Genomic DNA, 70,000 nt, shown 5'->3' with positions numbered 1-70,000 from the left:
TATTTTCTCACTTTTCTCTGGTGGTTTCTAGTCCTACAGTTTGTTTGTTTGTCCAGAGTTTGATCTGTTAGAGATAACTGCCTCCACCTCAGTACTGGTCTGAAATAAATCTTCAGCTTTGGATGGATTCATTAGATTGAGTGTTTTGTTCCACCATAGCACCACCATGAGGAGGATGTGTGTTAGGTTTGAGTGAAATATTATATCAACAACTACATAACTTGAAGACCCCATAAAATTTAAGGTGCAGATTTAAGTAGGTGAATCCTCTTAATGAAATATCTCAAATTCAGCATGATGAATCCTGCAGAAAAACTGATCCCCTGACTTTCCCTTAAGCTTGTGATTTTGGATAAAATGAGGTTTGAGTGAAATATCAACAACTACATAACTTGAAGACCCCATAAAATTTAAGGTGCAGATTTAACCCTTAATAGGGCACTCATTGAAATACTTGCAAATTCCAAATTTCATCCCTAGAGAATATTTAATATTTTTAAATTTATGAGAAAAAAATTTCAAATTTGTGACCAAAAAATCTCAAATTAATGGTAAAAAAGTTGAAAAAATGCGTAGATTCATGAGATGTAAAGTGGTGAATCTGGGAGAAAAAATTTCCTTTTTCCCACTTTTTTCTCTTAAATCTGCAACTTTTTTTCTTGTAGATTTGCCACTTTAATCTAGTAAATTTGCAACTTTTTTCTCAAAATATCACCTGAAGTTACCAAATATAGTTATTTGCCTGATGAAGGGTTAATCAGGTGAATCCTCTTAATGAAATATCTCAAATTCAGCCTGATGAATCCTGCAGAAGCTTGTGATTTTGGGTAAAATGTAATGAAACGTGTCACGTCAAACATATTATTGATACAGCTTTATGATAAAATATCTGCAAAACAATTGAAAAGCCCATCAACCTCAGCTGTATTTTGTAATTAGTGCTAATTAGCAAATGTTGCATGCATGCAAACACACTAAAATTAGGTGTTGGAAATGGAAAACTTGATAAGAAAGAAAGGATTCTGAAGTTGTTTTGAATGTGATCTGGCTCCTCCAGTGTGATTTGGATTTCAGGAAACAGTGATAACGTAGTAAAGTTAAATAATTAGGTAAAAGATTTTCTCATAAAATAAAAATAAAACAAACCTGTCAATATCACAAACAAAAATGACTAGATTTTACCTTTGATTTATAATTGTATACTAATTACAGTGACACAGTAAAAATCAGTTGAGCAGCAAAATTGCATCAAGGTGGAGACAGAATCTTAGAAAATTGGGCACATAAAACCAAAACTGTGAGAAAATTTTTGTTTTTGTTTTTTTGTAATTTAGGTGAACTGATCATTTAAACACCTGATTATAAAAATATATGGTAACACTTTGCAATAACCATCTAAGTGATGTTTATAGATGGTTTACAAACCAATTATTATTAACCATTTACAAAATTCTATACATATTTAATCTTTAAATGTTTTCAAGCAATTTCTTAAAGGTATACGAATCATTTTGAAATCATTTACATACATAATATGGTGTTAAAAATGTTATAATGAGTGTAAAGCTATTAATAAAGTAATAATTATGTTTGTTTATGGTAAAGTAATCTATTTGGCATTTATAAATTATAGTTCAACATTATTACATTTTCTATTCACCATTCTAAATGGCTTATATACGGTTTATAAATGATTATTAAACATTAATAAACTACCTGTTTACCATTTATAAATGATGGTTATTGTAAAGTGTTACCAAATATATTGTATCGAACCTGGTCTCACAGGAATCCGTGAAATAGCCACGGATTTGCTTAACTCAAAATCCGTGGAATAGCCACGGAATCGCTCAAATTTCCGTGAAACTGACACGGATTTGGCTACAATACAAGTTAATGACAGTCATATCCCGTGGCTATTCCATGGATATTTGTTCCTATTGGTTTGTTCTAAGTCACGTGACTTTCAAGGTCCCGGCGGTCAGAACAAAAAACATGGCGGACAGTTCTCTCATTTTTAGTGAAAAAAATCAATATTTTGACTTAGTTTCTGCATAAAAATGGATTTTGATCACATTTCTAGCGAGAAATATATGTTTTTTTTTCTAAATATTCACTCAGTGAATGTACATAATCACTTTGTGATGAAGATCTCGCCAGAAAAATATGACTGTCATTAACTTGCATTGTAGCCAAATCCGTGTCAGTTTCACGGAAATTTGAGTGATTCCGTGGCTATTTCACGGATTTCTGTGAGACCAGGTTGATTGTATCAGAGGTGAAAGTACTTCTTGTCTTAGTCACAAAACAGTGTTCCTCACTGATATGCTTCATGTATTTAAACACATAATGCCAGGTTTCATTCCCCCTAGTGTGTGTGTGCATGTGCGTGCGTGCGCGTGCACGTGTGCGTGTGCGTGTGCGTGAGAGACTGTGTAGTATTATTTCTTTCAGTGTGGCCTCTGGGCCATCCAAGGCCTTAATATCCAACAACACTTTCTCCACAGACGGAACAGGAAGTAGACAAACAGGGCATGCAGCATTAAAGCAACAACTGAGACTCTGTACAGTCCACAGCAACAATCCCTTTATATATTCATCTGCTTGCAATACCTCTGATTCACCTGTTGGTGGCGTTCTGTTCCCCACATGTACTGCTGCTGCTGGGAGACACTAATCGTGTGGTGTTTTCTCCGGCTTTTTGCTCTTTTTGGATGGACGGATGTGGTGTTTCTGCTCTCCACAAGCTTTCACTCACACAGACCTGTTTATCTTTCAGTATTTTTACCAAACGGACTGAAAAATGGGGCCAGAAGTGATTGAGCATGAATGTTGAACAGACTGGATTGATGCTTTCGGTGATGAATGTGGAGGTTGGGGGAGAAAATCATGACTGCAAAACATCATTTCTGTCCACTGAACTGTAAATTCTCATACAAAGGAGGCGTAGAAGAAGAAGAAGAAGAAGAAGACGGCACCTCGCATCTCCAATCCAAAAACACAAACTTGTGCACAAAGTAGTTTCCAGTGCTGATGCCACCCTCGCTCATTAAAAGGATATGGTGACCGTTTTTCACAACATGTCCTAAAACAGTAGTCAGGTTCAGGTATGAACAGTGAAACAGTTGTTAAAAATAGCCTTCGTTTTTAAGTTTTACATTATTTTCCCCCCTGGTGTTTATTTTATTTGGTTGACTTTTTATTTATCTATTTTTAATTTTTGTATTGTTTTAATATTTTGTTTGTGTTGCACAATTTTATTTATTGTTGTTTTTTTTTTTTTCATTTTTTGTTCGGTGGTTTAAATTTAGTTCTGTGAAGAACTTTTGGCTGCATGTTTGTGTGAAAGTTGCTATCTAGATCTTAACGGAGTCGAAAGATTTCTAATGCGCTTCCAATGCATAAAACAGAGTCCTTGTGCAAAAATGTATCTAAACTTTAAATTAAGCTAATGAATGTTTAGCACTGTTAAGTTAGTCAAATCAAGTGAAATAAGATGCAAACTTTAAACATTGTCAGCTCTGCTAAGAATGACGTACTGTGATCTTTAGACACTTTGACGCTCTGACTCGAACATTTAGGAGCTGTTCATGCCTCAGAATGTTTTAAATTATATCTACAAGATAAATCAGTATGTGTTATAATTGATAATATTTAATTATCTTGTGCTATTGTGTCCTGTGGTGTACCCCAAGGCTATATCCTAGGCCCCATTGCATTTTAATTTAAAATGCTTACAATGAGCTCTGTATTTTGAAAATTAAACATCTTGTTCATCTCTACGCAGACGACATGCAACTATTCTTACAAGACCTAATCTCTTTTAAGCCAAATTTTAGGCTTAGACATGACAAGATTTTCTCTCGTGGCAGTTTTTTTTTGCACAGAAGGAACTTTGGATTACGGTGGAAGCACATTAAGAAGGGATCCTTTAAACACGACAGGAGAAATTAAACAAAATAAAACCTGTTTCATTGTTCAGATGGACACTTGACGATTGCTCTAAGACAGACTTGGGAATTTCAAACCTCTCCTTTAAACCCATGAAAGCTTTTGGATGTGTGGAGCGGCTGTACCTCTTATTCATTTTACTATGCTGTTGTTTTAATGCCCAGCTTCTACACAACACAAGAGTGTCTGTCTAAACTCTCTGTGTGTGATCGACAATGTCTTCAACCCAACACAAAAAAAAGCCAAAATCATTCTCTAAATACTGTAGTGAATCAACTGTGTAACCTCATTGTTGTTTTTTGCACTAGTTAACAGTAGAAATATGCTGTAGGAACCATCTCATGTCGCTACATTTGGACACCTCTGTAGTGCATGACACTTTTTGTTCATTTCAGGGTAAACTGTAAGTGCAGGTACACACACGTCTGTACATTTTGTCAGGATATGAAAATAATGTAAGTAAATGTGCCAAACAGACAGTTCTAAAAGAAGTATTGAGACCAGGGGTTTTCAAAGTCTGACACCTCCGTCCTCCTTTTATTATTCTTTGTTTTACTTCTATTTGAAAGATAATCATGCTGTTCATTTTGGAGCTATGGTTCCCATTATCTTGTGGGAAATGATAACAGGAAGTACTGATTCGGTAAATTATACTGTAGGCTACAGCTTGAGCCCTTTTTTAAAAGTATATTTGTTTACATTTTTGGTAATTTTACCTGTTGATTTATGGCAAAATATCACTATCAATGTTACTTTGATACTTAAGAAAACTTAAAAATCTGATTATTCTCAGTAAGGTTCTGGAGCTAGAAGGGACGTCTTTTTTCTACCATTTCTAAGTGGATTTATGGACCTAACATATATAGTCTAGACGGAATTGTCCAAAAAGTGAAAGTGAGGAGCATTTATGGGTACAAGTCAGGAACCGGCCTACTTTACTTATTTCAAGGGTGCTGAATCCAAAAAAATTGGTTCCCAAGCGAAATTTTGAGTTTTTGACCTTCTCATTTGCATATCAATATGGCGGCCAAATTGCCCATCTTGCTCAGTTGTTGGACCATTTCCCCTTAGTTTTTTTGTAAGTAGGCAATCAAAGATGAGGAAATTAAGTTTAGTCTACTATAGTCTAGGGTCAGAGCAAGGATATAGTGGAGGCTCAGTGTCTTTTTTATGTATATTTATATATATGTTTTTTTAAAGCCGACATAAATATTCAATCAATCACTTTTAAATGTTCCAGTTGGTATTTTGCATATATATATACATAAAAAAGGCACTGAGCCTCCACTATATCCTTGCTCTGACCCTAGACTATAGATCCAGAAACTTAATTTCCTCATCTTTGATTGTCTACTTACAAAAAAACTAAGGGGAAATGGTCCAATGACTGAGCAAGATGGGCAATTTGGTGGCCATTTGATATACAAATTAGAAGGTTAAAAACTCAAAATTTCGCTTGGGAACCATTTTTTTGGGACTCAGCACCCTTGAGATCTGTAAGGTAGGCCGGTTCCTGACTTGTACCCATAAATGCTCCTCACTTCTTATAGGAGGCCTTTATTCTGAAATCCGTCTAGACTAATATCTTCGGGATTCGTACATCACACCGAATCTAAAAATACACACAGAAGGAGTAGGAAATATGGCGCAATTTTGTCAACTGTTTTAAAGTAGCTTTATGACCTCCATGTAGCCTGAGATACAAGATAGTTCTTTTATCTAGAACCTTTTAGTATTTTCGGTTACAAAAGGGCATTATCCATAGCCGTAGACAAAAATGTCTGGAGATAAACCTGCAACCATTAAGAGCAATGAAATGTGACTGACGGACCAAACAGTTATGGAGGAACTTTATACCTTCAAGGGCTTTTTTTCCGTTTGCATTTGCACCAATGAACCAATTTACAGGAATGCTCAAGTGATTGCGTTATATTTCGTTATATTATATTTCCCCTATTATGTCGCATAGATGGTCAGTAATGCCTAATGGCCTTCTCTGTGGGTCCATTTATCCATATTTCTGAATTTTTTTATTGTTTTGCTGTCTCTTGCATTGACTGTATTTAACCAATCACATCTACTAATGTGACTATTTCATTTAGCAAACGCTTTTATCCAAAGTAATGTAGATTTGAGAGTTGATACAACAATAATAATAATAATAATGTCTCTGGATCAATCGTTCTCCCTCGTGGAACCTGTTGGACTCTAAAACAGGAGCTCAAAAAGTATTTTGGTAACACTTTACAATAACCAACTAAATAATGTTTATAGATAGTTTATAAACCAATTATTAACCATTTACAAGTGCTTTACATATTTAATTATTAAATGTTTTCAACCAATTTCTTAAAGGTGTATGAATCATTTCAAAATCATTAACATACTTAATATGGAGTTAGAATATTAAAATGGGTGCAACTAAAACTATTTATAAACAATTAATTATAATTTAATTGTTTGTTAATAGTAAAGTAACTATAAACTTACATTAATAGACATGTTTATAAATTAATATACATCTATTTGCCATTTATAGATGATTAAGTTAGTTAAACATTAATAAATTATGTATTTACCATTCTAAATGGTCTATAAACAGTTTATAAATGATGATTAAACATTAATAAACTATCTGTTTACCGTTTATAAATGATGGTTATTGTAAAGTGTATTTTAAAGTATTTAAAACAGTGTTCTAAGAACTGCAATTGGTCCTAGTTGTAGCACAATGGACACAATAATAGAAAGGTTCTCAAACTATTCCTAGAATTTTAAAAATTGGGGAAAATTTTCTCCTCAACTCCCAACTTTCCCTCAATAGTTGAACCACGGAGGCACATCACAGTTTGAAAGCCCCTGATTTAGAATGTACCCATTTTTTTTGCTGGATTTGGATGATTCGGGGTGATCAACCTTTTTAATGTTGTCCATGTCTGAGAAAGAAACGTTCTGCTTTTACAGAAAAATGTCTCTTGAGAGCAGAAGTCGAGCATGTTGCTGTAACTTTGGACAAAAAGATCTTGAAGGACTTTTAAATTGAGTTTTTGTCTTTGGCAACAAACACGTTGTTTTCCCCTTTTAGCCGTCCGGCTGCTGAGTTGAATGTCCGCCCATTTGGATTCTGAGGAAGCCATGGATGTTATCAGTGTACATACTGTAAAGATGTATATGTAGGACTTATATGGTTGAGAGTTATTTATTTACCTAAAGATCATGATGTTACTCTGGAAATATCAGGTGAAATATATTTAAAAAAATATGTAGCATTTTATTTGTCACTTTGCTGGTCATCAAAGGAACACTCCACCGTTTTTTCATATTAAAACATGTTATTCGGTCAAGTAAGACGAGTTGATACAGACCTCTTGCATTTCAATGCGTGCACTCAATCGCCCTGGCGTGCGGCGCCACTTGGCTAGCACTTAGCTTAGCCCAGTTCATTCATTAGGATCCAAACAGATGGACAGTTAGAAGTGACCAAACTCCTCCACGTTTTCCCTATTTAAATACAGCTACACGAGTAGTTAAACGACCAAGTATGGCGACACAAAATTCCTTCCGCTCCCTCTCACTTTCGTCAGCAGTGATGATATTACTGCGCCGAGTCGAAGTGCTCCCAAGTGCTATTCCGCCATACATTATAGTTCTCCTTTTTATCCGCTTAGAAAAGCGCCACGTTTTATTTTGTGTCGCCATACTTGGTCGTTTAACTACTCGTGTAGCTGTATTTAAATAGGGAAAACGTGGAGGAGTTTGGTCGCTTCTAACTGTCCATCTGTTTGGATCCTAATGAATGAACTGGGCTAAGCTAAGTGCTAGCCAAGTGGCGCCGCGCGCCAGGGCGATTGAGTGCACGCATTGAGACGCAAGAGGTCTGTATCAACTCGTCTTACTTGACCGAATAACATGTTTTAATATGAAAAAACGGTGGAGTGTTCCTTTAAGGCTTATGGACCAATACGGGAAGGTGTTTTTTGTTTTTACCAGTGCAATATTATTGTTCCAGTCACAGCCGCGATCACAGCAGGGGTACAATGTACCACAACACAATCACAGTCTGAACTCATCACACACACACACACACACACACACACACACATACCACCTGCAGTCACACATGGTGAAAACTATTTGTACCTGAGCTACTGTTGTCGACCTCTGCTGTCTTCTCTTTACAACTGCTGAGCATTTTATAGGACTTACTGTACCTATTTTTCGAGTATTTTACAAAACCTTTGAAATATAACTGGAGACTGATGTATTTTTCAGTCAGCCATAGATGCATGAAAAAGTAAAAAATCCCCAGAAAACAAGCAGCTCTATTTAACAAGCTGTTGCATGTCATCTAGTCAGATTGGAACTACTTTAACCTTCATGCTTAATAACGATAATAAACCAGTTATGTTGTCCACTATGTCATCGTTGTTTAATGGAAATATATCCAAAACATTCTGCTGATTATATTTGAGAATATTACAATTATTGCCACATTTTGATAAGACACCACAGAGGTTTATCTCCAGCTCACAGTCCACTATTATTTTAAGTTACAACTAAACTTTTTGTGGTACCACTTTCTAATAAAGCACCCTCTATTAATAGTAATAATAGTTTTGATATTTTGGGAAATATGCTAATCCTAGAGTTGTCTCTTCAATATGAAGTTTATTTTAGGTATAAAGAGCAACAAAGTCTGTGTAGGGTTGTTGGGTTGTGAAAAATATTTGGACCAAATCTATTTATTATTTATTTATTGATGAATAAAAGCATGTATTCATCACTTATTAACATTAATAACCACACACTGCAAAAAAGCCAACTTGTATTTTTTGGCCTAAAACAGTGATTTAAGTTGGTAAAACTTGGAAAATATAGGTCATTAGCGAAAGCTAGCGGCTAACTGATGCTAGCGGCTTACTGATGCTAACGGCTAACTGACACTAGCGGCTAACTGATGCTAGCGGCTAACTGATGCTAGCGGCGCTGCTTGTTACAGCTACAAGAGTAGCCATTAGCGTATCAATGCTAACTCAAAATTGTGGTCGCAACATTAGCTGACATTTCATAGCGGCGTTACAATCGTGCCAATTCAGCACATTGCAGAAGTTAGCAGAAGTAAAAATTAAGTTATTACAATTTAAAATTATAAGTTAGTACAACTTACAGTTGAGTTGACAAAAATCTGAATTCAGAGTTGAGCAAACTCAAAAACCAAACTTAAAATATTTAGTTTAATTGTCCAACTTAAAATTTTATCGAAGTTTGTTGCCTTGAAATTTTGAGTTCACCCAACTTTTCTTTTTTTTACAGTGCAAATGAAATGGCAATTTATTTTTTATCAGAATGAGGTGAGAAACTTTACTGGGTATTTGTGACTGGATTACCAACATTTAACACTAATTTTCCAAATGAAAATCAGTTTTTTATTAAGGGCTTATAAATGTTTATAAACCATTAATAAAGCCATTACTCACAACTTAATAATCTTGTATGAAGGGTGCCTTTTTATTGAGTTGTACCAACATTAATTATTTATAAATCCCATAACTGGAATGTAATTTCTTAAAATTCACAACTGAAATAAAACATAAATACTTAATAACTTTAGGTCCGTGACGTATATTAAGGTGTCAAAATATATAGTGGCAATAATTCATATATATTTTGGATATATACAGTGTTTAAAATTAGATTAAAGTTTGACATGCTCAGATTTTAAAGTATTTCACTTCATTTTTACTCTGTTATTTAGCATTTATAAGCAGTTTATAAACACTTAATAAGCTTTAACAGACTATAATGTAGTTATAACACTGTTTATTAATAACTTTTCCTAAAGTATAAAGCATCTTTAATTGGATAATAAACAGTTGATTAATACTTAATAGCATAACATAACATAGTTATAGCTATATATATCTTCATGGGTTTTTATAAACAGTATTAAAACTATGAATTATGTGTACATAAACAGTTATTAAATGCTTTATAACACACTGTAAGGATTTATTAGCATATTATTACAACTTTTATGATTATGCCATTTGGTTTTAAAGCATTAATTTGCTGTTCATGTGCATTATAGATGCTTAAATTACTTTGTAGAACTGATTACAGTGTTATAAACGATTTATTAAGTGTAAAAATTCTGCTTTTAAATGCCAAACAGGGATTTTAAATAAATCATTGCCTGTATTATTTCTGTATTCTGTTCACACCTGTATACAGACGGCCATTAACTCTTTTTACATTATTGGGAAGTGTTGTCCTTTCATAAATGACAGTAACAAACACTGATAAAATCACTGTGTATTTTATTAATTAACAACGCAGTTTGTTGTTTTCAGACAGAGGATACAGTAGGTACTGTTGTCTCATAGTTCATATATGTGTTCAGGCAGATCAGGTCGACCTCTGACCTCTGACCCCGGCCTGCTCTACCATTGTCTGTTCTGTGGAATAAATACAATTGGACGGTAAACAACTTGTGTACGAGTGATTTTATTATCGGCCATTATCACCACTATGGTTCTGACTGAAATATTTCCACAAATACTGGATGGATTGTTATGAAATATTGACACTTAAATATACTTCTGAGATACCAGCAGGTCCACATGTCTGCCCTACAAAGCAAAAAGGCAGTAACTGCATTTTTGGTCAAAAATGAGTTATCATTTTCAAGACTTTCTAGGCATCCTTTGTTATGTGACAAAACATCTTATCTCAAATGTGTGTCGTTTTGGAGAAAAATGGTAGTCGTTTGTACAGTAACTGCAAAAAGCCCTAGTGAAGTACAGCTCAGCAATGTGAGACTTTAAGCAGCTGTTTCAGCACCAGAACAGCTTCCGGGTGGAAAATATTGACCTAAAATGGTCAAATTAGTTTGGGTTTGGTATATCCATGTTCAGGAAAACAAATGGTTCCAACACACCCAGAGCCCAAGTTGTGGCATCGTCTTCTGTCTCTACGATTGTGGCATATATATATATAGAAATATATATATGTATATACACTACCGGTCAAAAGTTTGAGATTCAAGCAGTTCAAGTCAAATGAACAGCTTGAAAGGGTCCAAAGGTAAGTGGTGAACTGCCAGAGGTAAATAAAAAAAGGTAAGCTTAACCAAAACTGAAAAATAATGTACATTTCAGAATTATACAAGTAGGCCTTTTTCAGGGAACAAGAAATGGGTTAACAACTTAACTCTATGGAGTCTTGGGCTATTTTGTCCATTTTTGAATTATTTTCATGTCTTTGTGAGTCATTTTGTGTCTTTTTTTAGTCCTTTAGTCCAACATAAAATGTGATTTTGAATCTTTTTTTACTTTCAAAACACTATCATGCTCAATCAAGAATTTTAAATGTTGCAGATGTGCATTAAACTGCATAATTTTCAATTAAATTCTGGAAAAGTTGGTGTGTTCTAAAACTTTTGACCAGTAGTGTATATATATATATATATATATATATATATATATATATATATATATATATATATGCCACATGTGTGCTTTTACTCTTCCTGTAAGTTGCTTTGGATAAAAGCATCTGCTAAATGACTAAATGTAAATATACATATATATATATATATATGTATGTATGTGTGTGTGTGTGTGTGTATGTATATATATATAATTTAGACACAATGAACATGTTTTATGTTTAAAAAACAAACAAACAAACAAACAGAAAAACAACAACATACGTTTAAAAAAGACTTGCATCTACTCTGAAGTTATTTTCAAAGTGTTTCCAGTAATTCAGGTTCCTGGTGTTCCACTGTATCTTGTGACCAGCAGGGGGCGCTGCTGCTGTTGCTATTATATCTTATGTACATTATAAACTGTTCATCTTCTGTAAAGACTGATTTCTACCTTTCTTTCGATCCTTCTGAAATTCAGTGTTATGAAGTGATTTTGTTGTCTAATTTTAAAATAAAGTGACTTGAGGACGAGGTTTAAACCTTTGAATGAAGAATTTACAAACTACCACGGTTATAAATAAATCCTACAGTACTTAATATGTATGCTCCTATTTATATCTTAACTATGTCCATGTCAGATTTCATGTGATTTTACTGCAGTTTATCAGAAATTATTAATTAATCTTATTTTCCCTCATATTAGATGTGATGTTAAAAAAAAAATCCTTATTAGAATTTGTCACATGAACTTTAAATTATTTGAGAAATATTTGCAGTTATGTGTTAAGGTAAACATACACATTCTTGGAAATCAATGCACTATATCATTGATGTTTATTGTTATGTCTTAGACCAGGGGTCTCAAACTTGTGGCCCGCGGGCCAATTGCGGCCCTCGTGATGATATTTTGTGGCCCCCACCTTGATATGAAAGTTTAATGTGAGTTTTATATGAATGGCACTTTACTGTGTTGTGTGTGGAAGGTCCCTTTAATTACTTTTTTTGGTAATTTTGTGTCTTTTTTTTTATATTTTTGTCTCTTTTTTGGTAATTCTGTCTTTTTTTGGTAATTTTGTGTCTTTTTCAAATAATTTTGTGTCGTCTTTAGTAATTTTGTGTCTTTTTGTAATAATTTTTTGTCTTTTTGTTATAATTTTGTGTTTTTTTTTGGTAATTCTGTGTCTTTTTTTGTAATTTTGTGGGTTTTTTTGGTCATTTTGTGTCTTTTTTAAGTCATTTTGATACTGCCTTCAGTGGCCCCCAGGTAATTTGAGTTTGAGACTCCTGTCTTAGACTAAAGCCAAAGAAAGGGAAGGGAAGCTGGAAATAACTGAGACTGGCTTGTTTTGGTCTTTTCTTTGGGGTTTTCAACAATAAAAAAAATATAGCACAACACAGGCCCATCCTTACACTGAGACACAAACTTATTATACTTATTATAACACTCATTCAGAATGTGAATTTAAACAGTCTGTCTGCAGTAACAGATGCAGTATCTTGTCATTTTAATTATTTTTTTTTTTTACAGAACAAATAAAAACAAGTACAGCAACAAGAAGTAGAGTTTCTTTATTTTGGCAAATGAAAAATTACTGTTTCAGTAATCGTTGTTTGGGACGCTCTGAATCAGTTGCTTAGTCTGTGATTACAGTGCCCCCATTAGTTCAATTATCATAATGCACGGTTAGATTTGTGATTGAAGCTTTCTCTCAGTCAAACATATATTACATACAGTATCAACACAAACACACAGTGGCTCATTTTACACACAAACTCGACTCGACATGCCCTGCTCACCCCTGAGCTGAAACAAGGGGACAAACAGGAATAAAACCCTCCAAATATTGCACAAAATGGCAAAAAAGTTGTTTATAAAATTGGCCAAAGTGATTATAAGCTATGATTTGACTATATAAAAATGTATTTAAAACAAATAATTATTCACCTTTTTTTGTTTTTAAAATGAAAGCACTTGTGACTTATTACACATACAAATTTTCTTGTAAATACACTTGACAGGAGGATGGAAGAGCAACGACGGCCTGCTCTTTGGTTTTTTCAACGGATGGACGGATGCATGATGGGAACCACAGCAGCCTGTACAGCAAAGAGGTGGAGGAGAGACCAAACGCACAGAAGACAGTAAGTCGTAAAATCACAGCCGAGCTCAATCAGCTCTTGACCTCCTTCACCTTTCTCCAGTCAATATTACAGTGAAATCTCATATTTTATGGGTCTATAGTGGCCTGAGAGGCCTCTTCGGGGTGATCTGTTGGCTAGCTTGCTCCTCTTCCTGCAGGGCAGAACGGAAAGACTTGACTTTATCTGAAAGAAAAGAGAGAGAGAACATTAAATTAGTGGAGGAAACTAAGTAACAAGTATTGGAGAGACAAAATGACTAAAAAAAGACACAAACTGAGTAAAAAAAGACACAAAATGGCCAAAAAAAGACACAAAATGACTAGAAAAAATACACAAAATGACAAAAAAAAGACACAAAATGACAAAAAAAGACACAAAATGACCAAAAAAGACACAAAATGACTAAAAAAAGACACAAAATGACCAAAAAAGACACAAAATGACCAAAAAAGACACAAAATGACCAAAAAAAGACACAAAATGACCAAAAAAAGACAAAATGACCAAAAAGACACAAAATGACTAAAAAAAGACACAAAATGACCAAAAAAAGACACAAAATGACCAAAAAAAGACACAAAATGACCAAAAAAGACACCAAAATGACTAAAAAAAGACACAAAATGACCAAAAAAAGACACAAAATGACCAAAAAAAGACACAAAATGACAAAAAAAGACACTAAAATGACTAAAAAAAGACACAAAATGACCAAAAAAGACACAAAATGACTAAAAAAAGAAAGGAGGGAAGGAAAGGGGGGGTGAGGGAAGGGAAGAAGGAAGGAGGATAGAGGAAGGAATGGAAGCGGGAGGGATGAAAGAAGGAAGGAAGGAGGAAAGGAGAGGAAATCAGGAGGAAGGAAAGAAGAGAGAAAGGAAAGGAGATAGCGGAAGGAGGAAAGAAAAGAAGGGAAGGAGCGAGGAAAGGAAAGGAAGGAAAGAAAGAAAGGAGGGGCGAGGGAAGGAAAGAAGGACGGAGGATAGAGGAGGGAGGAAAGAAGGAAGTAAGGAGGAAAGAAGAGAGGAAGGCAGGAGGAGGGAGGAAAGAAGGAATAGTCAAAACAGATTGGGTCAATTTAACCCGGAAGGACGACAGGAGGGTTAATATAAAGCGTTACCTAAAAGTGTAAGTATTTAGTCAGGAGGCCCACGTGTTAAATGAGGTTATTAAATGAACATGAAGGGTTTTTACATTACCAACAGGACAGAAGAGTTTTACCTCTCAGCTCGGTGAGAATGTCGATCTTCTGATCCAGGATTTGTTCGAGTTGAGTTGCAAAAGACTCGACGTCGTAGTCCACCTCCTCCGTCATCTCCAGGAGCACCTTCTCGTCTTCCAGCCAGCGAATCGACTCCTGAAAAGACAAATGAACACCTCCTTCATAATGCAAGACATAAAGAGAGCAGGAATACATATCGGCCTTAATTGAATTTCAAAAAACACATTAAATCAATTAATAAGTCAGCCTATTACCACCTTAAAAACACATCAAGAATTAAAGGGCTTATGTCTCAGCAAGATTTAGAAAAACTTGTCCATGCATTTATCTTTAGTAGACTTGACTACTGTAACAGTGTAACAGTAGGACTAGACAAGGTGAAGCAGTGTTTAGTTTTTATGCACCAAATCTCTGGAACAAACTCCCAGAGAACTTGCGGTCTGCTGCAACTCTCAGCTCTTTTAAATCAAGTCTGAAGACTTTTCCGTTTCCATTTTAACCTGTAATTTTTATTCATTCGCTCTTAAATGTTTTATTCATTCACTTTTTTTTAAAAAATTCGCTTTTAAATGTCTTCTAATGTGTTTTATGTATTTTAATCTTGCCCCTGTAAAGCACTTTGAATGGCCCTGTGTCCGAATCGTGCTATATAAATAAACTTGCCTTGCCTTAAATTTAAACTAAAATAGACATTAGAATTGGACCCATGTTTTACACATTTGATCGAAGAAGTTGCACACTTTGCGTGAGTCCCTCTGACTTTTCTGAGTTGCCTTCATTCCTGAAGTCTTGGACTGTACCTGGAAAACTGCCCTGTGGTCCTCCAGAACCTGCTCCTCCATCTCCACCAGCTGAGAGACGGCTTCATGGAAAGTGAAGAGCTGCGGGGAAACTTCCTCCTCCTGCAGACAGAACGGCCATGTTGGTTTTTACATCAGGCAGATGTAAGGCATCATCAGTCAATGAGTTAATACGGAATTGTCCAAAAAGTGAAAGTGAGGAGCATTTATGGGTACAAGTCAGGAACTGGCCTACTTTACTTATTTCAAGGGTGCTGAATCCAAAAAAAAATGGTTCCCAAGCGAAATTTTGAGTTTTTGACCTTCTCATTTGCATATCAATATGGCGGCCGTTGGTCGTTGGACCATTTCCCCTTAGTTTTTTGTAAGTAGGCAATCAAAGATGAGGAAATTAATTTTCTGGATCTATAGTCTAGAGTCAGAGCAAGGATATAGTGGAGGCTCAGTGCCTTTTTTATGTATATTTATATATATGCAAAATACCAACTTTTAAGGTGAAATTAAGCATTAGTTGCGTGGTTTTTTTAAGGCCGACATAAATATTCAATCAATCACTTTTAAATGTTCCAGTTGGTATTTTGCATACATATATATAAATATACATAAAAAAGACACTGAGCCTCCACTATATCCTTGCTCTGACTCTAGACTATAGATCCAGAAACTTAATTTCCTCATCTTTGACTGCCTACTTACAAAAAAACTAAGGGGAAATGGTCCAATCACTGTGCAAGATGGGCAATTTGGTGGCCATTTGATACAAATTAGAAGGTGAAAAACTCAAAATTTCGCTTGGGAACCATTTTTTTGGACTCAGCACCCTTGAGATATGTAAGGTAGGCCGGTTCCTGACTTGTACCCATAAATGCTCCTCACTTCTTATAGGAGGCCTTTATTCTGAAATCCGTCTAGACCAGGGGTCTCAAACTCAAATTACCTGGGGGCCGCTGAGGCAGTATCAAAACGACCAAAAAAAGACAAAAATTACTTAAAAAAGACACAAAATGACCAAAAAAAGACACTAAATTACTAAGAAAAAGACACAAAATGACAGAAAAAAAACTAAATTACTCAAAAAAGACACAAAATTACCAAAAAACGACACTAAATTACTAAGAAAAAGACACAAAATGACAGAAAAAAAACTAAATTACTCAAAAAAGACACAAAATTACCAAAAAAACGACTAAATTACTAAGAAAAAGACACAAAATGACAGAAAAACTAAATTACTTAAAAAAGACACAAAATTACCAAAAAAGACACTAAATTACTAAGAAAAAGACACAAAATGACAGAAAAAACTAAATTACTCACAAAAGATACAAAATGACCAATAAAAGACACAAAATGACCCAAAAAATACACAAAATTACTTAAAAAGACACAAAATTACTAGAAAAAGACACAAAATTACCAAAAAAGACACAAAATTACCAAAAAGACACAAAATTACTAAAAAAAAAAGACAAAAAAAGTACCAAAAAGACACTCTTTTTGTTAACGTCGTCATAGAAACAAGTGAAACAAAGCTCCAGCTTGCGCAATAAAGGGACCTTCCACACACAACACGGTAAACTGCCATTTAAATAAAACTTAAAATAAATTAAATAAAAAGGTGAGGGCCACAAAATATCGTCTTGAGGGCCGCAATTGGCCCGCGGGCCGCGAGTTTGAGACCCATGGTCTAGACTATTACTGTTCTTACATTCTGTTCACAGAGCAGCTTGAGATCGTCTCTCTGAGGAGAACTCCCGACTCCCCACTGAGCCTCCAGCACCTCCAGCTGGTTGATGTGTCCTCCCTGACGGATGTCTATGGCTGCTGCAGGGTCCACGCTGAGCTCCTTCACTCTGAAATCACAACAGGACAGTTTATAACTCCAGCTGAGCTATCAGAGGCAGCAGAGTGGCTGGTAGTTAACATGCAATATGCAGATATGTTGCTGGTGGAAATGCTGAAAACATGCCAGGGAATAAAAGTAAACACAGACGGATTCCATGCAGGTTCACAGGAAATCAAACCTGGAAAATAAAAGCAGGCTTAAAATAAATAACAACTGATTGGGGGAAAAAGCTGTCAATGCAAAATTAAAACAACAACAAAAAGTCAGAGGCATTATCATCACGATAATTCTAGTCCTCAAAGAACTGTCACTAGCACTTATTGATGCACTAATTATTATTGCACTATACCTTGATTGTTTGTTTTTACTCTTCCTGTAAGTCGCTTTGGATAAAAGCGTCTGCTAAATGACTAAATGTAAATGTATCATCCTACTGTAAGATATACTGAACATATGTTTGGGGCCACAGTCATGAGTTTGGTGGCTTTCTAGTAAGTTGTTATCTTTAAATATCTCCTTCAGACTTCTTCCAAGATACTCAGCTTGGAATAATAACTAATTTTCAACCCCCAGCCCCCTTCTGCATGTCGCAATCTTAAAATAAATAATAAAATCTTGAGATTTTGACATCAAGTTACTTTCCCTCAATGAAAAAAAAAAATTTTTAAAGTTTCAAACCTGACCACATTTGGCTCCAAACTAGCTGTGGTGTCACAAAGTCATGCCTATATGAACCTTATGTTAAACTCAGATTTAAGGAATCTATCAGCCCCATTCACACCTGATATTAACATGTAAACAGTATATTGATAATGACATTACATGCAGTTTAGCCTTTTGTACACAGCAAAAAAAGAAAAGTTGGGTGAACTCAAAATTTCAAGGCAACAAACTTCGATAAAATTCCAAGTTGGACAATTAAACTAAATATTTTAAGTTTTGTTTTTGAGTTTGCTCAACTCTGAATTCAGATTTTTGTCAACTCAATTGTAAGTTGTACCAACTTATAATTTTACATTGTAATAACTTTTAATCCTTACTTCTGCTAACTTCTGCAATGTGCTGAATTGGCACGATTGTAACGCTGCTATGAAATGTCAGCTAATGTTGCGACCACAATTTTGAGTTAGCATTGATACGCTAATGGCTACTCTTGTAGCTGTAACAAGCAGCGCCGCTAGCATCAGTTAGCCGCTAGCATCAGTTAGCCACTAGCTTTCGCCGCTTTCCCGCATTTCCCAACAAAGAAATAAGAGTTATCAGAACTATTGTCCCTTGTTGTGAACCCCAACTTAAAGATATAAGTAACAACAACTCACCAACTTGTTTTTGAGCAGACAACTGGCTTCCTTTGTTGTGCTAACTTACATTATTGCCCTAAATGTCAATAATTTATATTTCCAAGTTAAACCAACTTAAATCACTGTTTTAGGCCAAAAAATACAAGTTGGCTTTTTTGCAGTGTATTAGATTTATCAGCCTTGAACTAAAATATACTTTCTGTGGCTCTAAGTGACTTGGCGTAACTTCTGAATGGACAGGAAGCAACAAAAAAGTCAATGAGTGATGTGGTAATGTGGTGGTAACTTGTATAAATGGATCGTACTCATAAGTAGGAGAGAGCTCAGAGCGCCCCCCTCCTCCCCCGCTCTGAGAGAAGGGAATATCTGAGGGACTAATCCCAAACTCCTTTACTCTGAAACATGGCAGGAAGAAGAGAAGAAGAGGGTCCAGTTATGTTGTGCAACTGTTCTCACATTCATTTCATTTAAAGCTTTATAAAACAAACAAAAACCAAAAATCCGTTTTACCTGTTGGCGTATCTTAGCGTATTCAAGGTGTTTTCACATGACGCCATCCCAGGAGAGATGGTTGCAATCTGTGCAGGAAAACATCCAGAGAGTTAAAGAGTTAGTTCCTCCGTCAGCAGCAGGAACAGGAAACTCAGCTCAGCTTCAGTCTCACCATGCAGGTTCTGGAGTTTTCTCCGATGAACGAGTCTCGCAGCACTTGGGTTAACTTGCTGGCTCTGAACGGAGTGTGAGGTTTGTTCCTGCCCAACGCTCGAATGCACTCCTGCACACAGACAGACAGACAGACAGACAGAGAGACAGACGGACGGACGGACGGACAGACAGACAGACAGACAGGTACATAATCAGTGGATGTGGAGAGCAGCACAGTAGTTGCAAGAAAATCCTTAATTAAATATTTGCAGATTCCAGTTTCTGGAATGTGAGGATTCAAAGCCAAAGTGTTGGCATATTGGTACAGTTAGTTTCCTTCCAGACTAACTCTGACATGTCTTATCCTGTCACTCCAAAAAGCACACAAACTTTTGAGTAAACAAACACAATGTAGACTGTGCACATCATCCCCCTCCCACCTCTGATGATGAGACTGTTAATGTGGAGTAAATCAAATATAGCAGTAAAAAGTAGTAAATACTCCAATCACTATAACACTATTCCATTTATTTTAAACACAACTGTAAATGACCTTCAGCAAGGTTCCTATTTATGTTTTTGTGTGATATAGCTTGTTTTTTCATGTTTGTACATTTTCAAGGTGTTTTACAATGTTGTGATGCTTTTATTTTGAAACGGTGTTGTCCAGTGTAAAACGGGTGCTTTCATTTTGAAAGGTAGTGACAGGAAATAACTGGTAGAACGGTTAAATGAAAAAACGAACGGTAAATAATAACGAGTGCGTAGTAATTCATATAAAGTTGATATAAAGTATCTAAAGGCTTCTATAGTGGCTGACTGACAGGACACAAGATTTGTTAGAGTTTATTTTATTCTGTCATATATATTAGTGGCTATATTTGTTGTCTTAACTATAGTAAAAGTGCTTGTTAGCTCTAGTGCTAATGATAATGTTTGCTATTTTTTTCAAAATAAAAGCACTGCTGCGGTGATATTGATTTCTAATTTCTTGGTAACCTCACGCGGGCCGCCCAATGCCCAGCTCTGCTTTACGGTAAAGTCCCTGACAGACAGGAAGTCTTTCAGTAGAGAGGAAGAACCTTTAGTGCCAGCAGGCTCTTGTTGATCTCGGCTCCTTCGAGGCGAGTCTGGCGGTCGGCGCTGGACGTGTCCGCCCCTCTCTCGTTCCCCGCCAGGTCAATCAGGGAGAACTTCCCATGCATCTTCCCCCGCCGACGGAGGATGATCTGGAAGACGGCGTGGCTCCGAGAAGAGTGAGCGTTCGCCGACGTCTGACCGGAAGTCCTGAAGGAGACGCAAAGAGACATGAAGTCCAAAGGTTCAGAACCACACTGCAAAAAAGCCAACTTGTATTTTTTGGCCTAAAACAGTGATTTAAGTTGGTAAAACTTGGAAATATAAATTATTGACATTTAGGGCAATAATGTAAGTTAGCACAACAAAGGAAGCCAGTTCTGCCCTACAAAGTCTAACTGCAGTAACTACACAAAGGGCAAAACTGAGAAAAACTGCTTTAAAGTTATTTTAGTTGTGTTATAGGTAGGTAAGTGATATGACACTTATTTCTACATGTATTGATGATGTTATTTATAAGCTCAAAGATCATGACGATTTATTTGACCTTTGAACCCAAAAATGTTGTAACTGCACTCTGGTTTTGCTGTAAAAGGTCCTAATAGTAATGCAAAAACACAGTAACTACAATGTTGTTGTCTTCTTTCACCTTTTATATTTTGTTTTCAGTGAATAAACGTTTTAAAACTGATTTTATAATATTCTTATATAACCGGTAAGTATATATATTTTTTAGAAGCGGTAAGTGAACTTACTGCAGTCTGCTTTGGTTTTGAGTTGACTTTTGTAGTTACTGCAATTTTAATATAATTATTTAGCTGAAATAAAGCAAAATTGAAATCTAAAACTTTGTCACAAGATGAAACAGACATCAAGGAGTTCATTTTTAGTTATAACTCATTTTCGACCAAAAATGGAGTTACTGCAGTTAGCCTTTGTAGGGCAGTGTTGTCTGCTCAAAAACAAGTTGGTGAGTTGTTGTTACTTATATCTTTAAGTTGGGGTTCACAACAAGGGACAATAGTTCTGATAACTCTTATTTCTTTGTTGGGAAATGCAGGAAAGCGGTGAAATTCAGTCATTAGCGAAAGCTAGCGGCTAACTGATGCTAGCGGCTAACTGATGCTAGCGGTGCTGCTTGTTACAGCTACAAGAGTAGCCATTAGCGTATCAATGCTAACTCAAAATTGTGGTCGCAACATTAGCTGACATTTCATAGCAGCGTTACAATCGTGCCAATTCAGCACATTGCAGAAGTTAGCAGAAGTAAGGATTAAAAGTTATTACAATGTAAAATTATAAGTTAGTACAACTTACAGTTGAGTTGACAAAAATCTGAATTCAGAGTTATGCAAACTCAAAAACAAAACTTAAACATTTAGTTTAATTGTCCAAGTTAAAATTTTATCGAAGTTTGTTGCCTTGAAATTTTGAGTTCACCCAACTTTTCTTTTTTTACAGTGCAAGCGTCTGCTCTGCTGCTGTTTTATTCCAGCGGTCGTCTCTTACCTGCAGCTGTTTCCCACTTCGATGAGTTTGAGGACGTCCTCTGTGCACTTCACCTCCCTCTCCTGCAGCCCCACCACCTGCACCTGCTGCTTCCCGTCCTCCAGGACTCGTAACTTGGCTTTGCGGTTAAGCAGGTCAAACACCTTTTTAGAAATGAAAACACAAATTAGTTTAGTGTTTCACCTGAACGCTCAGCAGCTTTACTGTGCCCGTCTAATGTTCCTCAAAGTTTTAGAGGCAACACCAGAGCCAGCCCAAGCCTCCATGGGGCTCTAAGCAGAATTAGATTGTGGGGCTCTCTATTTCTGTCAATAATATTGATTGCTGATCATTCACACACCTACTACTTGTTTACATTATCCTATCGTCAGCCTGTCTTTACACATTAATGGGGGTGGCCCAGTTAATAACATAAATAATAACAATGCAATAATCATACAAATAATGCCAATGATTGAATGATGTCCAGGGTGTCACATATGTATGGTTTTTAATCTAAAAATGTAGCATATTCAACTAGAAGAGCGAGCTAGGGTTGATTTACACATCGTTCCAAATGGTAATACATTATATAAAAAATCTATATTATATATATTTTACTAAAAGTGGCATCTGGTTTATTATTTTTGGCTTCAAAAAACTGTGACAGCAATGTGCAGAAATAAATTGTAGTGCAAGAACAACATTAAAGTGCAACAACAAATAAAATCACTTAGAAACATCTATATATCTATATATATCAAATAACATCTTTACTTCTTGAATAAGTCAACCAGCTCAGCTTGACTTTTTCCCCATTGACTAACTGACTGTCTATAGGTAGAGTGATAATGGTAACTTTGGCCAACATGCCTTTTGGGGAATGAAAAGTTCTCGCCAATAGGCAGTGGCCCTCTGATCACCTGCTCAGTCCTGTCTAAATCTGAGAGGAATAATAAATATTTTTTTTGAATTGCTCTTGGGGGCCCCCTAGTGGCCACGGGGCCCTAAGCAGTCGCTAAGTTCGCTTATGCCTTGGGCCGACTCTGGGCAACACAAACTCAGTCTGAGTAAATAAGTTACTAATCATGTTAAAAAAAAAATACTTGCCTTCCCGCTGTAAATCTCAAAGAATGTGGCAAAGATTTGGAGATCTAGCTTCTTGTAATTTGGCTTCTTTATCATTAGAAAGACATCTCTGGCTGCACAAGGACAGAAAAAAACAGACTTTAATTTTGTGATATTCAGTGAGCAGCAGTGAAGATACTGTAGAGTTTCTGTCCTGAGACACTGACCAGACAGTGCATAGATCCCTTTAGAGCAGTCCTGGTTCTTTCCGGAAAAATCACCTCCCATCGTCTACAGATTAGAATACAGCAGGACGATTAAAACTGGAAAAGTTTTAAGCTTTCAAACATAAAAAAGTTTTGAATCGAGGACTCACATGTGTTTTTCCGCTCCCAGTTTGTCCGTAAGCGAAGCAGGTCGCCATCCCTCGCTCAAAAATGGTTTCAACCAGCGGCTGAGCAGTAAACCTGGAAGAAGAGAAAAAACATCCAGTGTTCAATATTCAATAAATAACCATGTGTGTAAGTTGTAGAAAATATATACACTACTGGTCAAAAGTTTTAGAACACACCAACTTTTCCAGAATTTAATTGAAAATGATGCAGTTTAATGTCTCAGTGTACTCTGAAATTAATGCACATTTGCCACATTTAAAATTCTTTATTGAGCATGATAGTGTTTTGAAAGTAAAAAAAAGATTCAAAATCACATTTTATGTTGGACTAAAGGACTAAAAAAAGACACAAAATGACTAAAAAAAAGACACAAAATGACAAAAAAAGACACCAAAAGACACAAAATGACCAAAAAAAGACACAAAATGACCAAAAAAGACACAAAATGACTTAAAAAAGACACAAAATTACGAAAAAAAGACACCAATAGACACAAAATGATTAAAAAAAGACACAAAATGACAAAAAAAGACACAAAATGACTTAAAAAAGACACAAAATGACGAAAAAAAGACACCAATAGACACAAAATGACCAAAAAAGACACAAAATGACAAAAAAAGACACCAAAAGACACAAAATGATTAAAAAAAGACACAAAATGACCAAAAAAGACACAAAATGACTTAAAAAAGACACAAAATGACGAAAAAAAGACACCAATAGACACAAAATGATTAAAAAAAGACACAAAATGACAAAAAAAGACACCAAAAGACACAAAATGACTTAAAAAAGACACAAAATGACCAAAAAAGACACAAAAAGACACAAAATGACAAAAAAGACACAAAATGACAAAAAAAAGGAAACAAAATGACCAAAAAAAGACACAAAATGACAAAAAAAGACACAAAATGACAAAAAAAAGAAACAAAATGACCAAAAAAAAGACACAAAATGACAAAAAAAGACACCAAAAGACTTAAAAAAGACACAAAATGACTTACAAAGACATGAAAAGAATTCAAAAATGGACAAAATAGCCCAAGACTCCATAGAGTTAAGTTGTTAACCCATTTCTTGTTCCCTGAAAAAGGCCTACTTGTATAATTCTGAAATGTACATTATTTTCCAGTTTTGGTTAAGCTTACCTTTTTTTATTTACCTCTGGCAGTTCACCACTTACCTTTGGACCCTTTCAAGCTGTTCATTTGACTTGAACTGCTTGAATTTCAATAAAAAACTGGAAAAATTTGTGTGTTCTAAAACTTTTGACCAGTAGTGTATGTGGAACAATTCTTGACGTTTTTCAAAAACATTTTTATTCCAACAGTTTGTGGCACTTTTTATTTCCAGTCACTTTTGTCACAGTGGTGTAGTCATTGCCCCTTTACTGGAAAAGTGACATCATGACTTTGAAAAAAGGGATTTTTTAAAATTAAAATGTCCTCTGTGAAGTGTAACCAAAAATTCAGTTCAGCTTCAGCTTCAGTTATTCCACAAATTGTTAGTTCATTCATTCATTTAACCCATTTAAGGCGGGAAAGCATTACCGCATTTCTACCATTAAAACCAGGAGCGATGTTGCGTCACTCTACCATTAAGGCCGGGACAGAGGATATGTCATTTTGTAGTATTTGTAGTTTTTTCCACCTATTCTCGGTCTCTTGGCCGATGAAATACATCAGAACATGATCAGAATACATGTGGGAGTGTCGCAATGCATCATGGGACTTTTCCAGAACTTATAAATCATGGAGGAAGACGACTATAGTGGAGGCATATCTATATATATATAGATAGATAGATATATCTATGAGTGGAGGAGTTCAGCAGTAAGTGACGGAAGAGATCTTGATGAAAACAGCGCCGATGATTTTATTGCTGATCTGGACTTTGAACCCTCGGAACCAATCGACCGACATTTATGGATGAGGAATATGTTTTTAGACGACATATTTTCACAGAAGAACAGACAGATTTGTGGCCATCTGGAGATAATAATATTATTAATAATATATTAATATTAATAATAATAATAATTGATTGTGATAATGATATAAGAAATCATGACTGTTTATGTCTTATATTACTTTATGCGTCGTTGAGTACCCTGAAAAGTGCAATATATAAAATGTTTTATTATTATTTATTATTATTATTATGATAATTATTATCATTTTTATTACAGTAGGCTAATGAGAACTATGTCTATTTCTTCCAATGGTCATATCATGTTTGCATCTTGCTAATGGGCATGTATTAGTATTATGCATAGGAATTTTTATTTAGTCAAATGTAACATTTGCTGAGTTTGTTGATTTTTTAAAAAACTTTATTGAAGGTTTGGACCAACAAACTCAACTTTGTATGAAAGCCACGGGTATAAGCTCTCAAATACTTTTTGAATTTCATTTTTATCTGCTACAGAGGCTGAAAAATCTATTATTTAGTAGGTGTTGAATTTCCAGAAAAACTTCAGGTTTTAGGGGGTCATTTGAAAATCGCCCAGAGATTTTCCAGGCATTTTTTCCCAGGCGCTTTAGGCCTTAATGGGTTAATAATTATAATAGTGAATGTGTTATTTGATTTTGAATCTTTAAGAACACGGTACCTGTAAACCATTTCATTGGTGGAGTTTTCATCGAAGGCGTAGTCGAATCTGAAGGTTTGGTTCTCCAGGTAGCGGGTCAAGTCGACTTTCTGTTTGGGCTCATGAACCATCACCACGTCTTTACTGGGAATAGTGATCACATCCAGGTCCTTTGTGGACAACTCTGAAGAGTAACAATCGAAAAAAGACAATATTTTCCTTTATTTTTACCATTCATGTTCATGTGTAAACTCTTGCAACAGTAAGCGAAACTGTGTTCAGACAGAAATGGAGGCGACTTTAAGAGCTAGCAGGACTGCAGACAGTTAGCTTGTGTTTCTGTGTAAACACACCTGACTGAAGCTACTCTTACCTTTCTTATTGAGCGGACGTGCACGCACACACACACATATCCTGTGCTCCTCGATCTGAAACGTTAAAGGTAGAAATTATTGTACTTTGGGTCATCTCTCAGGACATTCAGGCCTCTCATGTGCTGCAAATAATGCTGCAGTGCAGACATTAGAATAGAACTTCTGATTAGACAGCCAACCCACTTTATTATTATTATTACATTTATTACAGACAGTTTCACAAATATTAATTATCGGCTTGTTTCAGCTCTTCATTGAAGCCATGTGATGTTTCAACCATTTTCTATAAAATATTTTAGATGTCTTCTGCATTATTAGCCTGATATACACTACCAGTCAAAAGTTTTAGAACACCCCAATTTTTCCAGTTTTTATTGAAATTCAAGCAGTTCAAGTCAAATGAACAGCTTGAAAGGGTCCAAAGGTAAGTGGTGAACTGCCAGAGGTAAATAAAAAAAGGTAAGCTTAACCAAAACTGGAAAATAATGTACATTTCAGAATTATACAAGTAGGCCTTTTTCAGGGAACAAGAAATGGGTTAACAACTTAACTCTATGGAGTCTTGGGCTATTTTGTCCATTTTTGAATTCTTTTCATGTCTTTGTAAGTCATTTTGTGTCTTTTTTTGGTCATTTTGTGTCTTTTTTAAGTCATTTTGTTTCTTTTTGTGTCTTTTTTTGGTCATTTTGTGTCTTTTTTTAATCATTTTGTGTCTGTTGGTGTCTTTTTTTGTCATTTTGTGTCTTTTTTTGGTCATTTTGTGTCTTTTTTTAGTCCTTTAGTCCAGCATAAAATGTGATTTTGAATCTTTTTTTTACTTTCAAAACACTATCATGCTCAATAAAGAATTTTAAATGTTGCAAATGTGCATTAATTTCAGAGTACACTGAGACATTAAACTGCATAATTTTCAATTCAATTCTGGAAAAGTTGGTGTGTTCTAAAACTTTTGACCAGTAGTGTATGTGGTATATTGAGAAATGTTGAGTTCAACTAAAATCTAAAATAAAGTTTTAACAAAAATTGAATACACAGCATGAGATTATAGTAACTAGTGGGGTTTAGGCGGCCAAATCTCAGAAGCCAACACACAAAAATTCTGTAAAAGACTAAGCTTGTTATGAATAACAACCTCTATTTTGGCTAAATATTTTCTATGTTAACCCATAAGAACCTATGGTGACACGGTGTCACAAACATTTTAAATGTTCTAATAATGTTCATGTATGTTTTCTCAAGTACATAAGTGTGTTTTTTAGTGATCTACAGCTACAGTAGCTTGTTGAGAAGCTGTCCAATGAGGTATTGTTATTTATATTTATTTATTATCGATTTATTATTATTTTGTTACTTAAAAACAAATCTGAAATGGAATTTGTTGTCTAACAGCACTATTAAAGTCAAAATTTTGATATATGTTATAGAGATGAAAACAAAAAAGGCAAATGGTTATTTGTTTTTATTGATTTAATATTATTTTGTTACTTAAAAACAAATCTAAAAAATAATTTATTGTTCAACAGCACTATTAATGTCACCATTTTGAAATATGTTGTGGAGATGCAAAGAAAAAGACAAATTTGTGTTTCTGTAAGCAGAAAATGTGTCTATTATTATTATTATTCATTTAAAAATAAGAAATACCATAAACGGCCTATGTAACGTTTATGTCACAATTAAAAAAAAACTAAAAAAACATCAGAAATGTATTCTACGTGGTCCACTTTGGTATTTCCCCTATTATTTTCCTTTTTAAGGATTACTGGGTCTGGGTTCTTATGGGTTAAAATCACTTCTCTGATGTGTAACAACACCTGGATGCCTGGTGATTTTGGAGGAAATGGACAGAACTAGATGTCCTCTCACCTGGTGATTAAATGAGACACTTGTTTTATTAATATTATTAAGTTAATCACAGACTTACCAGGTCGTTGCTTGTTAAAGGCCTGTAGTCCAGGCTGGCTCTGAAGTCTCTGATCATACACATGATTTCATAATTTGGTAAATTCACATCCACCTCCTGAAACGGAACAAAAAAAACAAAATTATCATATTAAACATAGACCCAAAAAGCCAATAAAGCCTGTGCATTATCTTTATTTTACTGTATGTGTGTGTGTGTGCTTTTTATTCATTTCAATTCTATTCAATTGGCTTTATTGGCATGACGTAACAATGTATATATTGCCAAAGCAAGCATCAGAAAAAAAGATAACAAGATAAGGAAAGCAATATTTACAATAGATTATTATAATTCTGTTATTCATTTTAAAAGAAAAGAAAAACTAATAACAATAAAAGAAAGCAATATTTACAATCATTGAATTACAATCAACATATAATTTATACAATCTAACTGTCTAACAGCAAAAAAAGAAGAAAAAATAAAATAAAAACTAAAAACAAAGGAGCGTTCTCCTCACCTGTGCTCTCTTCTCTCTGAGCTCCTGCTGCTGAAGTCGCCTCTTCTCTCGTTTCTCCTGCAGTTTCTCCACTTCTTTCACACAGTTTGATTTCCTCCGAGCTGGAAAGAATGGAGCAAAATGATCAAATTTAATTAAAAATCAAAAAACAAATGATCATTTTCTCGATTGTTACTTACACTTTAATATATCTGAAAGTAACAAATTCAGCATTAAATGTCCCAGACAATGGCTGAGCCCTGGAACTGGCTCACGTAATGGCATGCAGCCATTGTTATTATGCTTTTCCTGCTTTGACAAGACAAAATGTTTTTTGTGAAAAGGGTCAATATTGAATTAATCCAGCCCTGCTGATCAGTAGGCTCTATGATGTTGTGTCATTTATGCACATAAAGTCATGAAAAAAATTATTAGACCACCCTTTTTCTTCAATTTCTTGTTCATTTTAATGCCTGGTACAACTAAAGGTACATTTGTTTGGACAAATATAATGATAACAACAAAAATAGCTGATAAGAGTTTAATTTCATAGAGCTGATATCTAGACATTTTCCATGGTTTTCTTGATGATGATTTTGGTTATTATCAAGAAAACCATGGAAAATGTCCAGATATCAAAGTTTTTACTTATACATTAATTCTGTTGGTGGCCTTATTCTAGCGGAGGAAGTACTCAGATCTTTATATCTATATATATCATTTTTATATAATCTAATCCTTTCAGGTGCTTTTGAAGGTTTCAAAATGCTTTTGAGTATTAAACCTGAATATCTACAGTACAGGCCAAAAGTTTGGACACACCTTCTCATTCAATGTGTTTCCTTTATTTTCATGACTATTTACATTGTAGATTCATCAAAACTATGAATGAACACATGTGGAATTATGTACTTAACAAAAAAGTGTGAAATAACTGAAAACATGTCTTATATTCTAGTAAGCAAAGGGTGGTTACTTTGAGGAATCTAAAATACAAGACATGTTTTCAGTTATTTCACACTTTTTTTGTTAAGTACATAATTCCATATGTGTTCATTCATAGTTTTGATGCCTTCAGTGAGAATCTACAATGTAAATAGTCATGAAAATAAAGAAAAACGCATTGAATGAGAAGGTGTGTGTCCAAACTTTTGGCCTGTACTGTATCTCATTTTTATATAATCTAATCCTTTCAGGTGCTTTTGAAGGTTTCAAAATGCTTTTGAGTATTAAACCTGAATATCTATCTGCGTACATTTATGCTAATTTCAGCCACAGCCGAGAGCTAAAACAAGCACTACAGTCTGAGTGGAGAGTCGAGCCAGAGAGCGACTGAAAGAGCCTTTGAGGCTCTCACAGCTGTGAGGCTGCATGACATCACTGACTGTGACCTCTGCAGCGTTACACTGCCAGGAAATAACTAAACACTCTGGAAACTTTATAGTACAACAGAAAACAGAAAACAATCTAAAGTGGAGCCTGTGTGTGGACTTGAATAAGTCAAGTCAAGTCAAAGTTTATTTATAGACATTTAAAAACAACCTCAGTTGACCAAAGTGCTTAAAACAGTTATTAAAATAGAATAATCGATATGTTTATATGTTTTTGTCCATTTTTGAATAATTTTCATTTCTTTACATGTCTTTGTAAGTCATTCTGTGTCTTTTTTGGTCATTTGTGTCTTTTTTTGGTAATTTTTTTGTCTGTTGTTGTGTCTTTTGTAGTTATTTTGTGTCTTTTTCTGGTAATTTTGTGTCTGTTGTTGTGTCTTTTTTAGTTATTTTGTGTCTGTTTTAGTTATTTTGTGTCTTTTTTTTTGGTCATTTTGTGTCTTTTTGTCATTGTTATGTCTTCTGTGTTTTTTTTTGGTTATTCTGTCTTCTCATTTTGTGCCTTTTTTGGTCACTTTGTGTCTTTTTTGGTCATTTGTGTCTTTTTGTGTTTTTTTTAGTAATGTTGTGTCTGTTGTGTCTTTTTTAGTTATTTTGTGTCTTTTTTTGTCATTTTTATGTCTTCTGTGTTTTTTTTTGTGATAATTCTGTCTTCTCATTTTGTGTCTTTTTTGGTCATTTGTATCTTTTTTGTGTCTTTTTTGGTCATTTGTGTCTTTTTGTGTCTTTTTTAGTTATTTGGTGTCTTTTTATGGTCATTTTGTGTCTTTTTTGTCATTGTTATGTCTTCTGTGGGTTTTTTTTGTTATTCTGTCTTCTCATTTTGTGTCTTTTTTGGTCACTTTGTGTCTTTTTTGGTCATTTTGTGTCTTTTTTGTCATTGTTATGTCTTCTGTGTGTTTTTTGGGTTATTCTGTCTTCTCATTTTGTGTCTTTTTTGGTCATTTTGTGTCTTTTTCAAGACATTCAAAGATTTTGAATGCTTAAATATCATCTTTGCCATTATTTCATGTGCTAATGTGCCCCTCTGATTAAACACTGGCCCCTCCTTGGCCCCCACAGTAAAACTGGTCTAGAACCGCCATTGCTTAAAACCAATTAATAGAACCTTAAACTGGATCCTAAAATGTACAGGTAGCCAGTGCAAAAGATATAACTAGTGCCAGGTCTGATCCAGACGGAGAGGCTGTGTTACCGTTCTGCTGCTGCAGCAGCGACTGGTTGAGGGCGGACTGGGGAGCGATGGCGGGGGGAGGGGGCTCCGCTGCCTGGCTGTGCTGGCTGGGACGGGCCCGGGTGGTTCCCACTGCTGCAGCTGAATAAAAACAAACACACACACTTATTTTACCTCTACTGGGATCTATCAAAATATATATACACTACTGGTCAAAAGTTTTAGAACACACCAACTTTTCCAGAATTTAATTGAAAATGATGCAGTTTAATGTCTCAGTGTACTCTGAAATTAATGCACATTTGCAACATTTAAAATTCTTTATTGAGCATGATAGTGTTTTGAAAGTAAAAAAAAGATTCAAAATCACATTTTATGTTGGACTAAAGGACTAAAAAAAGACACAAAATGACCAAAAAAAGACACAAAATGACTAAAAAAGACACCAATAGACACAGAATGATTAAAAAGACACAAAATGACCAAAAAAGACACAAAATGACAAAAAAAAGACATCAAAAGAAACAAAATGACTTAAAAAAGACACAAAATGACCAAAAAAAGACACAAAATGACCAAAAAAAGACACCAAAAGACACAAAATGACCAAAAAAAGACACAAAATGACCAAAAAAGACACAAAATGACAAAAAAAGACACAAAATGACCAAAAAAGACACAAAATGATTAAAAAAAGACACAAAATGACCAAAAAAGACACAAAATGACAAAAAAAAGATACCAAAAGAAACAAAATGACTTAAAAAAGACACAAAATGACAAAAAAAGACACCAAATGACAAAAAAAGACACAAATAGACACAAAATGATTAAAAAAAGACACAAAATGACCAAAAAAGACACAAAATGACAAAAAAAAGAACACCAAAAGAAACAGAATGACTTAAAAAAGACACAAAATGACAAAAAAAGACACAAAATGACAAAAAAAAGACACAAAAAGAAACAAAATGACTTAAAAAAGACACAAAATGACAAAAAAAGACACAAAATGACAAAAAAAGACACCAAAAGAAACAAAATGACTTAAAAAAGACACAAAATGACAAAAAAAGACACAAAATGACAAAAAAAGACACCAAAAGAAACAAAATGACTTAAAAATGACACAAAATGACCAAAAAAAGACACAAAATGACAAAAAAAAAGACACCAAAAGAAACAAAATGACTTAAAAAAGACACAAAATGACCAAAAAAAAAAGACACAAAATGACAAAAAAAAGACACCAAATTACTTACAAAGACATGAAAAGAATTCAAAAATGGACAAAATAGCCCAAGACTCCATAGAGTTAAGTTGTTAACCCATTTCTTGTTCCCTGAAAAAGGCCTACTTGTATAATTCTGAAATGTACATTATTTTTCAGTTTTGGTTAAGCTTACCTTTTTTTATTTACCTCTGGCAGTTCACCACTTACCTTTGTACCCTTTCAAGCTGTTCATTTTCCAGAATTTAATTGAAAATGATGCAGTTTAATGTCTCAGTGTACTCTGAAATTAATGCACATTTGCAACATTTAAAATTCTTTATTGAGCATGATAGTGTTTTGAAAGTAAAAAAAAGATTCAAAATCACATTTTATGTTGGACTAAAGGACTAAAAAAAGACACAAAATGACCAAAAAAAGACACAAAATGACTAAAAAAGACACCAATAGACACAGAATGATTAAAAAGACACAAAATGACCAAAAAAGACACAAAATGACAAAAAAAAAGACATCAAAAGAAACAAAATGACTTAAAAAAGACACAAAATGACCAAAAAAAGACACAAAATGACCAAAAAAAGACACAAAATGACCAAAAAAAGACACAAAATGACCAAAAAAGACACAAAATGACAAAAAAAGACACAAAATGACCAAAAAAGACACAAAATGATTAAAAAAAGACACAAAATGACCAAAAAAGACACAAAATGACAAAAAAAAGATACCAAAAGAAACAAAATGACTTAAAAAAGACACAAAATGACAAAAAAAGACACCAAATGACAAAAAAAGACACAAATAGACACAAAATGATTAAAAAAAGACACAAAATGACCAAAAAAGACACAAAATGACAAAAAAAAGAACACCAAAAGAAACAGAATGACTTAAAAAAGACACAAAATGACAAAAAAAGACACAAAATGACAAAAAAAAGACACAAAAAGAAACAAAATGACTTAAAAAAGACACAAAATGACAAAAAAAGACACAAAATGACAAAAAAAGACACCAAAAGAAACAAAATGACTTAAAAAAGACACAAAATGACAAAAAAAGACACAAAATGACAAAAAAAGACACCAAAAGAAACAAAATGACTTAAAAATGACACAAAATGACCAAAAAAAGACACAAAATGACAAAAAAAAAGACACCAAAAGAAACAAAATGACTTAAAAAAGACACAAAATGACCAAAAAAAAAAGACACAAAATGACAAAAAAAAGACACCAAATTACTTACAAAGACATGAAAAGAATTCAAAAATGGACAAAATAGCCCAAGACTCCATAGAGTTAAGTTGTTAACCCATTTCTTGTTCCCTGAAAAAGGCCTACTTGTATAATTCTGAAATGTACATTATTTTTCAGTTTTGGTTAAGCTTACCTTTTTTTATTTACCTCTGGCAGTTCACCACTTACCTTTGTACCCTTTCAAGCTGTTCATTTGACTTGAACTGCTTGAATTTCAATAAAAAACTGGAAAAATTGGGGTGTTCTAAAACTTCTGACCGGTAGTGTAATTTTAGTTTCATTTAATGTCTCATATTAGAATAATTTATGGTTGTCTTTAGAGCAAACTTACCTCTGTTCTCCCGTGGAGGATTCTCAGCTTTTGGTATTGCTGTAATTCGTTTTGTCTGAAAATATATGAAAAAAAAGGCTGCACCATAAACCATTTGTAGAGCAATGCATAGACTGTATAAGGGAAGTGGATATAGACCAAGGTTATAATAGTTTTAGATTTTTCATTAGTTTTAGTTTTAATTTCGTTGTGAATTTTTGTTTTCAAATTCAGTTAGTTTTAGTTAGTTTTTAGAGTGAGTTTTCTAGTTTTAGTTTAGTTTTTAGTTTTTGAAAATGCTTAGTTTTAGTTTAGTTTTTATTAGTTTTAGTGTTAGTTTTAGTTTTTTTGTAATGGGCTATATGTTGGGTGCCAGATTCAAAGAGGTCATAATAAATGTTTCCTTTATTTCCTTTGGTTTATCATCTCAGCCCCAATAAGGTTATTAACTCTTACAGTTCTGGGTGTTTTGAATTTTGGTTCTAGTGTAAACATCCCAGTCTCAGTAAACATATTCACCATGTGTTGCATGTTCAAATAGAAACACTGAATTATGAATGAAAAAAGTTGACAAAAACGAAAACTAAGGACATTTTCACTATAATTTTAGTTAGTTTTAGTTAGTTTTGTAACCAACCAATACAGTTTCAGTTAGTTATCGTTTTTTTAAAAACTCTAGTTTTTATTTTTATTTCAGTTAACGAAAATCTTTTTTCAATTGTAGTTTTCGTTATTTCGTTAGTTTTCGTTAACTATAATAACCTTGATATAGACTCTGTGTCTGAAATGTGAAGCCAGTGCAGAAGTTGCCTGGTTGCCCAACCTTTAAATCTGCCGACTCAACAGAGCTGAGCGATCCATCTGGCGTTGTGACATGAAACAACGTTTCCCATCAGCTGTGCGATGGAAACACGGAGGAGTGAATGATGACCGCTATGGATATGATAGACGCTGCTATCCAAGCTGTTTTAACCCATTAAGGCCTAAAACGCCTGGAAAAGATGCCTTTAAAACCTTTGGGCGTTTTTAAATAACCCCCTAAAACCTGAAGTTTTTTTCTAGTAATTGTATGTCTTTTTTGGTAATTCTGTGTCTTTTTTTGGTAATTTTGTGTCTTTTTTGGTAATTCTGTGTCTTTTTTGGTAATTCTGTGTCTTTTTTGGTAATTCTGTGCTTTTTTAATAATTTTGTGTCTTTTTTGGGTAATTCTGTGTCTTTTTTGGTAATTTTGTGTCTTTTTTGGTAATTCTGTGTCTTTTTTGGTAATTCTGTGCTTTTTTAATAATTTTGTGTCTTTTTTGGGTAATTCTGTGTCTGTGTTGGCCCGCGACTTTGTCCAAGTTTTACATTTTGGCCCACTGTGTATTTGAGTTTGACACCCCTGGCATATACAGTGACGTTAACTGTCGTTGGATTCAGGTGGATAAATTAATCTGTCGTGATTTGCTAGAGAAAAAATCGAATCTCTCTTCCAAACAGAAATCAGTTATAATGGACGCAATGTCAGACTGAAGATTTAAAAGTGTAACACGTTTCTGCTTTAAACCAACATTATTTCTCGGGACTTTATGGTTTTGGGATTGATGGGAGCAGACCTTGGGTAGTTTGCTGGTTTTGGCAGCGTTGGATGGAGGAAGAGGAGCCTCAGGACTCTGTGGGATCTCCTCATCTGGAGCAACATCTGGATTCAGAGCAAAGACGCTCTCCAGGTCAATCTGAGGAGGAAACAACACCAGATTATTATTATTATCATCATTAGTAGTGCAGTGCCTGTTTAACCTCCTGGGACCCTGCGTCCTCATATGTGGATTTTAGGTTTTATGGACCTTATATTTAATTCTGCTTAACTATGACATGTTGTCCTCAGTAGTACACACTCTAGAAAAAGCACAATACATCAATTAGTGTAAAAATCAGATGGCAGCACCTTGCTAAAGTCAATCAACAGCTTATCCCCAGAAAAAAAGTGGACCAGGTACAAAATCTGATCAGATTTTATGGTTAAAAACTTCTTTATTTGTGCTTAATAATGTTTGTAGTTTGATATTCTGTGCAAGTTTGACTATTTTTAGCATTAGCAACAAGCTACGACTGCTAATCAGGAAGTACTCATCTGAGAACGAATAGACTTTTATTATCGTTCTTCCAAAGAGAGGGTGTAAATGTAAGGAAATAAAAGTTTTATACACTGGTGAATTAATTGTGTTATACAGTAAAATTAACCGATTTGTTTTTTTTCAAAAACTACTTCCTGTTCAAAGACATTGCTTAGTTTTTGTACTTATGTCCTACAAATCCAAAATATCAAATATCTAGGAGAAACTAACAATACATACCAAACAAAAGCTCGGGTCTCAGGAGGTTAATGTTTTTTTTTCCTGTCGTACACAGTATTTTCTTCTATTACTATTTGCACTGATGTTGAAAAGAAATCACCTGCTGTATTGATGTTTTTTCTTCTTTCCTTCATTTTTTAAATTACATTTCAAATATTTTTTTGGCCCCCAAAGAAGAATGAAATGACTTTCAGACTTTCATTTAGTCAAGCAAAGAGTTTTCATGGAAAAAAGCTGTTGGATCGGGGATTTTTTATTTTGTCCAGAAAAGCATCAGTGACATTTGATTATTATTATTATTATTATTATTATTAAGTCCATTATTCCTTTGGTCTTATGCAGTCTACTCAGCAGTTTGATTGAAAAAGTTTCAACTTGTTTTGTATCATGCTTAGCTGATATTTCCTGATCCGACTGACTAACCTTCTAGATCATAGGTCTCAAACTCACGGCCCGCGGGCCAATTGTGGCCCTCGTGACGATATTTTGTGGCCCCCACCTTGATATGAAAGTTTAATGTGAGTTTTATATGAATGGCACTTTACCGTGTTGTGTGTGGAAGGTCCTTTTGATTACTATCTTTGGTAATTTTGTGTCTTTTTTTAGTAGTTGTGTGTCTTTTTTAAATAATTTTGTGTCATTTTTAAAAATAATTTTGTGTCTTTTTTGGTAATTCTGTGGGGGTTTTTTGGTAAATTTGTGTCTTTAAAATAATTTTGTGTCTTTTTTTTGGTCATTTTGTGTCTTTTTTGGGTAATTTTGTGTCTTTTTTAAGTAATTTTGTTTTTTTCTGTCATTTTGTGTCTTTTTTGGGTAATTTTGTGTCGTTTTAAAAATATTTTTGTGTCTTTTCTGGTAATTCTGTGGGTTTTTTTTGGTAAATTTGTGTCTTTAAAATAATTTTGTGTCTTTTTTTGGTCATTTTGTTTCTTTTTTGGGTAATTTTGTGTCTTTTTTAAATAATTTTGTGTCATTTTTAAAAATAATTTTGTGTCTTTTTTGGTAATTCTGTGGGGTTTTTTTGGTAAATTTGTGTCTTTAAAATAATTTTGTGTCTTTTTTTTTGGTCATTTTGTGTCTTTTTTGGGTAATTTTGTGTCTTTTTTAAGTAATTTAGTTTTTTTCTGTCATTTTGTGTCTTTTTTGGTCATTTTGTGCATTTTTTTCCGTAATTGTGTGTCTTTTTTTGGTAATTTTGTGTCTTTTTTGGTCATTTTGTGTCGTTTTTTGGTAATTTTGTGTCTTTTTTGTTCATTTTGTGTCTTTTTTTGGTCATTTTGATGCTGCCTCCAGCGGCCCCCAGGTAATTTGAGTTTGAGACCCCTGTTCTAGAAGAATAGTTTTACTAAAGCAAACATGTTGTCTGTTAATTCCAACTTGTTCCAGGCATTATTGTGCACTCGACACTGAAACATGGAGCTGCTCATGTTTAAACCGGCACATATTTTGATGCTGATTTCTTTAAATCTTAGTCATTGTTGCTCTGGGCGATCTTTGTATCTTCCTGGTCTGGTTTAACCGTTGTAGAGCATTTTATTCTCCATATATAAAACAAACCTTCATACAAAATAACATGCATTTGTAAAGCTGACTTTCTAAAACCTAAAAGCATCAAAGGACCTTTCCATTCAAACATGCATAATAGTCCTATCAGACGCCCCACTGGACCCAGTCAAGCTTTTGTAGCGGGAAACAAACAAGCAGTAGTGCATTTTTCTTATAAAACATGTCATATTCTATCATATTAACATGTTTGAAAGCAAACAATATCTCATTGTACACAAAAGGAACCCAGAATGTTACATTGTATAATAGTTTAACTCTATGGAGTCTTATAGGGCTATTTGGTCCATTTTTGAATCCTTTTCATGTCATTTTGTGTCTTTTTTGGTCATTTGTGTCTTTTTGTGTCTTTTTTTTGGTAATTTTGTGTCTGTTGTTGTGTCTTTTTTAGTTATTTTGTGCCTTTTTTGTCATTTTGTGTTTTTTTTGTCATTGGTGTCATTTATGTGTCTTTTTTGTGTCTGTTTTAGTTATTTTGTGTCTTTTTTGCTCATTTTGTGTCATTTTTGTGTCTTTTTCAAGACATTCAAAGATTTCGAATGCTTAAATATCATCTTTGCCATTTTTTCATGTGCTAATGTGCCCCTCTGATTAAACACTGGCCCCTCCTTGGCCCCCACAGTAAAACTGGTCTAGAACCGCCACTGTTTGAAAGATAACACACACACAAAATGTACAGAAAAAAAACATTTTTTCGGAGGCTATTTTGTCCATTTTTGAATGTCTTTTTGAGTCTTTGTACGTCATTTTGTGTCTTTTTTGGTCATTTGTGTCTTTTTTTGGTAATTTTGTGTCTGTTGTTGTGTCTTTTTTAGTTATTTTTTGTGCCTTTTTTGTCATTTTGTGTTTTTTTTTTGTCATTGGTGTCATTTATGTGTCTTTTTTTGTGTCTGTTTTAGTTATTTTGTGTCTTTTTTGCTCATTTTGTGTCATTTTTGTGTCTTTTTCAAGACATTCAAAGATTCTGAATGCTTAAATATCATCTTTGCCATTTTTTCATGTGCTAATGTGCCCCTCTGATTAAACACTGGCCCCTCCTTGGCCCCCACAGTAAAACTGGTCTAGAACCACCACTGTTTGAAAGATAACACACACAAAATGTACAGAAAAAAGCCCATTTTGAGGAGGATCTTTAGGTGGCAAAAACAAAAGTTATTGTCAGCTCTACCTCTTTCCCTTTGGTGTCTCCATTCTCGATCCACTCCACCGTCACACTGTCATTGTCCTCATGCAGTGATGTGACCATCGCCTGGTGTATCCGTCCTGCAGTGAGAGGGAGAGGGTGGAAAGAGATGCTATAAGGCCTGCTCACTGCTGTAGTCTGTGTCTGCTTTAGCCTTTAAATCACAGGAGGCACACATTAGCATAATCAATGAGCCGTGAACTGAATGCTATATCATTTTCATGCAGGACGGGAGTATAAAATCTAACATTTTTAGGCTGCTGCAGACTCTTAAATGTGGATACTGAGATGCTAATGGGTGTGGCTCAAGATGGATGATGATGGAGGCTTCCCCCCCTGTCAGTCACAACTTCAACAGCTGCATCAACTGGCGGCTAATTGCAGCCTTATCTGCACATTTGTGCTGTAAAAAAATAAGCATTAGATGCATTTTAGTGGCAGTCAGACAGACAGAAGGAGGGTGGAGGCCCCATCATGCAGACATCCATCAGAACCAGGATGCTCGGGCCACTGCTGCCTGATGCACTGCAGCTAATAGTAACCAGGCTGTAGGAGGGTCAGCCCTGGTGCAGAGGAGAGGGCAGGTGTGGTTTTTTTTGGCCGCACAGGTGCACGGACCGGCCCGCCCTGCAGCCCTGCAGCCCTGCAGCCGCGCAGCCCCGCTCCCCGGCCGGCGTGAGGCTGCTCCAAGCACCGGCCACACCATAAATCATACATTTATGCTCGTTTTAATTCGTTATTTTTTATTTCTTTGCATGCAACGTCACGGTGAAATGATGCCAGCCAGCTAGCTTAGCGGTAATGTTAGCTTCTCTCATCCGGAGCCGCCGGATGGAGAGCGGTGTCGGTCTGTCACTCTGTGTCGGTGTGTGTGTGTGTGTGTGTGTGTGAACGTACCGTCGCTCCGTTTGATCTCCACGTAAATACCCACGAAGATCTTCCCGAACACGCCGGACATGTCTCCTCGTGGGGTGTTTTAGTGTGTGTGTGTGTGTGTGTGCTGTCTCAAGTTGTGTGCTGCTGCAGAAACTGAGGTCACTAGCGGTCAGTCAGGAGGAGAGGAGAGGCGCCGCTGCGCATGCGCGGATGGTGAAGTCAGAAGCATCTTCTGATCCAGCAGCGGTGGGAGAAATACTCGGATACTTATTTAAAAAATAAAAGCACGTATATCTCACTGTGAAAGTACTCCGTTACAAGTAAAACTCGTGCACTACTATTAATGATGAAATTTTTTTGAATGAGCATACTTGGCATCCTGTGTTTATTTATGTATTGTGTTAATTAATGTTTTAATGTTTTAATTAATGTTTATTGTGTTATTAATGTTTTGATGTGTCTTAGTCTGGACCAAAGTGCTGGATTATATTACATTGTACTATATTATTATTATAATAATATATTTTATTTCCATTTTGTTTCTATTTATGTTTGCATCATGTATGATTACAGTAAATATTATTTAATAAAGTTATTTGTTCGGTGCACAGTCTGCATAAAAAACATTCTTTTAACATGCCATGTTTATTTATGTATTGGTATTATTAGCATAATTGTTAATGTTTCTGTTATTCTGCTTTTTTGCCTCCCTATATATTATTATATATTATTATAATACTATGTTTTTTGTTTTGTTTTTCTTTTTCTTTTGTGGTTCTTTGTTCTAATGTACCCTTTAAAAAACAAAAATGTGGAAAACAGCTGTGGAATAAGTTATGAGTTAGATGCTTATGAATGCTAATTTCCAATAAAAATATATATAAAAAATAATGATATTAAGAATAATAATAACAATAAGAGTACATTTGATTTATAAAGCCCTTTTTCATAAGAGATTTGGGTCAAGTGCTGACAGTAATAAAAACTAAAATTAAATGAAAATAAAAAACATTATTAACAATAATGAAAATGAGAAATTTAGTAAAAACAAAAAAGTGACAATTTTGTCTCAGCTAATTAAAACTGTTCACAGATCCTGTAGCTCTTGGTAGGTTATTCTATCATTTTAGAGCATACTTTAAAAAAACAAAACAAAACTGCACCATCTATTTAAAAACTCAGCAGTAAAACATCTGAGTCATATGTTTTTTTTTTAATTATAAAACGACTGAATCTGCAATATATGCCAGTCAGGAACAATTACGAGTTTTTAAAACAATAAAGAACATTAAAATCTATTTTAAATTGTACTGTGAGCCAATGGATACAAATATAGATATTCAGAACAATATATTTTATATTACTGGATTATAATTATCCTTGCATTAATGTCTTCATCACTTTCATGGTTCAGATGGAATAACAGTATAAGAAAAAATGTGAGGTAATTGGTTGTAATTCCACCTGATTGACCACCAGGTGGCAGCACAGGCTGGTTTATAGAACAGAAAACCTTTCAGATTCATCATGCTGTTTTAAAAATGTCACCCTTCCAGTGCAAAAAGGGAAATAATGACGAAGCAACACAAACTAAACATTAACCCTATATTTAATGTATTCCACTATAATCTTACACAGTTAGATTGTTAGATATTAATATATTCTTTATCGTTTAAGGCAACTGGTTGTTTGTTGTTGGTTGTCTAGTTCAGCTATTCTCAACCTGGGGGTCGGGACCCCAATTGGGGTCGCGAGATGATTTCTGGGGGTCGCCAAATCATTTTGGAAGTCAGCTCTGTCTCCACTGTGTTAAAGTGTTCATGTGTTTTAGTCTTTTTGGTCATTTTGTATCTTTTTTGTGTCTTTTTTAGATCATTTTGTGGTCAATTTGTGCGTTTTTTGGTCATTTTGTTTCCTTTTTCTGGTCATTTTCTGTCTTTTTTTAGTCATTTTGTGTCTTTTTGGTAATTTTGTTTCTTTTTTGGGTGATTTTGTGTCTTTTTTTTGGTCATTTTGTGTCTTTTTTGGTCATTTTGTGTCTTTTCTGGTAATTTTGTGTCTTTTTTGGTCATTCTGTGTCTTTTTTGGTCTTTTTTTTTTTCCTTTTTTTGGTCATTTTGTTTCTTTTTTGGGTGATCTGAACTGTGCGTGTGAGATTGTGTTCAGTGAGCGGGGGTCACGGACAACATGCATGTTAAATTAGGGGTCACGACTCAAAAAGGTTGAGAACTACTGGTCTAGTTCATCACTTGAACAAAGACATCCTTTTACAGGTTTATAAGATGATTAGCAGCAAAGGAAAGCAGAAAAAACATTCACAAAATAAAATGTTTTCTTGTGAATTCCTGGACAGTTTAACCTGTAAAATGCACTCAATTGAAACAAGGATACATAAAAGTAAGAGTCTGCAGCCATGCTAGCAGCTCTGTGAGGCTGTACAGGAGCTAAATGCTAACATCAGTATGCTAACATGCTCACAATAACAACATATAACTCATATCCTGAAGTTTAGCCGGTATAATGTTTGTAAAGTGCTGGATTATATTACATTGTACTATATTATTATTATAAAATAAAAATAAAAACGTTCTATTTACATGCCGGATAAAAAAAAAATCTTACTGTATCAGCAACCATATTTGTTATTGGTGACCTTTTCCCCTTTTAAATTGGTATAGATCTCAAAAATGTATGGGTCGAGTTTTCTAAGGAGGTAATTTCATTATTGCACCCTGTCATATAAAAGCTGTGCAGTCTAATGCAAAACATGGAGCGCAAGAAAAAACCCAGTTTATTTAGTCATGGTCAGGTTTTTTAAAAGCGCTATAAAAATCTAAAATCGAATCTAATGTATTTATTAGGTTCTTCTTTATCTACTTTTCTGTATTTGAACATGTGTAGCCTCTTTATCAGCAGCTTTTACAGTCTTTCACTCTCTTGCCTGCTACGATGAAATAATGATGAACATGTCACAGTACGTACAACTAAAAAGTCCTTTATTGTGTTATTACCTGTGATTTGTTCTTTACAATCCCAACATTTCTGACATTAATCAACGATCAACAGATCCAAACAAATGGTGAAAACAATCTCTCAAGTTTTACTTAAGAGAAAGCAGAAAGAGTGACACAAGGGAGGATCGTGAGAGTATTGAGATGCCTCCGCAGCAAAACATCTGTCAGCCGCCCTGCAGCATCGGCCTGTCACTCCCCCCGAGAACCAGCATCCCTCCACCCAGATGACTGAAGACTGTCTGTGTGTTGTTAATGAAACAGTGTGAATAAGTTGAGGAGGCAGACAGGCAGACAAACACTCACACATCTCCTCGCTTTACCCATCAGTCCATCCGCTCCCCGAGGTGTCGGCCATCACTGTCTCCCCCGGCAACCACAGCCTCCCCTGTCAGACTGGAGAGAGTGTTTTTTTTCCTGTTTGCTTTGGTTTCTGCAGGATTAATGGACACGTATTATTGTGTCGAGGTGTGTGCACGAATAGAGCTGAAACATGTCACACAATGAAAACACAACAATTACATTTTGTGTGCAATTATGCTTCTTTAAACCAGTAATTCTCAACCTTTTTGAGTCGCGACCCCCAATTTAACATGCATGTTGTCCGTGACCCCCGCTCACTGAACAGAATCTCACACGCACAGTTCAGATCACCCAAAAAAGAAACAAAATGACCAAAAAACGGAAACAAAATGACCAAAAAAGACACAAATTGACCACAAAATGACCAAAAAAGACACAAAATTACCAAAAAAAGACACAAAATGACCAAAAAACGTAAACAAAATGACCCCAAAAGACACAAATTGACCACAAAATGATCAAAAAAGACACAAAATGATTAAAAAAAGACACAAAATGACCAAAAAAGACACAAAATGACCAAAAAAAGACACAAATTGACCACAAAATGACCAAAAAAAGACACAAAATGACCAAAAAAGACACAAAATGACCAAAAAAGACACAAATTGACCACAAAATGACAAAAAAAAGACACAAAATGACTAAAAAAGACATTAAATGACCAAAAAGACACAAAACACATTAACTGACTTCCAAAATGATTTGGTGACACAGTTCAGATCACTCAAAAAAGAAACAAAATGACCAAAAAACGGAAACAAAATGACCAAAAAAGACACAAATTGACCACAAAATGACCAAAAAAGACACAAAATTACCAAAAAAAGACACAAAATGACCAAAAAACGTAAACAAAATGACCCCAAAAGACACAAATTGACCACAAAATGATCAAAAAAGACACAAAATGATTAAAAAAAGACACAAAATGACCAAAAGACACAAAATTACCAAAAAAAGACACAAAATTACCAAAAAAAGACACAAAATGTCTAAAAAAAGACACAAAATGACCAAAAAAAGACACAAAATGACCAAAAAAAGACACAAATTGACCACAAAATGATCAAAAAAGACACAAAATGATTAAAAAAAGACACAAAATGACCAAAAGACACAAAATTACCAAAAAAAGACACAAAATTACCAAAAAAAAGACACAAAATGTCTAAAAAAAAGACACAAAATGACCAAAAAAGACACAAAATGACCAAAAGACACAAAATGACCAAAAAAAGACACAAAATTACCCAAAAAAGACACAAAATTACCAAAAAACGTAAACAAAATGACCCCAAAAGACACGAATTGACCACAAAATGATCAAAAAAGACACAAAATGATTAAAAAAAGACACAAAATGACCAAAAGACACAAAATGACCAAAAGACACAAAATTACCAAAAAAAGACACAAAATTACCAAAAAAAAAGACACAAAATGTCTAAAAAAAGACACAGAATGACCAAAAAAAGACACAAATTGACCACAAAATGATCAAAAAAGACACAAAATGATTAAAAAAAGACACAAAATGACCAAAAGACACAAAATTACCAAAAAAAGACACAAAATTACCAAAAAAAAGACACAAAATGTCTAAAAAAAAGACACAAAATGACCAAAAAAGACACAAAATGACCAAAAGACACAAAATGACCAAAAAAAGACACAAAATTACCCAAAAAAGACACAAAATTACCAAAAAACGTAAACAAAATGACCCCAAAAGACACAAATTGACCACAAAATGATCAAAAAAGACACAAAATGACTAAAAAAGACATTAAATGACCAAAAAGACTAAAACACATTAACTGACTTCCAAAATGATTTGGTGACCCCCAGAAATCATCTCGCGACCCCAGTTGGGGTCCCGACCCCAAGGTTGAGAACAGCTGCTTTAAACGATTCTTTTACCCGAGCTGCTCCTGACATTGTGCTGTCACAGGGAGCTAATTTGTCTGCAAGAAAACGTGGACTGAATCTATGCATGCATACATATTTCTGGGGATCATTCGCATTATTTTACATACCAATATTCCATGTATTGCAGCTACTGCAAGGGATCTATTTTGCAATCATGGATAATTCATGAGCTGCACAGACACTGCATATAAAAAAATCCTTTTGAAGGCGGGCTGGGGCTGAGGAAATTCCCCTTTCTTCCAACTTGCCTTCACTGAGTCAAAAGACTGTTTCTTCTTCTGGTTTCAGTGCTTTCAGTCACGTAATGTTGTGGAGGCTAATATCACTTCCCTTTATTAAACATTCGTGCCGTAGTTTCACTCAGACATGTAACAGCATGTACAGTATTGACTCAGTATTGAGTTTTCTGATTGTTACAGACACAATCAGATGGGCGTGTCTGTGTTTACTCATATAGCTCGTATCAAACACCGACAGGGACATGACTTACTTTACTTAAATGTGTTTTGTAATGTAGTATTAATATATGAAATACACTACTGGTCAAAAGTTTTAGAACACACCAACTTTTCCAGAATTTAATTGAAAATGATGCAGTTTAATGTCTCAGTCTACTCTGAAAATAATGCACATTCGCAACATTTTAAATTCTTTATTGAGGTTGATAGTGTTTTGAAAGTAAAAAAAAGATTCAAAATCACATTTTATGTTGGACTAAAGGACTAAAAAAAGACACAAAATGACAAAAAAGACACAAAATGACAAAAAAAAAGACACCAAAAGATACAAAATGACAAAAGACACCAAAAGACACAAAATGACTAAAAAAAGAAACAAAATGACCAAAAAAAGACACAAAATGACTTACAAAGACATGAAAAGAATTCAAAAATGGACAAAATAGCCCAAGACTCCATAGAGTTAAGTTGTTAACCCATTTCTTGTTCCCTGAAAAAGGCCTACTTGTATAATTCTGAAATGTACATTATTTTCCAGTTTTGGTTAAGCTTACCTTTTTTTATTTACCTCTGGCAGTTCACCACTTACCTTTGGACCCTTTCAAGCTGTTCATTTGACTTGAACTGCTTGAATTTCAATAAAAAAAATGGAAAAATTGGGGTGTTCTATAACTTTTGACCGGTAGTGTATACTTAGAGATCTTTCACAGTGTAGTATTAGTACTTTGACTAAAAAACTAAATCAGAATTCTTGTGCCATGTCAGCAGTCGGAGCATTGTTGACTCCCCAGACGATGCGTTCAAGCACATGTCGTCCAGTGCGTGCACCGAAATGACTGCTAATTAATAATCACTGTCAAATCTGGAGATCTGTGCTGAGGAACCGAAAGGTCTGAGCGGTGCTCCGAGAGGACAAAGGAGCCAATCGAATTACCGTCCATTTTACTGATTTCATTTCCATGGCGGAGGCCGTGGCGGGCGGGCGGCGGGTAATGGTTTCTGGCACCGACGGGCCCTTAGTCCTGCTCAGTGGAGCTGCAACGTCCCCCCGGGGCTTCATCTGCAGTTAGAGCTATCGTTCCTCTTCTCTTGAGGTCATTTAATGAAAAAAAAAAAGTTATGCTTGTCGTTAACCTCACACACTGCTCTTTTATGCATTAAAAAAACCCAAGCTATCGTAGTCAGCTAAACAATGTCCTTGTGTAACTGCGTAGGTCAATCGAATGTGAAATTAGATCATTTAGGATTCAGATAAGAGATCTTGATTTAGGCTTCCAATAAGCTGTACGGCATTATGTCAGGAAAGAGGCCAGAGAGCTCTAATTGGAGGGGCAGAAACTGAAGAAGAAGAAGAAGAAGAAGAAGAAGAAGAAGAAGAAGAGAGGGCTGCCGCAGTGTTTAAGGAGCGGGAGACTTCTCCGGGGATACACTGCAAAAAATATCTGTGTGTCTTTTTTGGTCATTTTGTGTCTTTTTTTGATCATTTTGTGGTCAATTTGTGTTTTTTTTGGTCATTTTGTGTCTTTTTTTGATCATTTTGTGGTCAATTTGTGTCTTTTTTGGTCATTTTGGGTCTTTTTTTGATCATTTTGTGGTCAATTTGTGTCTTTTTTTGATCATTTTGTGGTCATTTTGTGTCTTTTTTTGATCATTTTTTGATCATTTTGTGGTCAATTTGTGTCTTTTTTTGATCATTTTGTGGTCATTTTGTGTCTTTTTTTGATCATTTTTTGATCATTTTTTGATCATTTTGTGGTCAATTTGTGTCTTTTTTGGTCATTTTGTGTCTTTTTTGATCATTTTGTGTCTTTTTTGGTCATTTTGTGTCTTTTTTTGATCATTTTGTGGTCAATTTGTGTCTTTTTTGGTCATTTTGTGTCTTTTTTTGATCATTTTGTGGTCAATTTGTGTCTTTTTTTGATCATTTTGTGGTCATTTTGTGTCTTTTTTTGATCATTTTTTGATCATTTTGTGGTCAATTTGTGTCTTTTTTGGTCATTTTGTGTCTTTTTTTGATCATTTTGTGGTCAATTTGTGTCTTTTTTGGTCATTTTGTGTCTTTTTTGGTCATTTTGTGTCTTTTTTGATCATTTTGTGGTCAATTTGTGTCTTTTTTGGTCATTTTGTGTCTTTTTTTGATCATTTTGTGGTCAATTTGTGTCTTTTTTTGATCATTTTGTGGTCAATTTGTGTCTTTTTTTGATCATTTTGTGGTCAATTTGTGTCTTTTTTGGTCATTTTGTGTCTTTTTTTGATCATTTTGTGGTCAATTTGTGTCTTTTTTTGATCATTTTGTGGTCAATTTGTGTCTTTTTTTGATCATTTTTTGATCATTTTGTGGTCAATTTGTGTCTTTTTTGGTCATTTTGTGTCTTTTTTTGATCATTTTGTGGTCAATTTGTGTCTTTTTTGGTCACCGTAAAAATTACAGTGAGTGGATTTTCTATTCTAAATTGAAATGTAAATATCAGCAAAAACTGTAATTTAGACTGAGTATTCCTGTTATTTTTAGGGTAATTGTGTCATTCATTCACACATCATGGTATTTCTCCATACATTTTGCATGAAAATGTTATATTTTTACAGCAAAACTGTGTTTCTTCCACTTTATGGCAGAAAAAAGTAAAAGTTTTGTGCAATTCTTTGATTTGATTTTGATTAATTAAAAGTGTCTAATATGGTGATATACAATTTTTTATTTTACGCCCTATTTCTGATGTATTTGACAGTGTTTTACTGTTATTTCTACAAAGATTTTTAACAGGCGGAAGGATTCTAATTTGTTTTTTTTTAGTCAAAGTACTAATACCACACTGTGAAAAATCTCCAAGTATATTTCATATATTAATACTTCATTAAAAAACACATTTAAGTAAAGTAAGTCACACTGCAAAAAATATCTGTAGATTTTACGGTGAAAAACTGCAAAACCATGACAGTAAAAGACCATAAAATGCTAAACGGGTTAATTCAGTTTCAGTAACAATGAAACACCGTAAATGTATATATCAGCCAAAACATTATTTTTTACATTTTTATTTATTTTTTAAATACATTACTCCACTGTAAAATGCACTGGCACCGTGTTTGTAGCAAAAAATATGATGTACAAACCATCATTTTTGCATTCATTTTTTGTAAAAAAAAACTCTGTTAAATGTACTAAACACCATATCTCCAACAGAAATAAACTGTAATATTTAATGGTAAAATCTTTAATTTATGCAGCATTTATAAAGTATTCTCTTGTCAATTATCATGGTTTCATGGTTTAGCAGTTTTTCACCGTAAAATCTACAGATATTTTTGCAGTGTGACTTACTTTACTTAAATGTGTTTTTTAATGTACTATTAATATATGAAATATACTTGGAGATTTTTCACAGTGTAGTATTAGTACTTTGACAAAAAAAAAAACAAATCAGAATCCTTCCGCCTGTTAAAAATCTTTGTAGAAATAACAGTAAAACACTGTCAAATACATCAGAAATAGGGCATAAAATAAAAAATTGTATATCACCATATTAGACACTTTTAATTAATCAAAATCAAATCAAAGAATAGCACAAAACTTTTACTTTTTTCTGCCATAAAGTGGAAGAAACACACAGTTTTGCTGTAAAAATATAACATTTTCATGCAAAATTTATGGAGAAATACCATGATGTGTGAATGAATGACACAATTACCCTAAAAACAATTATATGGCAGAACAAAGTTTATTTTGATGGAAAAACTTTTTATTTATACGGTAAAATATGGACTAAAATGGCAATCTTAAACGTGAAATCAACAGTGCTAATATCATTTTACCGTAATGTTACAAAAAGTTGCACCCTATTTATTACGGTAAAGTTCTGGCAACCACAGCTGCCGGTTTATTACCGTAAAAACAAAAGTCTTTTTTTACAGTGTAGGGTGCTTTTACTTTGAAGTGCGTGGTGGGACTGTGCTGCACAAAATCCCCCTCTCCGCCAGTCCTCCGTCTATTACTGCCATGTTTGCTCATTAAGTTTTCATGGGCTGATTCTCAAATCTTCTGGCCCAGGAGAGATGAACTCCAGGGGGATAGCAGCGATGCGGAGACGCTGGCGTGTGTTCAGGTTGTGGATTGATGCGGCTGACATCAGAAATACTCTTTTGAATCCAGTTTGATACCTTGACATGCTGAGAATGTGTTATTGTGATCGTGTGATTGACAAGTCATAGCTCGTTGGCTTATTTCAACATGGTCTCACAGGAATCCGTGAAATAGCCACGGATTTCGCTACAATGCAAGTTATTATTTTTTTTTTAATTCTTTTTATTAACGAAGAAACAAAGAAAAGAACAGTGGATTACTTATTAGGAGCCACAATATGAAAACAAAACATTAAAACACAATTCTAGACAACAAAGACTCAGAAACATATTTACAAATTAGACATAATGTACACACAAATAACATACAAAGAATAATATAAAGGATAACCACAACAACAAAAAATGAAAACAACGATACACCAGTACAAAGCCACACGGCGAGAACAGACAGACGACCAAAAAAAAAAAAAAAAAACAACACACACAACAACATAAATTTAGCCCAAACAGAAATATAGAGAGACTGGTAATATACTCAGATTCCAGGATAAAAAGAGAATCATATGAAACGTTAATTAAATTCAACGCAATACAATGCAAGTTAATAACAGTCATATCCCGTGGCTATTCCAACATACAAAGTGATTATGTACATTCACTGAGTGAATATTTAGAAAATAAAACATATATTTCTCGCTAGAAATGTGATCAAAATCCATTTTTATGCAGAAACTAAGTCAAAATATTGATTTTTTTCACTAAAAATGAGAGAACTGTCCGCCATGTTTTTTGTTCTGACTGCCGGGACCTTGAAAGTCACATGACTTGGAACAAACCAATAGGAACAAATATCCATGGAATAGCAATTCCGTGGCTATTCCACGGATTTTGAGTTAAGCGAAATCCGTGGCTATTTAACGGATTTCTGTGAGACCAGGTTGCTTATTTGGACCCTGGTTCACTCTGTTCTCTGTAAGTCTGATAATGACCTCCAGACATTCACATTATATTTCTTTATTTGCCCAAATTAAATGTTTCTCCCTCTGCTTTTTGTTCAGATTACATCAAACAAACAACCAAGAAAAGTAGAATCATCCTTTATAATGAGGCTTAGCAGACGTTTGACCAACTATTTGGATTATGGTCTTTGTCTTTGTTCACTTTAATATCCATCAAACTACAAATATTATGAATAATATAATGAGACACAAACATGTCATAAGATACAGGATCGTTTGGTAATGTGCAATAATGACTTATCATTAGAAGTGATCACTGTGACATCAAAAACTTAAAAAAATTATCCTTAAAATGCCGTTAATAATGAAATTTAAGGGGAAATTTAATGGATAAATTAATGGATTGTAATACATCTGTATCAAGGCATTTTTAATGGATCATATGCTCAGTTTAAGGGGGCAGATAATGAATTATTTTTATTTTATTGGCTTTTTTATTTATTTTTTTATCATTTAATTGTGTTTATTTAATTATTTTGCAATTTTTAATCTTGGCAAAATTGTATTTATTTATTTATTTATTTATTTATTTATTTTTAATTTGTTATATATTTTGCTACATAAAGCACTTTGGTCTCCATGTTTGTATAATAGTATATAGTATAATCTTTTTATTTTATTGCCTTTTTTATTTATTTTTTATCATTTAATTGTGTTTATTTAATTATTTTACTATTTTTAATCATGGCAAAATTGTATTTATTTTATTTATTTATTTTTAATTTGTGATATATTTTACTACGTAAAGCACTTTGGTCTCCATGTTTGTATAATAGTATATAGTATAATCTTTTTATTTTATTGCCTTTTTTATTTATTTTTTATCATTTAATTGAGTTTATTTAATTATTTTACAATTTTTTATCTTGGCAAAATTTTATTTATTTATTTTTAATTTGTTATATCTTTTACTAGCACTTTGGTCTCCATGTTTGTATAATAGTATATAGTATAATCTTTTTATTTTATTGCCTTTTTTTTTTTTTTTTATCATTTAATTGAGTTTATTTAATTATTTTACAATTTTTAATCTTGGCAAAATTGTATTTATTTAATTAATTAATTTATTTATTTTTAACTTGTTATATATTTTGCTATGTAAAGCACTTTGGTCTTCATGTTTGTATAATAGGTATTATATAAATACAGAGTTAAATGCATTAACCTCATCACAACATGTAAATGCATTAATGATGTTTGTTTCAGCTGTTCTGAAATAGTAAACAATGATCTAATTTGAAATGTAAAGTGCTTGTATGAAGCAGTTGTATTTTATTTTGAAGTCAGACACACTGGCAGCTGCTGAGTCCATCTATTGCATCTCTTTCTGACCTGATACTCTCTCTAAACCAGATCTATCTGGACCGGCTCCGTAATGACATGCATTAGAGTCGTGTGGCACAGAAACCCAATACTCCCAATACTCCCAATACTCCCAGCTATCCTTCCTCCACCAGTCCACCATCAACCAGACCAGAAACCAGCTGAATCTACTGGAGTCTTTGTCTCTGGCTGCTGTGAAACCTTTGGTAAGTAACACTTTCTATGAAGACTACATCTATAAAAAAAATGAATTATTTTTAATTTTTTTGCCTTTTTAAAGCAAAAAAATTATTATAAAATCATTATACAAACATGGACACCAAAGTGCTTTACGTAGCAAAATATATAACAAATTAAAAATTAATTAATTAATTAAATAAATAAATAAAATTTTGCCAAGATTAAAAATTGTAAAATAATTAAATAAACACAATTAAATGATAAAAATAAATAAAAAAGGCAATAAAATAAAAAGATTATACTATATACTATTATACAAACATGGAGACCAAAGTGCTTTACGTAGCAAAATATATAACAAATTAAAAATAAATAAATAAATAAAATAAATAAATACAATTTTGCCAAGATTAAAAATTGTAAAATAATTAAATAAACACAATTAAATGATAAAAAATAAATAAAAAAGGCAATAAAATAAAAAGATTATACTATATACTATTATACAAACATGGAGACCAAAGTGCTTTACGTAGCAAAATATATAACAAATTAAAAATAAATAAATAAATAAAATAAATAAATACAATTTTGCCAAGATTAAAAATTGTAAAATAATTAAATAAACACAATTAAATGATAAAAAATAAATAAAAAAGGCAATAAAATAAAAAGATTATACTATATACTATTATACAAACATGGAGACCAAAGTGCTTTACGTAGCAAAATATATAACAAATTAAAAATAAATAAATAAATAAATAAAATAAATAAATACAATTTTGCCAAGATTAAAAATTGTAAAATAATTAAATAAACTCAATTAAATGATAGAAAATAAATAAAAAAGGCAATAAAATAAAAAGATCATACTATATACTATTATACAAACATGGAGACCAAAGTGCTTTACGTAGCAAAATATATAACAAATTAAAAATAAATAAATAAATGCATTATGAGCGCATTCATAGTGAATTATAATGCTCATTATAATCAATCATAATGCATTATGACTGCACTCATAAACACATATAAAGCTTCATGATGCACTATATCAACAGTTATAAATATAGCTCATAATGACTTATAAATCCAAGTGTCTTATGAGTGCTCTTGACTGGTTATAAACTACAGGCTGACTGATGAGGCTTATAATACATTACAACTACTCATACCCCTCTATACACACACCTCAACAATCAATTGTTATAAGGACTCATAGGATGCCATAAGCATCTATAATGCAGTATAGCCAACAATGAAACATCATGATTAGCTATACTGCATTATAGATGCGTCTATATGAACCTCACTTTACTTAAAGCATACATTGATCATTTATTTATACTTATGGCATCCTATGAGTCCTTATAACAATTGATTGTTGAGGTGTGTGTATAGAGGGGTATGAGTAGTTGTAATGTATTATAAGCCTCATCAGTCAGCCTGTAGTTTATAACCAGTCAAGAGCACTCATAAGACACTTGGATTTATAAGTCATTATAAAGTTTATTATAGTTAACGAAAACTAACGAAATAACGAAAACTAGAATTGAAAAAACATTTTCGTTAACTGAAATAAAAATAAAAACTAGAGTTTTTAATAAAACGATAACTAACTGAAACTGTATTTTGTGGTTACAAAACTAACTAAAACTAACTAAAATTATAGTGAAAATGTCCTTAGTTTTAGTTTTTGTCAAATTTTTTCATTCATAATTCAGTGTTTCTATTTGAACATGCAACACATGGTGAATATGTTTACTGAGACTGGGATGTTTACACTAGAACCAAAATTCAAAACAGTTAATAACCTTATTGGGGCTGAGATGATAAACCAAAGGAAATAAAGGCAAAATTTATTATGACCACTTTGAATCTGGCACCCAACACATAGCCCATTACAAAAAAACTAAAATTAACACTAAAACTAATAAAAACTAAACTAAAACTAAGCATTTTCAAAAAATAAAAACTAAACTAAAACTAGAAAACTCACTCTAAAAACTAACTAAAACTAACGAGTGAATAAGTGAGTGAGTAATGAAAAATCCAAAACTATTATAACCTTGGTCATTATAAGCTATATTTATAACTGTTGATATAGTGCATCATGAAGCTTTATATGTGTTTATGAGTGCAGTCATAATGCATTATGATTGATTATAATGAGCATTATAATTCACTATGAATGCGCTCATAATGCACAATAGATGTAGTCTTCATAGAAAGTGTTACCAAACCTTTTTTTTACCTCTGAGACTTGTCAACACGCTGAAATTTTTTTTATTACTTTATTGCAGGTTATGAAGTTACAAATATTAACAGCTTCATCACATATTCAATTCATCCTGCCACATTTATGCATTTTTTACAAGAGGCAATGCCAAAAGAATAAATAAATAAATAAATAAGATATTCATTTTTAATTGTTTGCTTATTCAATGCATTCTTTCATTAAGGAAAAGAAAGAGAAGAAAAACAAAACAAAAAAAAACGGCACACTCCACGCACCATTCTAGTTTTCCACTCCATTTATTTCCATTACCATTTACTCCAGTTTCTTTTAAATTCTTCTTCTCTGTTTCTTAATTTGTAGGTGATTCTTTCCATTTCCTTAATCTGATCTACTGTTATTTTCCATTTGTTATTTTCCAACACGCTGAACATTGATGTTTTGTCAGATGATGTTCGGGACGTTTTAAACGTGATTCCATCGATTCCTCTGTCTGTTATCTGTATCGTTCGTGCCCTTCCTGTTGCTCTGCTTGTCACTTATTTCAATATGGCGGTTTCATGGCGGGATGATAAAGCCATTATCCAGCCTATTCAACAACTGTCACACGCCCGGCGCCGAGCGGGTAACAATTAATTTTCTCCAGTGACAAAAGCCTCTGCGGCTCCCTGAATTGAGATTACATTTCTTTGTCAATTTTTATTTGAAAATGTATATTTCACAACGTGTGCATGTGTGTGTGTGTGTGTGTGTGTGTGTGTGTGTGGCGTTCAATTGGCACAGCTCACGATGCATTTGATGCCCCTCAGTGGGGCCTCGTAGCTGTCAGACGCAGAGTCAGTGGGACGCTCTGGATTGTGACAAACTGCAGCAGATGACAGTTGAAAGATGACAGGGAGCGATCGTGCTGCACCGCCTGGAGACGAGAATTTACCATTTTAATATGAGTAATGTATCACGTTTCACATACATTTAAACAGAAGTGGAGGACGTTATCAGATCCTGGACTTAAAGCAGCTACAAGGAGTTTTTAACTGGTTGAAATAGTTTTTTTTAGCTTTATTACTGATGCCTCTACACTCATCACACGGCAGCAACTCAATGCATTTACACTGCAAAAAACCCACCTTTTTTTTTTTGGCCTAAAACAGTGATTTAATTTGGTAAAACTTGGAAATATAAATGATTGACATTTAGGGCAATAATGTAAGTTAGCACAACAAAGGAAGCCAGTTGTCTGCTCAAAAACAAGTTGGTGAGTTGTTGTTACTTATATCTTTAAGTTGGGGTTCACAACAAGGGACAATAGTTCTGATAACTCTTATTTCTTTGTTGGGAAATTCGGTCATTAGCGAAAGCTAGCGGCTAACTGATGCTAGCGGCGCTGCTTGTTACAGTTACGGCGTTTGTTTATAAAAACCACCAACATAAAAATATTCTGCTGGCTTCATGCTTCATGCTGCAGCTAACTATTGTTCTCACAGCGGTCGTCCATTAAAATTGTAAAATAAAATGACAAAAATCCCCCAAAAGAAGCTTGGCCAATGTTGGCTGGCTCACATTTATCATCAGGATCACACCCAACATGGACAGAGTCATTTCAGTTTAAAAGTCCCGTAAGTCGCTATGTTTCTCAGCTAAGCTGCCTAGAGACTAGAGACCTCTGGTGGCAGCTGCAGGGAACTACACATAAAAAAAAAAACGCCGACCAGTTTAAATAGACTTAAAGAGCAGCATATTTATTTTTGAAGGAATTAAAAATAATACTTCTAAATGCCCTTTTATACAGTAATACATTGGTAATGTTACACTTATTAATTTGACATAGCCACAAAAGATACATTAGTCATAGATAAACAAACAAATCAAACTGAATAAACCCTGAAAACAAAAAGGAGGAGCTTGATCCGGACTTTTACAGCATATTAAGACTGCTGCTTGTGGAAACACTACTACTATTGTCCACTGGAACAAAATTGTCCACAAAATTAAAATTATTTTAGTTGTTAGTAACATAAAAGAATAATTTTGTGAGGGTTACGGTTGATAATCAAAAATCAATTATTCCTCTTCAACAAATGGACAAAAAAGCTTTCTGTTATGTTGTTGAAGTGCAGAATCTGCATTTTTAGGTATAAAATGGAAATAATTTTTCATCGAAAACAAACTAAAAACATAAAACTAACGCATTACAATCTTTCTATCTGCAGTGAAAACTTTAAATCCTTTTTCTAAGGTTCTGCTGCTTCTGTAATCATTCTCCTGCTTTGTAGGGCAGAGTGGGTTTCTGCTGATTATACTTTATGTAAATGTGGCTATAATAAAAAATAAAATACCATTAGTGATAATGGGATATTCTTTCAGCCGGTGTGATTTAAGCTGACTATGATTTTAAGGTGATGATTTATGTACAAAAACAAACGGTTAACAATAGATGAATACCTCTGCTTTCTCATATTTCCAAGTCCTCTGAGTCTGCACGCCGACAGAGCCGGTGGAGAGAAAACACTTTTCATTATGAAATATTCATGGTGTATTCAGCACAAAATATGTCACCGCTATCGTACTCCAAACTGCTTTCCATGATCTGTCTTTTATGAAAAATGCATGTGTTGTTGCGCCTGAAAAGAAACTTCTGCGCAGCCGAAAAACTTCAGTTCGATTAGAAAGAAATCAAAGCAGTGAGAAATAATTCATCTTCATTGAGATGTTTCCAAAAAAGACATACACAACATCGAATGAAGCAGTGGATTCCTCTCCTGACTCACACGTCCTCACAAAGCAGAGCCACAAGCTACGATAAATCAAAAGTCTGTGGCACTGATCCTGAAAATACACTAATAAATCAATAATTACAACACATAGCTAGGGGATAAAAACTTTGCAAAAGAGCTCCATAAAGTAAAAACACATACTTTACAGCGTGATTGATAGACAGAGATGCATCTGAATGCTGCGTCTTTCCTTGAGAAGTGCAGATTTATAGCGTCAGAGCTGCTGAAGGCCTCGTCCTCCACCTCTCAGACTACTATTAATCACCTACACCTGGATTAGAGATGCCTGAATTGCTATAATTAATAACCATAAACCTCTGGGAATTTTAAGCAGCCAGTCACATTTGTTTCTGGGGAGACTTTTGGACACTGATGGACAACCGTGCCTTTAAGACCCTGAGCTGATAAATGATCAAACACAGCCATGCTTTTCCTCTTTCTTTGCTTGTTTTACTGCAAAACTTTAGTCCAACTTATTCCACATATCTGATAAAACCTGAGACACAATTCTGCTGATGTTCAGTGGATGCATTTGCAGTTTTAGACCTGTGAGTGGTGCTGCTAGCCACTGAACATGCATGTGTGTATGTGTGTGTGTGTGTGTGTGTGTGTGTGTGTGTGTGTGTGTGTTTATACAGCTTCTCCTTCAGTGATCACAGGACAGTGTCTGCAAAAACAGAATAGTATGACAATTAAGACAATGGACCAGACAGAATGAGGCCCTCTGTGTATTCATTTATACTAACCCCCCTCCACAACACACTGTAAAAAATGTTTGTAGAAATTACAGTAAAACACTGTCAAATTATATCAGAAATAGGGCGTGAAATTAAAAATGTAATATCACCGTAGTAGACACTTTTAATTACCGTAAATCAAAGAATAGCACAAAACTTTTACTTTTTTCTGTCATAAACTTTAGAAAACACAGTTTTGCTGTAAAAATATTAGATTTTTCATTTAAAATGAATGGCGAAATACCATAACGTCACAAGGACATAACTACCCTAAAAATAATAGCAGACCAAAGGACCTAACAAAGGACCTAAAATGACCAAAAGAGTCACAAAACGACCAAAAAAAGAGACAGAAAACGACCAAAAGAGACACAAAACCATCAAAAAAGACACAAAATGACCAAAAGAGACACAAAACTATCTAAAAAGACACAAAATGACCAAAAAAAAGACAGAAAACGACCAAAAGAGACATGAAACTATCTAAAAAGACACAAAATGACAAAAAAAAAGAGACAGAAAACGACCAAAAGAGACATGAAATTATCAAAAAAAGACACAAAATGACAAAAAAAATACGTAAAATTATCAAATGAGACACAAAATTACCAAAAAGAGACACAATAGGGATAAAATGGCAAGTGATTTTTCAGTCTAAATGACAGATTTAGCTGATATTTACATTGAAATTTACAGTAGAAAACCCACTCACTGTATTTTTTACGGTTAAGTTCTGGCAACCACAGCTGCCGGTATTTTACCGTAAATTAAACAGAATATTTTTTACAGTGCACACACACACACACACACACACGCACACACACACACACACACACACACACTGTCCTCCAAACCCACAATCCCATTTATCCCCTTTATCTACTTTATAATTTTCCTGCTAAAATAAATAAAGCTGTTTATTGTTTGTCACCTGTTTTTCCTCCTAATCATCTCAGCTTCAAGTTAAAATGGTCAGTAACTTGTTTAGTTTTGTGTTGATGTTTCTTATTTTGAAGGAGGTAGAAGGACAAATACTTGTTGAGAATATGTCTGGGGTTTTTATTATTATATTTTTTATTCTAATGTTCATATTTTACAAGCCACTCAGGTAATTTCCATTGTTTGTTTGTCACATCCCAAACCAACCCTTTGACCTCTAGCATTGCACAGCCGTGAATCTGGAACAATAGTATTTGAAAATAGATAATAAATAAATAAATATTTATTTATTTATAATAAATAAATATTTATATTAATTAATTTATATAATTATTTATTTATATTATTAATAAATATTATTAATAAATAAAAAATATTTATTTATTGCACTAAAGAGATTGACAAATGACACAATTGTCAAAAAAGTAAAATAAATAAATAAAAGTAACACCAAAAAATAATGAATGTGTAGTATCAGTAAAATATCCACTAATAATATTGCTTTCACCCATAATATTTATTTATCTATATTATTAATAAATATTATTAATAAATAAATAAATCTTTATTTATTGCACTAAAGAGATTGACAAATGACACAATTGTCAAAAAAGTAAAATAAATAAATAAAAGTAACACCAAAAAAATAATGAATGAATGTATAGTATCAGTAAAATACTCACTAATAATATTGCTTTCACCCATAATATCTGATCTTGCAACATAATATCTGCTGGTATCATCTACTCACTGCTGCATTGTTTTACTTTCCATGGTTGTGTTGATGTTTCTGCAGCACCTGGTAAAGGTTAGAGAAAGACAAACCTTGTAAATCTGCTCCAGCGTTGTGTTGTTGTTGTTGTGCTCCTGGCCTGTAAATATATAAATATATAAATATATTATATGCATGTGTTGGCTCCCAGTCTTCCTCCTGAGACATTCGCTCTTCTACTCGCAGCTTTGGCAGCAATCACAGGAATGACCCGACCTAATGTAGCGAGGAGATCAGCAGACCACGGTGAAAATCACCCGCACACACACACACACTCCCTCCTCACACACACACACACACACACACACACACACACACACACACACACACACACACACAGGGAGGCAGGAACATCTGCGACAAACTAAACAAAGGAGCAGAGAGCTGAACTGGATCATCAGCACACTGAGCCAGTACCTGTATGGTATGTTTGCTCACAGCCGAGCGGCTGAATTTTTTTTTCTCCGTGCTGTTATTCTATTCTGCCTTCCTCAGAGCGTATACAGCTCTGTATATATGAGGCCTGTTTGTACCTTCAGCCCTCAGAAGCAGCTTTGATTTGATGCTAGGTGACTGATGCTGTGAAAAGAGCCCGGGGCAGTGTTCTTGTAAGCATTAAAATGTGTGTTTCATCATGACAGCACTCTCCCAGATGAATATTTCAGGCAGAAGGTGGGAAGGGAAGGCAGCAGATCTGCTGTTTGTTAAAATGATGCTCAGTATGGTGGCCCAGACAGCTCAATGCAGCTGAAAACACACAGGAAAAGACAAAAATCTGCAATTTTACAATCATTTGCAGCATAATGTCCATTAGGGGTGTGCCATATCGTATCGTTCACGATAATATCGGTATTTTTTTTTTATGGTTAAAAAAAAATGCATATCATGATATTGGCAACGTTCCTACTTCTTGATGTAGTGGTTAAAGTTGTTTTAATCACAAAAAGCTACTTACTCCCTAATTACACTTCTAATTTGTATCATATTTGATACATCAGTTCTTTTTGTGCAATTTGTTGCTCACAGTTTGTTTTTCTTGAACTAACAAAAACATAAAACCCAACATTTTTAACCTTTTCAGGCTTTACTTTCTTTTAACATTTTCCTCAAACATGCAAAATATTTTTCAACATCATACATCTGCTGATATGAAGTTTTCATGCAGCAATGACTGATCCACCAGTGGAACCTGCATATCATTTTTGCTATATCTTGTATTTTTGTGCAATTTGTTGCTCAGTTGTTTTTTTTTCAACACGTCAGGTTTTTTAAGGAAAAAAACATCACACTGATGATGTATAGGTCTCAAAAACGTATGTATCAAATATGATACACTTGGCTTTATAGAGTTAATTTCTCACAACACTTTACACAAGTAAATACTTGATAGAAAAATCTATCGTTACCTCTGAAAAAGATAGCACCTGCATGAGGCATTGTTGTTATTTCACCTTAAAGTGCGACCTTTTGTGAAGCTTTGCAATATTGAATTAGGGGATCAAGAGTTCTTTACACGATTCATATCCATTGACATTTTGTGGGCTCACGGGTTGCACATTGTGCCCCCGCGGAGAAAGCAATCGATGGCCTCAGCATTTCTCTGTGGACCGACGCTATTCTACAGAACAGCCAGAGTGTTTGCCACACATGGCGGGGTCCTGTTGCCGTGCAGCCCCTGGGAGAGCTGCACACACAAACTCTGTAGATTCACACAAGGTGAAAAGGTGGCTGAGATGCTGCTTACTCATCTATTCACCTCACGTTTGGACCAAGAAGGCAGACAGACAAGGAGGGAAGGAGTAGAGGAGGAGAGGAGGAGGAAGAAGGGGGGGGGGTTACCTCCTTCACAGCCCCCAAATGTCATAGAGGGGGCGGCACATTATTGCCATGGAAACCCAGCCTGGGTAATATTTGATTTTGATCAGTAGACGGCTCCGATGAGATCCCTCTCACCTGCTTTCTGCTCTCCAGGTGACTGGATTCTCAGAGTTAGGGAACAGATTGTGGTGGCTCGGCTCTTGAGGGATTAGTTTTAACTCGGGTGATAATTGGACTGGGGAAAAGAGGACTCCATCTTCATGTTTTCTCCTCCCCCCTCTTTTTCCATATGGACTTCTTCTCTGTGCATAAGTTTGTCCCAAAGCATCTCTCCGTGCAGAAATACCCCCACCTGCAGAAACACGCTGCAATCAGCACTCAAATGTGCAGCTAAATTACATCATTTCCAATAGGCTGAAATTCACAAAAACGACTCACCAGAGTCATGAACAACATGAAGATTACTGTATCTAATACTGCACAGACCCAACTGCCTCCAATATGAACCCTTCTGTCTAGACACCCATTACCCGCCTGCACCTAAAACAGTGGAATCAATACCATCGCAGGGAGTCATAATGGCCCAATTACTGTTTGTAGGTTTGTCAATGCCACGTCTCTGAGGACGCCTGCAAAAGGCCACACCAGCACACAGTGTGCAAGAGTAATGCCATACATTTCTAATGTGTGTGTGTGTGTGTGTGTGTGTGTTAGATTGTATATTCCAGGCTGCACTGCTGTGACATTTAAGAGAAACAGGTGACCGAGCTGCTGTGTTTATGTTGCGTTTAGAAATAACAGCATCCAGTTTGGAGCACTAAACATGTGATCATCTAGAATAATAAGCCATGTTTGTTTTTTCTCACTTGCACAAATAAATGTACATAATTATGTTCATAAGATATGTAATTATATTACAAAACAAACAAAACAATAAACTTGTTTGTTTAAAGAGGAGGAACTAGCTTGGTGTCATCAATAAATTGTAGTTATTAGTGGTTTCTGATGGGACATGAGCAGGATCATTGTGACTGAACTTGATATCTCCTGTTGTTTTTCCTGCAGGTTTTGTTTTCTTAATAATGTCAGCAACACTTTATCCAACATGATGTCTGACAAACAGGTTTTACTGACTGTTATAAGACCTGGCCAAGCGCCTTTGCATGTTTTTACAGAAGAAAACATAATACTGTTCTGTATGTGTGTGTTGTTTTTTTGGGTTTTTTTTGCACAATTTAAAATGTCGGCGAGAAAATTACAAAATAACAAATAATATGCAGTATAAGGAGAAGAAGAATATTATTATGACTAGATTTTATGGATCCGTATTGGAAACATTTGTTGTTTTAAATACAGATACTTTAGTATATATGATATTCTTTGATGCTCCTCGTTAAATATTACAAATAAAAGTCTTTTGACTCCAAATATTGATTTTTTTGAGCTCATGCTGAATAAACAGATATGGCTCAGACACACACACACACACACACACACACATTCTTGTACTTCTATCTTTGTGAGGACCCTCATTGGAACAGTGAATTCCCTTGCAAGGTTATAATAGTTTTGGATTTTTCATTAGTTTTAGTTTTAATTTTGTTGTGAATTTTTGTTTTCAAATTCAGTTAGTTTTAATGAGTTTTTAGAGTGAGTTTGCTAGTTTTAGTTTAGTATGTATATATTTTTAAATGCTTTAGTTTTATTAGTTGTAGTTTTTTGTAATGGGGTATTTGTTGGGTGGGAGATTAAAAGAGGTCACAGTAAATTTTGCCTTTATTTCCTTTGTCTGATCCATCTTCATTATGTATGAAAAAAGTTGACAAAGACGAAAACGAAGGACATTTTCACTATAATTTTAGTTAGTTTTGTAACCACACAATACAGTTTCAGTTAATTATCATCATCATGTAACCTTTAACCCTTAAAACAAAGTCTGAAATCTAAAAAAAAAGCCTTTAAAGAAGTGAGGACCGGCCGAAATGTCCTCACTTTGCAAAAATGTCCTCACTCTGTTGGTTAAAAACGTGTTCCGGTCCTCACTATGTAGGAAGTACAAGAACACACACACACACACACACTATTGATGACCACACCTTGTTTTTATGACTCTGTAACATGGCAGCGACTTCTCTGGAGGTCGATGTGAATGTCACTCTGATAATGTATGAATGAGAGTTGTTTAATTTGGTTCAGTGTCATTAATTAATGTGTGTGTCTCTGTGTGTTTCTGCTTTCTTTGTATTAGCACTTTTGCTGCCCTCCATCCTTCATCAGGACCTTGTTCTCCTGCACCACATCCTCCTCCTCCTCCTTCACCTGCCCGTGAAAAATGGCGTCATATGAACTACATAAATCAACAGCCAACGAACAGGTACAGGTACACACCTCCAGACCAAACACACAGCAACTAAAGGTGAAATGGATGAAAAAGGAAAAAGAAAAATCAGGGAATTATATTTTTCACTGAAGTCTTATTCAAGTCTGCGTCAGCAAATTCTGCAACTTTTTTGTCTTATTAGCTGAATAAGTAACAGATTTTAAGAAGAAGGAACCACCAGAACATATTTTACTGGCTTCCATGCTGCCTTCTACTAACCTTTTTAACTGGCACGTTCATGAAAATAAACGTGACACACCAGGAATATTTTATATAATAATTTTTTGAGATGTGCCTTTATAAACTCTAATTTTGTTGAAATTGATTGAGGCTAAAAGAGGTAACAAAGAACTGGTGTTTTTAGAATATTGTGAAAAAGTTCAGCTAATTCATGCAAAAGGAGCCCAACCAAGTATTGATGTATAGAAACGAACAGACTTTTCAGAAGCCTGACATTTGTATTAATTTAATTTTTTACTTTTTTTTTATTGATCTTATGTAATATTCTAATTTTATGAGACACTGAGTTTTGGGTTTTCTTTATCTGTAAGTCAAAATCATTAAAATTGCTAGAAAAGCAGGCTTGAAATATTTCAATCAATGTGTAATGAATCTATATATATATATATATAAATATACATTTTTTTTTTTTTTTGTATGTTGTTTGTCTTGCTATTGGGTCTAGAGCCTGTAATAAAGTTTTTATATATAATATACGAGTTTCACTTTCTGAAATAATTGACAAAAAATATGAAACTTTTTTTGACGATATTCAAATTTTTTGAGATGTACCTGCACTGTAAAAAAAATCTGTTTAATTTACGGTAAAATACCGGCAGCTGTGGCTGCCAGAACTTCACCGTAAAAATTACAGTGAGTGGATTTTCTACTGTAAATTTAAATGTAAATATCAGCAAAAACTGTAATTTAGACTGAGTATTCCTGTTATTTTTAGGGTAATTGTGTCATTCATTCACACATCATGGTATTTCTCCATAAATTTTGCATGAAAATGTTATATTTTTACAGCAAAACGGTGTGTTTCTTCCACTTTATGGCAGAAAAAAGTAAAAGTTTTGTGCTATTCTTTGATTTGATTTTGATTAATTAAAAGTGTCTAATATGGTGATATACAATTTTTTATTTTACGCCCTATTTCTGATGTATTTGACAGTGTTTTACTGTTTTTTCTACAAAGATTTTTAACAGTGTGTATATACTCTAATTTAGTTGAAAAGAAAATAGATACAAAGATCCATTTCTCCTCTTAAGAGTTTTTTTTGGGAGGTTAAATAATTGATTGAGGCTAAAAGAGGAAACACAGTAAGAACTGGTGTTTTTAGACCGTTTCATTGTGACTTTTCCTTCAGTAGCGGCTCTGGAGCGTCCTCCACCCTGCACTCAGGTATCTCACCTGTACCTGAGGGACAGCAGAGGTTGTGCTGATGTAAAGGATCCGACATGCGTGGCCCTCCCACCCTGCAGGGACCTCTCTGGAGGTCTGCGTCACACTGAGGAAGGGGAATTGAAGAGGCAGCCTGTAAGAGGCTTCTTTTTGGGACCATTAGTCAAAGGCGGGGACACTATCAAGGCTTTGATTACAACGCTGTGCAGGATTCCCCCGGGCTGCTCTCCTCTTCATTCATATTCTGCTCTTTAAACATCCCATTCATCAATTACCACTGCAGCACCACATGGCCAGCGCCATTGTTCATTTACACTCTCACACACACACACACACACACATTATGCAGAATATGCATTAACACCTCCAAACATATAGAGGCCATTATCATATGCACACATGCACACAGATGTAATGATTTTCTGCATGTAACTGCTGCGTGTCCTCACACAAAGACAGAACTGAGATCTGGAGGAAACATTTCTTTGAACCCTTTTTGTGAACCTGGTCTCACAGGAATCCGTGAAATAGCCACGGATTTCGCTTAACTCAAAATCCGTGGAATAGCCACGGAATCGCTCAAATTTCCGTGAAACTGACACGGATTTGGCTACAATGCAAGTTAATGACAGTCATATCCCGTGGCTATTCCATGGATATTTGTTCCTATTGGTTTGTTCCAAGTCACGTGACTTTCAAGGTCCCGGCGGTCAGAACAAAAAACATGGTGGACAGTTCTCTCATTTTTAGTGAAAAAATCAATATTTTGACTTAGTTTCTGCATAGAAATGGATTTTGATCACATTTCTAGCGAGAAATATATGTTTTATTTTCTAAATATTCACACAGTGAATGTACATAATCACTTTGTATGTTGGAATAGCCACGGGATATGACTGTCATTAACTTGCATTGTAGCGAAATCCGTGTCAGTTTCACGGAAATTTGAGTGATTCCGTGGTTATTTCATGGATTCCTGTGAGACCAGGTTGGATCTGGAGGAAGCATTTCTTTTTTTTTTTTTTATAACTTTATTTTAGGCATTTTTAGTTATACAGAAATGAGCACATACATACATATACAAACATACAAACTCAAAATATAATCCCATATTAGTACCCTCCCTTTCTCCCTCCCCTTATACCATGGGTGTCAAACTCGCGGCCCGCGGGCCAATTGCGGCCCTCGTGATGATATTTTGTGGCCCTCAGTTTGATATGAAAGTTTAATGTGAGTTTTATATGAATGGCACTTTACTGTGTTGTGTGTGGAAGGTCCCTTTAATTACGTTTTTTTTTGGTAATTTTGTGTCTTTTTTAAAATAATTTTGTTTTTTAAAAACATTTTTTTATCTTTTTTTGGTAATTTTGACTTTTTTTTAGTAATTTTGTGGGGTTTTTTTTGTCATTTTGTCTTTTTTGGGGTCATTTTGTTTCTTTTTTAAGTAATTTAGTTTTTCCTGTTATTTTGTGTCTTTTTTTTAAAGAATTTTGTGTCTGTTTTGGTAATTCTGTGTATTTTTTTGTCATTTTGTGTCGTTTTTGATCATTCTGTGCCCTTTTTTCTCACTTTGTGTCTTTTTTTGTGTCTTTTTAAAGTAATTAGGATTTTTTTTCTGTCATTTTGTGTCATTTTTTGGTCATTTTGATACTGCCTCCAGTGGCCCCCAGGTAATTTGAGTTTGAGACCCCTGCCTTATACCCTCCCATGGGACCAAGAGTACAAAAAATTAAAAAATAAAATAAAACAAAATAAAACAAAATGAAATACAAGATCCAGTTCTGCAGAGGTATACAAATGGGCTAGTCAGACAGATGACTAGAGAAAGTCCAATCTGAAATATCTCAACAACTTCTTTTAACCAGTGGCGGTTCTAGACCAGTTTTACTGTGGGGGCCAAGGAGGGGCCAGTGTTTAATCAGAGGGGCACATTAGCATGGATTCGCATCACTCAAAAACATGTATTGTAGAAATTTGACAGGCCAAAAATGGGTATGTAGCCTGAGGGCAACACTGTACCATAGAGGGTTAAAAAGCAAAAACAACAACAACAACAACAAACATTGCCACAGATTATAATCCAGGCAGCAAATCCTTTTTTTTCCTAGAGTAAAAGCAATTTTTAGGAGACCTTGATGAGCACAGTGCAATAAACATGTAACATAGAACAATGCAGCTAGTTTAGACCGACACAAGCAATAACAGCCACAATGAACAACAATGTCACCGTGTTTCTTTATCCTCTCGCTCAATTTACTTAACTCTTCTCTAATGAGTGTGTATGGCAGGTAGCGGCAGCTGGCTAATGTCTTTTATTTGTATGTGTTTAATTTGTTGCAGAGAGGACACACATGATGCCAAACGCTCATTATATTAGCAACAATGAAGCTCAGCAGCTCCAGTTGAGAGCTGAACGCTGCAGAGCGGCTCTTCCTCTGAGGCCGGACACTTCAGAGTTCATTTATCAGTTTACAGATCACTTCCTCCTCTTAGAGACACGAGGGCCACAACCCCAAATCTGCTGCTGCAGGACACCAGAGTGGGACGTGGGGGGCTGGGAGGACTGGAAGGACTGGGGATGGGAACACTGGGAGAGACCAAGGATGAGGAGACATTAGTAGACATCGTTGGTCTCAGCAGAGAATTTACCTCCACCCTTCACACTTTAGCTCTTTGGTAACTTATAAACCAGGGGTGGGCAATTAATTTCCCCAAGGGGCCACATGACCAATACCATGAAGGTTTCAGGGGCCGGACCAAAACTCTGAACTAAATTCTGCTCAATATTAATTTAATTGCTTTATAAAATACAGTAAATGATCTGGTTTTGAGCTGCTACTGATAGGAATACATGTTATGATGAGACTGTTAATGTGGAGTAAATCAAATATAGCAGTAAAAAGTAGTAAATACTCCAATCACTGTAAATGACCTTTAGTAAGGTTCCTATTTGTGATTTTGTATTATAGCTTGTTTTTTCATGTTTGTACATTTTCAAGGTGTTTTACAATGTTGTGATGCTTTTATTTTGAAAAGGTGTCGTCCAGTGTAAAACAGGTGCTTTGAAAACTTTGAAAGGTAGTGACAGGAAATAACCGGTAGAACGGTTAAATGAAAAAACAAACGGTAAATAATAACGAGTGCGTAGTAATTCATATAAAGTTGATATAAAGTATCAAAAGGCTTCTATAGTGGCTGACTGACAGGACACAAGGTTTGTTAGAGTTTATTTTCTTCTGTCATATATATTAGTGGCTATATTTGTTGTCTTAACTATAGTAAAAGTGCTTGTTAGCTCTAGTGCTATTGATAATGTTTGCTATTTTTTTCAAAATAAAAGCACTGCGGTTATATTGATTTCTAATTTCTGGGTAACCTCACGCGGGCCGGACAAGGACAGCCAACGGGCCGGATGTGGCCCGCGGGCCGCCCAATGCCCAGGTCTGGTATAAACAGTTTGTCATGCAGCCTTGTAGGAAGCATCATTTAAAAATAAATAAAGATATTTTTAAGGCTTTGTTGACAGTGAGAGACCGAGTGAAGGGGGTAGACAGAGGGAAAGGGCTACAAGTCAGATTTGAACCCGGGCCACCTGCTGTTTAGGACTCAGCCTCTGTATTATTCTCTACCAGGTATGCCACCAGGACCCTGACCAGCAGCTCTATTGATCACTCTGTTGGTCAGTCTACAAAAAAAAACCCCACCTGTTTTGGCCGCCACCGTTTTTTACTCTCTGAGGCTGAAATTTGGCAAGGAGGTTGTGTGTTTGTGAGTGTGTATATTGATGCATGCTCCTATGTAGTTGCAGCTATTGCAAATTTGTGCTTTTTTGCAAAATTTGAGAGTAGTGAGTTATCCAGAATAAGAAAGCTAGAACTTTGCAAATTCGCACTATGAAAAGTATGCAGAATTAACTGTTAGCAGCTCCTGTTTCTGGAGTTAGAAGAAGTGTCTTTTATCTATGACTTTGAAGCAGATTTATGGACATTTATTTGTGATGATTTAATTTGTGATCAAAGTAGTGTTGAATTTGCACAATTAAAGGCTGCAAACCAATCAGTTTTTTCAAGTCCTTTCGTTTTCTTTCTCTATCTTTGAGCTGAGAGACGCCTGATTTAGATGCTTGCTGCAGGGAGAATACACTTGTTTGAATGCGTTTTAAGTTTGCATGTTCAGATTTGAGTTATGACTGAGAAGGAGCATGATTTTTTTGACAAAAATTGCAGCAATTGTTTGCTCACAGTTTAAAAGTACCTTTATAGCCTCCGAGAGCTGCATGTCACAAACACTGCAGCTGCTTAGCGGCCAAATCAGCCCACCAAACTACAATAACTAACTTCCTGTTGTTCTGAGAGGCCCTGAATGCATCTGTGCCTTTCACCTCACGCAGTATCTCTTCCTCACCTCTTTCCCACATCCCCCCATGGGGAGGGGCGCCTCGGTTTAAAGACCTCGGGGCGAGACGGGTGAAGGGAGACACACAAACAAAGAGTAGAAGAAGA

At 34.5% G+C, this 70,000-nt stretch overlaps 1 protein-coding gene across 1 annotated transcript; it reads right to left on the bottom strand.

The window, feature by feature from the left end:
- Positions 1-12,934: 12,934 nt before the first annotated feature.
- On the bottom strand, positions 12,935-40,216 carry LOC131992176 (kinesin-like protein KIF2A). Its single transcript, XM_059357658.1, has 21 exons — positions 40,084-40,216; positions 39,172-39,266; positions 35,700-35,819; positions 34,126-34,180; positions 31,323-31,442; positions 28,758-28,858; positions 28,259-28,354; positions 26,334-26,388; positions 25,982-26,144; positions 23,346-23,436; positions 23,197-23,260; positions 23,012-23,103; positions 21,923-22,065; positions 20,419-20,623; positions 19,356-19,466; positions 19,202-19,269; positions 18,997-19,086; positions 17,253-17,397; positions 15,545-15,646; positions 14,744-14,879; positions 12,935-13,705 (listed from the first exon to the last, which is right to left on the bottom strand). The coding sequence occupies exons 1-21, from the start codon at positions 40,142-40,144 to the stop codon at positions 13,617-13,619; spliced, it is 2,202 nt and encodes a 733-aa protein (XP_059213641.1). The 5' UTR covers positions 40,145-40,216; the 3' UTR covers positions 12,935-13,616.
- Positions 40,217-70,000: the final 29,784 nt, after the last annotated feature.

Source organism: Centropristis striata, chromosome 19 (genome assembly GCF_030273125.1).
Source record: "Centropristis striata isolate RG_2023a ecotype Rhode Island chromosome 19, C.striata_1.0, whole genome shotgun sequence".
Classification (NCBI taxonomy): Eukaryota; Metazoa; Chordata; class Actinopteri; order Perciformes; family Serranidae; genus Centropristis; species Centropristis striata.
The sequence above is the reverse complement of the archived record's forward strand: the minus strand, read 5'-3'. Positions and strand labels throughout refer to the sequence as shown.

Bases quoted from the DNA above. Each gene is read 5' to 3' on its own strand.
- LOC131992176 (XM_059357658.1), bottom strand. From the start codon at position 40,144: ATGTCCGGCGTGTTCGGGAAGATCTTCGTGGGTATTTACGTGGAGATC. The intron at 23,261-23,345 runs GTGAGTCCTCGA...TCTAATCTGTAG, and splicing joins CTGGGAGCGGAAAAACACAT to ACGATGGGAGGTGATTTTTC. The intron at 13,706-14,743 runs GTAAAACTCTTC...CTTTTCTTTCAG, and splicing joins CATTCTCACCGAGCTGAGAG to ATAAAGTCAAGTCTTTCCGT.